We start from the raw sequence: 58,257 nt of genomic DNA on the forward strand, positions 1-58,257 counted from the left end.
CAGTTGATCCGTGTATCTCTAGTTGGGACGCAGATGTACATTTATTTTGATCAACAAAAACTACAAATTTTAACCACCACATTTTAAAGGGTATAATTTAAATATTTAATTTAATTATATTAATATTTAAATGTAATATAACATTTCAATCTTATTAAGGTTATTTGTTGCTCCTTTAATATTTAATAGGCTACATATTAATAATACTGTCATGGTCACCAGCTGGAGTGCCCTTGAGAGCCACCTTCTTTGTGAAAGTGTGCTCATATTTACATGTATTTGTGGTGAAATATGTTATTGCATTTTATTTTTCTGGCAGCTTTTAATCCATTTTCCCATTACGAAATCCATATTTGAATGGCCGCCATGACCCCCAGGGGTCAAATTTCAAGCGCCTACGGTCCTAAATCTGATCAGACCCCCTTTGTGAGCCTTCCTACCAAATTTGATGCTTTTATCGCAAAGTGATCGATTTTTGCGCTTAACCGCCCTACTACATAATCCGCTGTAGTTTCATCATCACTGATTGTCTACAACTGTTACTCATTAGCTCTGTCTCACAAGGACCTAGAAAATGAATAATTTATGATACACACAATTGTTCAAAGCACAGTGTGTTTTCTATATTGAACATCTTGAATGGACAGCTTATAATGTATAAAACATCAATGGACATATGCCTTATTACAAAATACTGGCACAAGCAGAATTCAAAGGACTGCTGGGGAAACTAACAAAGCAGTTGTGAGTCATGTTGATGCATTTCTTATTGAATATAGCGAAAGGCTTTTACAAAAAAAGAGAAGATACATTCACTTTCTCATTGTCAATAGAATCCCAAGAGAGTCATCCTTTGAAGGTAGTTCAGTTATCCTACAGTGCTCTCAAAGAACTTCAGTATGTATTTGTGACTCAAACCTTTGCCTAAGAACCCCAGTGGTCCCCAAGTATCTTTCCATGTCTACATTGTACATAGTAGCTGCATTTTTTTTTTTTTTTTGCATAATTTTGTAACACTGTGACAAACTGTCAAACAATCAGCAGCCTCGAATGGAGCAACACACACATTCATTATTTATTAGAGAAAACAATGAACATGCTTGCAATTTTGTAGTTCAACTTTTCACAAAACACGAAGTCTATCACAGTTACAAGAAGGCTTTTAAATCTCTATTCGTGGCTTCATTTCACACTCTGTTAAATTGTGTTATTCTAACCTCTTTTGAGATGCATGACCATACACAGCACTGCATCAGAAAAGATTAGCTGACTCTTTGCAGAACCTAAACTATGCTTATCTCTCCTATTTCAAAACAAAATGGTCCAGTTTTTTATGGCATGTAGATTTACTACAGCACACCTGCCTGTTATTTAAGCCTTCATTAGGCCACAGAAGAAAATGGCAATACAAATGGGCCCCTTCGCCCCTAATTTAGGTGCTACTGCACAAGCCTTTAAATGATTCACCATCCCACTGACACTGTCCCATTGGTACAGAGCACATAAAATCAAACAGAATCTTCATTAAACAATATACCCGAAGCCCTGAATAAAACGCTGATTTTTATCACATTATCATATTAGTGCAGTGAGGCAAACATTGGTATATCCATTGGGATTGACTTTGAATATCCCCCCCTTGAACTTTCATTTGCAACCAGATAAATCGTAAATCTTAGAAATCATAAATCTTAGAAACATTATAGAGAATGAGATTTATGCTGTATACAGTATATACTCACACACTTGCTCACTTTTAGATTATTTGGTATGAATCAACATTGTTGCAAAAATACCATAGTTACGTGGACATGGTAACATAGCTAAACCATTTATTTATTTGTTTAGACAAATTAACAAATAAATTCTATGACACATTAGGCTAAAATGAGAAGAGAAGAGTACCAGTTTTCTCATTAGTTTGTTTTAGCAATAATGTTCAGACATAATTATCATAACTGATGTGTCTGTCTCTCTCTCTTCTTTGGAAGCCCATTTTCAGCTAATTTCACTGCACTGACAGACACTTAAGACTTCCTTACACTTAAGAGTTCCTTACAGACTGTGAATGATGTAGAACACTTTTGCTCAATATTTATATCTTTAGCACATTCTATCCCTCTATTCAGTAATAACTATATGTTTCCACTTTATTTAGATAATTCACTTTAGACATTCTAACTATAAGTAACTTTGCAACTACATGTCAACTAACTCTCATTAGAGTATTAGTAGACTGTAGAGTAGACTGTCAGTAGACTTTTAGGTTATGGTTAGGTGTTAGGATTCGGGTTAGTAGAATAAGTTGACTTGTAGTTGCCAAGCTACTTATAGTCAGAATGTCTGTTGGGGGAACATCACAATAAAGTGTTAGCAGATATTAAGCAGACAGTCTACTAATATTCTAATGAGAGTTAGTTGACATGTAGTTGCAAAGTTACTTATAGGTTAGTAGAATGTCTAAAGTGGACTACTATCGAAATAAAGTCTTACCATAACTATTATTGCAAATATTATTTTGCAATTGTTTATTCATTTTCCCTTAAAGTCACAATGAAATAAAAATTAACAATTCTTTTTTTTCATTTTTATGGAATGTATCAGTATTTATTGTAAATAATATAGGCTATTCCTGCATGTCATTATTTTTTTTTAATTCATGTGCCCTCATAATATTTAATCTAAACAACTGCCTCCCTCTTGCAACAACATCATCTCTTCTCTTCTGATTGCATGGGTAATTCTATAATTGCAGTTACATTTGGTGTCCAGTAATGTTTTTCCTGCCATTTTCAAATGGTTATATTTGTAATTATTTTAATAATTTGTTACTAATTGTCATGGATCACAAGATTTACAGGCCATAACAATATAATATTTTCTGTAAAAAGCATCTTATATAGCTGAAAATCATGATTTCTTGACATTTCTTGGCAGTGTATTTTTTCCTTCATGTATCATTGTGTAATCAAAATATCTTATTTTACTTTTGGTAATATATCATTAATTTTATTTATAAAAACCCTAAATAGTCATTTTCCTAATTCTACAACATTAAAATGTTTAAAAATAACTTTTATCTTATAAAAATGTGTGCATAAATCTTGCGTCAATTCTATTACTGTACCATACTTTGAATTTAAATTGGTATCTCCCACAACTAAGATACAGGAAATTATGTCATTACCTCAACTGATAAGATCTGAAGCACTGAAAGGTATTTCTCTCTGAGAAAATATTTTAATCTAAAAAGTTCTTGCATCAAGAGTTATGTTGTAAAACGTCAAAACTGTTACCACAATATCAAAAGGAAAACAGAATGTATCACTGATCACAACATGGGTTGTTTAAAAGTCTTTTAATCATGATTTCATTAGTGCCACACTGCCATATGCTCTCAGCATTTATAGCAAGTGGAGTTTTTGGCTAAAAGTTTAACATGGTCAATTCTGTTACCTTGGTTACTCTGTTGCTATTGCTTAATTTGTCTGTAACAGAGTTGCCAAACAATACTAGAAAGAAATCTGTTTTTTCGTTAAAAGTGAAAAACGAAATAACGTTTTTGGCAAGCAATGAATAATTAAAATTGAATATGTTTTCAATAAGATACTGGAAAACATTTCTGATAGTGAAAAGTATCTAAAAATACTTTTTTGAAATGCAAAATGTATCTCCAATTAGAATCACTCACATGTTTTTCAGTGTGAGGGAGGGACAACCTGTCATTTGTCACATGAGATCACAGCAAAGCAAACCAAACCACAATGGTCCAACAATCCAGTTAAACAAATAATAATATCCTTTTCACTTGGATATATAGCGAAGAAAAGACCATCGCAACTTCTTTCATGCAGACTTTAAAACAATTAGTTCACCCCAAAAGTGAAAACTCACCTCACCTAAAACACAAAATCAGATGTTAGACAGAAAGACAGTTACCATTCACTTTCATTATCTGGAAACAGATCCAGTGAAAGTGAATGGAGACTGAATCTGTCTGTCCCCAACTTTCTACTAAGCATCTTATTTTGTGACCCACGGAATAAAGAAATTCATGCAGGTTTGGGACAACATAAGGGTGAGTAAATAATAACAGAATTTACATTTTTGAGGAATTATACTTGTATGTAGGAAGGAACCAGTGGGAATGGGTGCCCTGTTCACAAACACTAGTGAATGGTGCCCCCTATTGCTGATACACATAGCTATGTCAATATAAATACGATCCCAGAACGGTGATAACATGATTATATAGAACCATAAAAAGCACTAAATACAATTGTGAAATTAAATTGAAATCAATTGCGCCAAATACCGCGGCTTGATTAAATAAAGCAAGAATCTCAGCTTCAATGCAAAAAGGTCACAGTGCAAAATAAATAATAAAAACACTTTGTGCTTAACTGTTTACCTTTTTGATGTTTTGTGTGTCCTGTAGTCCGAAGCTGAAACTATCACACTGGACGCAAGTAGAGCCCAGAGCACAATTCAATGCTGTGTCCATCACCGTGCGCGCTGTGACGCTTAAAAGCGCATCATCACTCCACCAGTCTCTCTCTCCCCTTCTCCATCGTGCTCGCGCATTGTTCACTGACAGAAGATTGTGGAACTGACACCGGCAGCTTTGCTTCGCTTGGAAAACTTGCTGAAACTACGAATTATGGCACGCAATATGTCGGAGTTCTCTTTAAGAGGAAATGAAATTCATTCGTAAACAATAATTCAGGTGTTACTCGTTATAAAAATCTTTCAAAAGACTCCTATGTCTCTCCTTGGAGGACCAGGCGAACGAGGTGTTCGTTTTTACCTGGAAACAGGTAGTACTTTGGGGAAACTGGGTATATAAAAAGGTAAGAAAGACTGATATTGCCTGGTTGGCTACAAGAAGCACTCTGTCTGTGTAGGTTTTTATTATTATTTGTTAATATATTTAAAAGTGTTAATGACACAATGTGTAATGTTGTTGTGGTAAAAATGAGATAATATCAGTAGGGATATATGTATATAATTAATAGACTAGCTCTAGTTGCTAATCTGCATTTTAGTATTTACAAGTAGCTGAAGCCCATACTGTATTAAGTACTTTCATTGTAATTCTCTGGTAGATAAAACGGCCTATTATTAGCACTTTAAAGGTATGTTTATCTGTATTCTGTTCGATTTAATTTATCCTCTGTGAGATGTATGATGATTATTTAATTGAGAAAATAAAATAAATAGAAACTTTACTTCAGTTGCATGCCATATAAAAACAATGTGAGTGTCAGGCAGAATTGACCCATGATTATTTGATCCAGACTGTATTTCACAACTAGATGATCTCTGACTCTGTTAATTGTGTGCTTCACAAATGAACTCCCAATACAAATGAAGTAGCCAATAAAATATTTCAGATTACATATAACCAGGCTCAAAGTCATCTGAAGTGTTGATGTGTCTACATTCTTATCATTTTTGAGTGATTACAGAGGCAAATGTGATTGCAGAGTGTAGATAACTGCAAGCCACTTTATGAAAAGTAGGTTAATGGTAGGACGATTTGTCAATAATCAATAGCTTACAATATGCATAATTAATTATACAACTGGAGGTCGGAGAGATAAATAGATAAACAGATTTGTTCAGTAGCAACTGCATGCGAGAGAGGTTGAAAGCAAAAAAGGGAGACAATACCAGAAAGACAAAGGCTTGATATTGTTTGAGGAGAACTGTGGGAATAAAGCCCATCTCTCAACTCTATTTTATTATCCTCAGATCTAAAATGAATGAAACACTGGACCTGAACTTTACCCTTGTGGATGATGGTAACTGGACTTTTCTCAATGGCTCCGGTGAATTCTTCTTACCTCAGAACAACATTACATATGTTGGATATTACCTGCATCAGTCATCAGTAGCAGCAGTCTTTATAGTGTCCTACCTTCTCATTTTCCTGGTTTGCATGGTCGGAAATGGAGTGGTGTGCTTCATTGTGTTGCGGAGCAAAAACATGCGCACTGTCACCAACCTTTTCATCCTCAACCTCGCCATCAGTGACCTTCTTGTTGGGATTTTCTGCATGCCCACAACTCTTCTTGACAACATTATTACAGGTCAGTGCAATGCCAGGAACCATATATGTAATTATTTGCATCTTCATTAAAGTCCCTTGTTCTAGCTAAGGTTATAAATGCTTGAATATTCAACTGACATTTATGAATCTCCCTAGGGCTGTCATGACCAGAAAAGTGACCATCTATTCTAGTAGTATTCTAGGCTTCAGTTAACACTGAGTTAATGTTGTGTGTGGCAGTAGAGGATGCTGTTCACCATTAGAATGACAGATTTAAGATAGGACCATGAAAAGCTATTCATGACAAGCCGGACCACAATTTTCATAAAAATGTACATTTAGAAGTGCTGCTAGACTATAAAAAAGGTTTCTGGTGCCACCCATTAGTGATAGGGAGTCACCGTCAGTTTCTGAAATGTAGTCATATGTTCTTGCATTTGTATCACATAACCATAGCCACAAGACAAAACTGCTACAAATTATGCATGCTGAGATAAACAAGAGACATACAGATAAAGTCGGTTAATAGTCTGTTTATTTCAAACAGACTGTGCCATTGCTTGAACTGCATTGACATGTCTTACAGATGTGTTTATGAGCTATTCTGAAACCGCTTAAAAAAGATCCAGCTCTGAATCTAAAATAAAATGCCATTGCATCTTTATTATGAGATTGTTGCTAGTTATGCAATATTATTATTTTTTTGTTCTGGCAAATTGCTAATTTCTCTGGTGTGTATAAAGTAACCATAACAAGTTAGTTAATTAGAAGCGAATGGATAATACCAAATCATAAATGATAAACTATACTTCTGTCATCTACTGCCACTATATTTATGTGAACATTACTTTTATGTAAAGAAATTTGAGTGTATATAAATTAAGTTGAGGTGGTCATTTACCTCCAGCCCAAATGAAAGGACGCCAAGTGTCATACACATACATGTAACAACACAGCTGCTATATTCACTCACTGTCAAGAATGTTGCCTACAAGAACTATCACACATTTTTATTTAATATGCCATTGTGGTTCCGGCAATTTTATGATTAGCTATTTATACTTTTTATTTTATTTTAATTATTCTAAAGATTTGTTTTATTCTTTTTTTTTTTTAACTGCAAGACCATTGCCATATTAATAACTGATATACTCATGGCAATTTATAACTATGTTACATTTGGGTGAATTGGTGGCGAATTGTATGAAATACTTTCTCTCTCGTATGTGTTAATACAATCTGCTGACGGCCCACTGACGGTTAGTTTTAGGGGTGGGGTTTGGAGTGGACCTACTAATCAAATCCCATATATTAATACAAATTTGCTACCAATTTGCCAAAATGTAAAATAGTTTAAAAAAAAAAAGGCTGACAAATTCATGCAAATACTTTTAGTACTATTTTAATGCTGTCGGTAGAACCACACATTGAAAGAGAAACAAATTGGATTCTAAGAAAGCACAGTCTTTCTTTGGAACTTTCTGCTGAGTGGTAGGAATTGTGTGTTTCCATATAGAAATATTCCATATATTCCATAAGTCATTGGCAAGTTGGGAGTAGTGTACATTGGTGAAGTAACAAATTACACAAATACAGAAATTGAAATTGTGTGGTTGTTACATGCTTGTTTTAAATTTTTTATGCATCTGGGAAAGCATTTGTATCAAGCAATGCCTAAATCAAAAATGTTCATTAACTGGGGGGGGGGGGGGGGGATCGCCACCTCCATTTTTAAGTGTGTTCAATTTCATTAAGTGGACGAGGGAAGTTAATTTGGACAGACCTTCGACCCCTTGATTTTGACAGAGGGAGCGAGTCTTCTCAACATGTACACTTCAGGCAGATCCGATGCAACATGATTGTGACTGATGTCACAGCAGATCGCGCTTAATTTACTCCCACCCGACACAATTAGTGTATGATATTGCCGTTATTTTGACATTTAACCGCATTTAATGATTGTACCATTTAAGTTGACTGGTTTTTTTTAACACATATATAGTTTATTGTATTATAATTTTTGTGTATTTTTATTTAATTTAATATAAATATATTAATATTTAATATTTGTTTAGATTTAAATTTTTAACAGCCCAAGCATACATACAGGCCTATAGAATGGTGCATAAAACAAATTCCTATGGAAAAAAAAGAAGAGCAGATAACAAGTGATCAAGGGCTTAGGTGTTCCATTTTAACACATTTCAACGCTTTCTGTCAGTAGTGGGCGCTCATGCAATAGAAGCAATGACGTACATCCGAGTGAACGAGACGGAGGGAAGTTAAGTAAGGGAAGAGCGCGATATTTTTTTTCCCAGGATGGTAGGGGCAGACTCATGAATATTCATTAGGGAAGTCATCCCTGATTGGTCTTAACCCCAATGACGGGTAGGTTTAGGGGCGGGGTTAGGGGTAGGTCATCAGACCCCCAGTGGCAGGTAGGTTTAGGGGTGGGGTTAGGGGTAGGTCATCAGACCAATCAGGGATGACTTCCCTAATGAATATTCATGAGTCTTCCCCTACCATACATACAGTCGGCATCTAGCCATAGTTGGGGGCGTGACGAGGGTGGAGTCGGCGTGGGGGAAAACACCACGAACATCGTGTGTATTTGAATGACAAAAATGTCGTATTGCGAGTCATTGACGCCTGCCGACCGGCAATGGTACATTGCAAAATTAACTGCAGTAGGTTATGATTGCCCTTATTTAATTAAAAACTGGGTCAATGACCCAACCAAATGGCCGGAGGTGTCGTTTCCAGACATATTTTGTTATCTGGTTGAATCTCCAGGTAAGACATCGCGGTAGCTGTAGCGGTAACATTAGCCTATAACTCAATCAACTTTCGTATATGTTTCGTATAACTCCATAAAACCTTGTCACTTACCAATTGTATGTATGCGCCTTCACTCCAAACTATTAATCCTTTTTTAAAACGGTGATCAGTAGTACGAAGTTGCCAAGGGACTGTGCTGACAGTTATCCCTAACTCACAGACTGCAGTCTGTATTGAGTGTAGACCTCAAACTACTCCATAGGTTCGCGATTGGCCTATCAAGCGAGCCTTCAGCTGATAACGCTAATGTGAATGAGACATCCCTTATGAAAAACAACTATAGGAATCTTGTAGTATTTTGGGACAAAATATTATAGTAATCCTATAGGAATACTATAGTATTTTGGGATACTATAGAAGTACTATAGAGGTAAAGTTATTACAGAACATCACAGAAGTATTATACACTACTATAGAAATCTTATAGGATTACTATAGTTCTTTTTCGTAAGGGATGTAGACAAATCTGGCCCACTGCCTAATACGAGTTTAACACCCACTGCTATATCACACAGGGATCTACTCACACAGTAATCTCAAAAAAGAAAGCTCAAAAGCCATTTTGTCCTCCTTTCCGGTTCTGTGTGTTTATTAGGAAGGATGTAGAACTTCAATTCATAATTTGTTTGTTATTGGCAGTACAGAACACGACACAGCAACTCTTCGGCATGATTGTCCCGTGTATTTCAATTAGCGCCAAGGCAATGTTTTCCCCCACGGGCTAAATTCACATCACGTGACGGGGCGTTCTCGGGGGCGTTCCCAGACCAACCGTCTGTATGTATCCTGGGAAAAAAAATATTGCGGGAAGGGCATAAACAAATTGGACTCAAACACAGCCTGAGTGGTATTATTTCAAAGTGATTTCCGTCATTCTGATAGACAATAAATTGTGTACCAACGGTGCGCTGCAATTGAAGTAAACGCATGCAAACAGACATAGATTAAACATAGATAAACATTCTTCTTATACCGTCACATTAAAAATAACAAGCGTAGGCTAATGTTCCCCTGATGTTAGAAAATAGAGCATGAAGAAAATTGCACAGCTCATCCAGTCAAACTAACGGATAAGGATTATTTGTAGCGCAACCTTAATTTGAAATGATTGGTTTCAGTCTTTTTTGAGTGGAACTTCCCCAAACCGAAAGTTCATGTGCCTCCCATAATCTAAAACTCTGTAGGCTCGGTAGGGAAAATGTGGAGAGAAGTGCAATCTGCCACTTCTCTCACTCACACACGTCCTGCAGCAGTCTAGTCTGTTTACTCTTGATGAGGTTATTATGAATGTGAAATGTGTTCTTTGAAAAAGTGTGTTTGGGACATTCTAAAATGGGGGGCGGGGAATTGGCGGTCCAAATTCAGTATGCACCGTGACCCATGTGATTACGTGCATCTCTGCCTGTGCGTGATGTAGATGTGATAAAACCACAGCTCGTTAATAATCAAAAGATTTTGTGTGATCCATTTCATACAGTCCACCTTAATTTAGTGAGTGCACGTCTTACACAAAAACATTACATTTTTTCCCCCCAATCAGTTATTCGCTGAGACTGCCGCATCTCTGTTGATATAGTAGGCCTATTCCTCTTTTTTTCTTATACTGGCAAACAGCAAAGGAGAATGTGAATTATACAGTGTTTTCTAAATTTTGTGTTTCTTATAAAGGGGTAGAACCTGCAGCTCAGTACTCACTACTAATCCCAGCAAATACAGAACGTTGGCACAACGTACCCAACCTTCTTACAATGTTTTATCAACATGTCAGGTGATATAACAGATGTATTTTATTTATTCTCATTGGTACAATTATTAAAGTGGCAGAATTTGTTAAAAGGGATAAAATGGTACGTTGAAAATGTTGTTGTTGTTACACGGGCACCGCCATGTTGGATTTCAACATTCGGCTACGTCACTGGCATGGTAAGCTACTCCGTTGCTAACCAACACTAGCAGAGCAGCCATAGCACTCAGCCCCTGGATTTCGAGTCTGTAGTGAGCATTTTTTAGCGACAGACTATTTAGAGAGTTGTACTTTCAATACAACAGGTTCACTGGTGAGGGTTAGGCTAAACCTGAGGCCATTCCGTCAATGTTAAACTTTTCAGGCTATACTGGGCAGACCGATAGACCAATGGCAAGTACTAACACCACCGATGCTATCTATGTTACCGCAGAGACAGGGCGCTGAAACACTCACGTCAGGCAGAGGACAGAGAAGTATGTTAACTGTTATCATGATAGCAAGTTATAGCAAGCTAAGCAAAGGGCTGGATGTAACGTTGTCACATACACAAAACATGTACATATTCACTTACACGCACATATAACTTGTAACATTAGGCTTTATAGCGTTCAACAAAACTGAGACACTCATTAATTGAAATTGAGTCACAAAACCAAGCTAGATACCAAACGATCTAACCTAGGGAAAGAGCTAGCAGCTAAACACGTTGGAAGCACTTTTGTCAAACTCCACAAGCTAGCCACCACTCCGACCAGTTTATACTGTATAAATCATGACTCGTCTCCGACGATATCACAGATCGATAATAATGCGTTTATTAGCTGCTAATAAACCACAGCAGGTCTGTAAACAGATTCCAATGTCCCTCTCTACTCACCCTGAAGCTAGCTGATGTTCATCGTCTCAGGGCACATTGTTGATGCGATCCATTCCATTCTGAATAAACAAACAAGGCAGTTTACATGCCTCATCCTTGTTGCATTATTCATTAAGATAATAATTAATAAATGCACGCACAATTATCCGTTAACTTGATAAATGTGAAAATCACCCTGACTGCTCATTCAGATAAGACAATATATTGATTTAACATTTTTACGACATGTTTTGTGTGAGAAAGCTTTATGCGGGAGCTCATTAATATGTAAGCTTTTCACACCTGAGAAAGACAAAGACCCTCCCCTAACGGCCCTATTAGGAGCTATCAGGCCCTGTCATTCTGAGCAACCTTGCACAGAGAATGAGGAGATTTAAAAAAGAATGGCTTTTTGATTGTTTGGATTTATTTACAACACAACATAATCCAAAGATACACAACAAATGACAAAAAAACACATTATTAAAAACAATGATCCAAAGACAGAGACCTTTGTGCCATTCCTAAAAACATTGTACATACCTTTCATTTCCAAGGTGTTTGATTTTCACTTTACCATGTTCATGTACAGAGACTCATGTGAATGTTGAAGTCAGCAGGACTCAGTGGCATCTGGGCCCTGAAAAAAAAAGAAAAGAAGTGAACATACTGATTAGTGGTCGACCGATATATCGCATTTTTTAGATATCGGCATCGGCCGATAAATCTTTCCGTTTGGCCGATATATTTCAAAACAGTTTGTGACTGTGCATTAGCGCATTTTTTCCACTGACGCGAACAGAGCGAGCATGAATGAACTGAATACACTCGCTCTGCTCCTTTTTAAAGTAAATATTGTAAATAAACTATGTGAGATTTATATTTAACTATGTATTGTACATAAAATGTATGTAATTGCACATACTATTTTGTCATTCATTTATGAATATTGTTTAGATTGGTTCATTAATGATAAATGTTATTTGTAACCTGCAGTAAGCAGCAGTAATTATTTATGTGACTGAGAAAATGACTAAATATTTAAGCAGACAAGAAGCTGCACTAAAACTTTATTTATTGAAGTGTTACCTTACCTTTTTGTTTACATTTTAATTTCTTAGTAAATATTTTTTATTGCAAAAAGAATATTGCATAAATATTATGTACAATAAATGTTCATTTAGTTTCACCAATATTCTTTGTCTCTCATTTACTGTATTCACATGTATTGTATCGGCCTCATATCGGCCAATCGGCCAGATTGCTTTCTCAATATCGGCATCGGCATCGGCCATTAAAAATCCCATATCGGTCGACCACTAATACTGATATCAAGAGAAAGGCCTGCACGATTTTGGGAATAAATTTTAGATTTTTCTGGTTAAAATTGCTTTTTAAAATTCACAGAATATTCACAGAATACACACACACACACAAATGTTTCCAACAATATATAATATAATGAACACCAGGTTTGTTGTGCCTTATAAGCATAGGCTATGTGCAGTGCTGGATAAAATAATAATAACAATAACCTATAGCAGCCTATACATCTTCCAAAAGATTTCAGTAACAACTAAGCTAGAGAAAAATATATTGATTATCATATTACTTCAAATGTTTCCATTCATTATGATGATATGAAATGAGATAATAGTTAAAACATGAAGCCGTTTGGTGCGTTTTGCTTTTCAAACGCGATCGCGATCCAAAATATGATACATTCAAACGCGATCGCGCTCAAATATAAAACATTATGGTTACCATATTATACATATCTACGTTTGAGCAGATATCCACAAACACAGTAACAGTAAACACGGGTCTAAATATTATAATATTCACCATATATCTAGCAACAGTTCAACTGCAATGTGAAATTTATGCAACAATATCAAACTAATATGTAAGAATTTCTTACCTTACATCTTTCTTGTCTTCAAATCGCGTTCTTCTTCTTCTGAGGTAAATCCAATGTAAGCTCACGGCACGTCTTTCAAACTCGACGAAAAGCAGAGACTTGTGAAGTTTTTTCGTGCTTTGTTTTTGAGGTAATGAGCGCGTTCGCGTTCCATGTGGAGATTTGCATGTGAATCTCTTTTGCGCTCGTGGGCATGGTCAAATTAAAAATAATTAGGAAGCGTTTGAGAAGCTGGACATCTTGTTGTTTTGTTGTTTTGATTTGATTGTAAGTGGACACATACAAAAGTAGAAATATCACAGATTCTTTTTTCATATTTCTTTTTTCTGTATGACCATAAATGACGGAGTAATTTAAGTTTATAGTGCTACAATGTGAAGAAAATCCAGCAAAACGCGCCGGCGCGTTTGCCGACCTCAGATGACATATGACGATAGATGACAGATGACGCGATGACATATGCGGCTGCTGCAAGAACTCAACCCACCAGGGACAGAACAAGGACACGTCGTAGATTCGTTAGGTGTACCTATCACTCCATGGGACCGAACTATCTTTGGAACGTTGATGGGTACGATTTGTTTTCTACCGGTACTTCCAGTATCGCTTGATTCCGGTTCTGGCTTGATTGACAGGTGTCTCGTCCATTCAGCGATAAGTACGTCATTCTCAAAATATACCTACCTTTTCCGTTTTTTTCTGAATTGTCGTTGTGTTTTCTGAATTGTCGTTGTTTTTTCTGAATTGTTATTTTGTTTTCTGAATGTTTATTTTGTTTTCTGAATTGTTATTTTGATTTTAGACTTGCCATTGTGTTTATAATTTGTTGTTTTGTTTTTGGATTTGTTATTTTGTTTTTGTAATTGTGATTTGTTTTGCACCTCTCGGCCAACGTAGATAGCCCCTTATAGCCCCAATAAGGATAAACAATATTTTAAAAAACATATAATTATCTAACATATTACTAATTACAAAATTAACCTCAAAACATAAAATGCTAAATGTGGGATATCTATGGAAGTAAAATAATGACAAATGTTTTTGAAACAAAAAAGCTTGTTGAATTGCACTACTTGAAAAAAAATATGCATTGCATTAATAACGTACTCGGTTACTAACGTAACCTCGGTTCTCTCTAGAGAGAGGAACGAGTACTGCGTAGAATACGCTAGGGGAAAATCCTTTTCCACGAGAATACTGAAGCCAAAAAATTATCCTTTAATTTTGTATTAATGTAAAACGCGTTGCGGCAGCATACAGACATAGGCGAGACAGCTGGCGCGCCTATTGGCTGGTCTGCTGGCAACTGCTTGAGCCTATCGAGCGAGACCTAGAGTGACGTCAGACCCAATGAGGGCGCTTCGAAACGGGCGTGGCTTAGGTCTATAAATACCGCTCGCAGGCTTCATATCTCTGGTTTTTCATAGTCGAAGCAACCAGAGCGCGTGCATGCACTGCAGGATATGCAGTACTCGTTCCTCTCTCTAGAGAGAACCGAGGTTACGTTAGTAACCGAGTACGTTCTCTTACGAGAGATACTCTCGTACTGCGTAGAATACGCTAGGGGAACCTACTGTAAAACGCCGTGCGTGCTGGGATCTGATACTATAGACTCAAGGGCGACAGCCCGGAGTTCATACAGTACACAATCACCCAGGGGACTCACAGGGAATCCTGGAAGAGGAGGGGTTTAGCCACTATCTTCCTATATGGCAGCATAGAGCAGCACTGCAATTCTCAATAGCTGCATAACTGACAGTGTCAGTTTATGAGATTTGGCCGTACTAGACCGACAGTAGCCTGGCTTGTAGTGCGGGAACCTCTAGGTTGTAAAACCTTATAAATGTAGACGGAGAGGCCCAGCCTGCCGCCATACAAATATCTTGCAAGGCAATCCCACTTGACCAGGCCCACGATGAAGCCATGCTTCTCGTGGAGTGCGCCTTGACACCCAGTGGGCACTGCATGCCCTTGGTTGTGTAAGCTAGCGCTATTGCGTCCACTATCCATCTGGATAGGGTCTGTTTCGAAGCGGCTAGTCTCTTAGAACGCCCGCTGAATGAAACAAAGAGCTGCTCCGTCTGTCTGAAAACAGACGAGCGAGACACATAAGCTCTTAATGTCCTGACTGGGCAAAGGGAGCTTTCGTCCATATTTCCTTCAGTGACCGGCAGGGCAGACAGGGAGACGACCTGTGCTCTGAACGGTGTATTGAGGGATTTAGGAACATAACCGTGCTTAGGTTTGAGAATAACTCTAGAGTCATTAGGCCCAAATTCCATGCACGTCGCGCTTACTGAGAGCGCGTGTAAGTCCCCTATGCGCTTCACTGAAGCGAGAGCCAGAAGAAACGCTGTCTTGAAAGACAGGTGTTTAAGATCAATCTTCTGCAAGGGCTCGAATGGATGACCTTTCATGGCTTCCAGTACCGTAGAAAGGTCCCATATAGGGACTGTGGGAGGTCTGGGAGGATTCAGTCTCTTAGCTCCTCTAAGGAAGCGAATGACTAAATTGTTCCTTCCAATAGACTGGCCAAGCGTGGTCGAAGAGAACACTGCTATGGCCGCCACATAGACTTTGAGCGTGGAAGGGGACCTGCCCTTATCCAACAGCTCCTGTAGGAAGGAGAGAACCTCCGTCACACCGCAATGTAGGGGTGACACACCACGAGCTGTGCACCAGCCAGAAAACACCGACCATTTGGAGGCGTAGAGACGTCGCGTAGACGGAGCTCTGGCCTGCGTGATAGTGTTTAACACTCCCTGTGGGAGGTCAGCGGGTACCCGTTGATGGCCCACACATGAAGGGACCACAGCTCTGGGTGAGGATGCCAGATCGAGCCGTTGGCTTGAGAGAGGAGATCCCTCCTCAGAGGCACTGGCCACGGGGCGGTGCTTGCTAACTGCATCACAATTGGGAACCAAGGTTGGCTTGTCCAAAGTGGGGCTACAAGCAGCACTGAGCATCTTTCTTCCCTGACCCGTTCTACCACCTGTGTCAGGAGGGAGACGGGGGGAAAAGCGTAGAGAGGACGGCGAGGCCACTCGTGGGTCAGCGCGTCCTTGCTCTTCGAGAAAAATTCTGGACAGTGAGCGTTTTCTTGAGACGCGAACAGGTCTACTTCCGCTCTGCCGAATTTCCTCCACAGCAGCTGGACTGTCTGTGGGTGCAAAGACCATTCTCCTGTCGGAACTTGGTTCCTGGACAGTCTGTCTGGCCCTATATTTAGGAGCCCTGGCACGTGCGCTGCTCTCAGCGAGAGCAGGTTGCTGCGAGCCCATATCAGGAGGCGCCTGGTTAGCCTGTACAGAGTCAGGGACCTGAGGCCGCCCTGGCGATTTATGTAGGACACCACTGAGACGTTGTCTGAACGTACTAGCACGTGGTGTCCCCTTATCAGGGTCACTGCCAACATTTCGAGGCAGTTGATATGTAGGAGCTTCTCCTGCTTTGACCATTGGCCAAAAAGCGGTCTGCCCTCGAGCAGCGCTCCCCATCCCGAGGTGGATGCGTCCGTGGACACCACCATCACTCTCGAGGAAGTCCCCAGGCCTACACCTGATTGGTACCAGTCTTTTGCCTCCCAAGGTTTCAAAGCTGCAATGCACGCTTGATTGACCTTGAAGCGAAGCCGACCGGAGGCCCACGCTGTGCGTGGCACTCTCTCTCTGAGCCAGAACTGCAGTGGGCGCATGCGCAGAAGGCCCAACTGGATAACTGATGATGCTGAGGCCATCAGACCTAGCATCCTTTGAAATATCTTGAGAGGGACTATCGCGCCGCAGCGGAACGAGCCGGCTGCTTGCCGAATGTCCAGTGTGCGCTGAGATGACAGGCGTGCTGTCATTGACAGCGAGTTCAGTTCTATTCCCAGAAAAGATATAGTCTGTCTGGGGAATAGCGAGCTCTTTTCCCAATTTACTGCGAGACCGAGATTCTCGAGGTGATCGAGTAAAATGGTCCTGTGCTCCACGAGCTCCGAGTGAGATTGGGCTAGAATCAGCCAGTCGTCCAAATAGTTCAGCACTCGTATGCCCCGCAGTCTGAGGGGTGCGAGCGCTGCGTCCATGCACTTCGTAAATGTACGGGGTGCCAGGGACAAGCCGAAAGGCAGGACTGTGTACTGATATGCCTGGCCCTCGAAGGCGAATCTCAAAAATCGCCTGTGACGTGACGCTATCTGTATTTGAAAATACGCGTCCTTTAGATCTATTGACACAAACCAGTCCCCTCGGCGGACATGCGCAAGGATTTTTCTGGTCGTGAGCATCCTGAACTGACGCTTCACAAGCGCTCTGTTCAGTTGCCGCAGATCTAGTATGGGTCTGAGACCCCCGTCTTTCTTGGGCACCAGGAAGTATCTGCTGTAAAGCCCCCCTTCGCTTTGAGCTTGAGATAGGGGTTCTATAGCCCCTTTGCTCAACAGTTTCAGAAACTGCAGCGAATAGCCTTCTTTTATGATGTTCAGCACCCATCTCGAAACCCCGGGAAGCTTTTCCCACGCATGTGCGCGAGTAGCTAGGGGCTGGATGCGAAGCGCGCTCTGATCGGCTCGCGATACAGCGGCTTTTATGTGCTGTGACATAAGCGTCGCGCTCATGACATCTGAGGCAGGGGGCAGGCTGATAACAGCGGGCAGAATGCCCGCGCTCGACTCCTCTGCAGTGTTTAACCGAGAGGGGGAGGACTGGGCTAGTTCCATGGTAACTGAAATGTCTGTGTGTGGACGTGGGCGCAGGGTAGCGGGCACATATACCACTTTTACAGCATTGCTCGCGTGAGCAGAGCGTATGCATACTGGTCTCGTTTTTACAGAGACCGTGAGACATGTGGGAAGTAGCGTTTGTGGGCACTGGGTAGTGGGCACGTTTGCTACGTTTAATGTGCAACCGATCTGAGTCGATTTTATGTGCACGAGCCCTGTGTGAAGGGCTGTGCTTGTGTGTAGGAATGGGCACTGAGTAGTGGGCATTTTTTCTACACATGAAACACCATCAGCCGTGGCCGGGACACCAGAAAATACACTCTTTAAGGGATTTATCTGGGTAGCCATAAAAACGGCTTTTTTGTGCAGGCAAGCGGGCAATGGAACCGGCTTGTTGGCTGCTAAATACGCTGGACCAGTCACATTTCTTGGAACTGGACGAGCGGCAAGCTTTGGTGGAAGTCCGGCCGCAGCGGGACTTGGACACCGTCGCTTTCCTAGGCATGCTAGGACGATTTCGGGGCCTCTGACTTCAACGCAACCTTTGGCCGCGGGCCACGCGGGGCGGGGCGGCGGCTGGATGAGCGAGAGCGCGGTCTCGAGCTCTGGGTCTGGCGGCGTTGTGAAGAGGAGGCAGTGGGCGGAGGCTTAGGCTGTGAGCTCTGAGCAGACGGTTTCGCACGGCCTGCTGCAGAACCGGAGCGCTTCGGGAGGAAGTGCCTCATGGCCTGGGTCGCTTTCTGCACCTCAGCGAACCTATCGGCGAAGTCTTTGACCGAGGTTCCGAAGAGGCCGGCAGGGGAAAGCGGCGCGTCGAGGAACGCGGTGCGCTCTGACTCAGACATGTCCGAGAGCGTCAGCCACAGATGTCTCTCAGACACGGTGAGCGAGGCCATGCTCCGTCCAATGGCCTGTGCCGCCGACTTGGTAGCGTGGAGAGCGAGGTCTGTAGCGCTCCTCAGGTCCGGCACGCAGATTGCGTCAGGTCCTTTCTCATCCAGCCTGGTAAATCTGGAGCTTGGCCATGGTGTGCAACGCTGACGCGGCCTGCCCGGCGGCGGAGAAAGCGCGGCGGAGCAGGGCTGACGTCGTGCGGCAGGCTTTTGAGGGCAGCGCCATCTTAGCACGCCGTCCAGCGGAGGGCGGGCATAAGTGCGCTGCAATAGCCTCTTCGACCGGCGGCAGGGAGTGGTAGCCTCTGTTTTTAGCGTCGTCGACAGCGGAGAACGCCAGAGAAACAGAGGATCGTGTCCTGGCCGAAAAAGGGGAGTTCCAAGACTTAGCGACTTCTTCATGAAGCTCAGGAAGAAAAGGCGCTGGCTTGGATGCAGGTGAAGTGCGCTCCCCAGGCAGGAAGTAGCCGTCCAGCCGGTTGTGAGCAGGCTGCTCAGGCGTAATCCACTCGAGTCCGAGGCTCGCCGTGGCCTGAGTGAGTACGCGCATGAGCTCCGCCTCAATGCTCGCTCTCTTCCCCGTTGAAGCACAGGCAGGAGGGGCGAGATCCTCAGAGCTCTCCCAACCCTCACTGCCTGATGCCAAGAGAGAGCAGGAATCCCCCTCTCGCAGCAGCACGTCGACTTCATCAGCGTCGTCGACAGAAGCGGCGGCAGACCGCGGCCGTTGTCCGTCAGGAAGTGATGCTGATGAAACCGGAGAAGCAGGCGGGCGCACCGGCGAGCTTTGACGGCTGGGAGAAGGTTCCGGGATTCGCTGAGCGTGGCGCTTTTTACGGCGAGTGGAAGCCAGTGCAAGGAGGAGAGCAGTCTTAAAGGGGTCATATAATGCCATTTTTGTACAAGCTAATATGATTCTTTAGGGTCTAAATTAAAAGTTTGTAATATACTTTAATTAAAAATTCTCACTAGTAATTAGACCAACACTAATTTTACTTGGTCAAAAACAGCTCTGTTTTTTACAATATGATGTTTTATTTTACAAAAGTTCTGGATAGATAGATAGATAGATAGATAGATAGATAGATAGATAGATAGATAGATAGATAGATAGATAGATAGATTCCAGCACAAGAAGAGGCAAAAGATAATTTTATTTGTTACTCGCACGCTATTATCAGTCCTCAGATCTGATCTGTGGTACGATTTGTCTCAAGGTTAACATTTAGAATTAGAGCTACATGACTGACTGGTTTAGATGACGCAGATCCAAAATGGGACGCAACCCCCAGCCTGCTTGGGGCCTACCACTGTGGGCAGGACCCCGATAAATCTGGGGAGGCGAGACCCGAACTGAATTGTGTAACCCTATTCAACAGGACCCAATGAGACCCAATGAGCTTCCACGCTGCCAGAAAATCTACTAAGGAAACCAGTCTCTCGAGACTGGCCTCCAGAGGTGGGTAGAGTATCCAAAAACTGTACTCAAGTAAAAGTACAAGTACTTATAGAAATATTTACTAAAAGTAATAAACTTAATAGTTACTTGAGTAAGAGTAAAAAAGTATCCAATGAAAAAACTACTCAAGTAGCTAGTTACTTATCATATATATATATATATATATATATATATATATATATAAAACCATGTTATTATTTAGATTTTGTTTTAATTTAAATGACTATTATCATTTAGGCTATCTTTACCACAAAAAAAAAAACACTGAAGAGACAAGCATTATTTCTGGCATCTGTAGCTCGAAAATCTTTACCTGTCCTTTGGTTTGTATAATAGTAACTTATACAACTACATTTGGATTATTAATCAATGTCAAAATAAAGTAAATCTGCAGAGTTTTGCATTCAAAGGCATGTAAAGGGAAACATTGTCACAGAGAAGAAAGAATTAAAACTCTTGACGTGTGCTCAAGCTCATGACCGCTACTGAACACCTGAACACAAACAACGATCAAATGCAGATTGACGGATCTTCTTCGTCTTCTACAAAATGTAATCAAATCTATATTACTGCAAGCGCGTTTAAACTGGTTAACTGTGTCTAAGGCAGGCAAAGGCCTTAGTTTTCAAGATGAGTTCGCATGCCGCTGCACAATACTCACAAATTACCGTGGGATGGCGGGTGTTCATTTCATTAACTGTGAACAATGGTAGCTTATTTAATGTATACATTTAGGTATATGTCCAAAAAACTGGTAATGTCATACTTTATTGTAGTGGTATCGTGGCGTAGGCTAATAATGTTTGGTTGTAAAATGTATTACCTGAATGAAATGAAATCAAATGTATCGTCCTGTGGAATCATTCATTCACAGCATACGAAAATGTTCAACTAATACAGATCTGCATCGCTTGCTAACAAAATTATGCATTTGCAGATTTGCTTTCACTTGACTGTAGGTCCACGGCCACTTCATCTAACGATCATGATGTTCTTAAATATTCCTGTTACGACTCTGAGGGCCCTATCTTACACCCGGCGCAATGCAGCACCAAGCGCAAGTGTTTTTTGCTAGTTTCAGCCCGACGCAGTTATCATTTTCACATCCTGCACCACGTTGTTTAAATAGCAAATTTGCACCCATTTGTGGCGTGGCCATGGGCGTGCTGGTCTGAAAACGAGGTGTATTCTGGCGCATTGTTGGTGCGTTGCTATTTTGAGGCAACATAAATAGACTGCGCCATTGACCAACAGAAACCTGGTCTAAAGTCAATGGCACAATATTTTTTTTTGTTATTTAAAGAGCGCGTTAGTAATGTGCGCCTATAGGCGGGCCCACAATGCGCGTACACTCTGCTTATTAAGGCTGCCTCACTTGATGGCCCATTAGCACTTGGGGGAGCGTCTATGTCACACCCCTGGTCTGAATCTCATTAATATTGATGACCCATTACCACTCCCACGCATAAACCTCTTCTGACAAAAAAACTGTTTTACAATGTTTAAATCAATGTTGTGTTTTATGTGAAAGATTAGGCAGGATGATTTTCAGATCATTTTGAAGCTAGAACTCAAAGGGACAACATCAATTAATCAAAAGTCTTGTGGACAGATATTTAATATGTGTTTTGTGGTCTTAATTCAGCAACTTTCATTTAAATTTTTTCCAAAAACCACGCATAAACATTATTCTCTTAAAAATACAAACATCTACATACACGTTGCTCGCATATTATGGTAGCCCTGTTTGTGCTATATAGAGTGAATTTACACCTTTGCCATTAACATGTTTATAAATAACTGAAAAAAGCACAAATGTCAGAGCATGTCAGAACATCTCAACGACCCCAAAAACAGCTTGGTCCCCAGAGGGTTAAACACACAGGGACGCACAGCAGCACACAAACATGCCAAATATTAAAATTAAAAGGATTACAATGTATAAGATTATATGGTGGAGTCCGGCTTGTCCCGTAGATGGTCTGCTTGCACACTTTTACCTTGCACACGAGCAGTTCCGTTTGCGCTCTGGAGACGGTGTAGCACACAAGGTGGTGGGGTTGGCTGAACAACCCCCTTAAGGCACAGAGGGGAAATGGGTACAATATAATGAGGTGTTGACCACTTCAGAGCCCTCAGAGGACTGCCCTCTTTCCCATAGCCTTATTGGCAATAATGATGGTCCTTAGATCTGTCTTGCCCTGCGAAGGTTGCAGTTGAGAGCGCCTCCCCGATCCCCATTCTTTCTGAGGGGGAGTTTGGATGGCAACGCTTTGTTTTTGGGTGGCACTAGGTGAGGAGCTGGCTTGCTATGATGTTTGGGGCTGTTCCTGAGAGCAGCAGGGGAGACGTTTTTGGAATGCCGCTGCCTGTTTGTTGGCCTCCTGAAACCTCTCGACGTCTGTGTTGACAGTGTTGCCGAAGAGGCCAGGAGGTGACAGCAGGGCATCCATGAGAAAACTCTTATCTTTCTCTTTGATGGCACTGAGATTAAGCCATAAATGTTTTTCTGTGGCCACCAGGGCTGCCATAGCACAGCTGATGGATTTGGCCATCTCCTTGGTGGCCCGGAGAGAAAGGTCTGTGGCCCGACGCAGTTTGCTAACTGCATCCGGGCCAATACCCCCACCCTCATCTAGGTCTCCTAACAGGTCAGCCTGGTAGGCTTTCAGCAGTGATATTGTGTGAAGACATACTGCAGCCTGACCAGCTGCTGAATAAGCCTTACCCACCAAAGGTTTGGTTGGTTACGTCGGGCCTTTAGGGACAATGCAGTCTGAGAGGAGAGATAGCTGGCCGTCTCTTCCACCTTAGGCATCTCCCCATAACCGTGCTCTTTGTTGTCTAATATTGATGAATAGTGATGTTTGTGCACTATACACACAATAAGAGCCTGGCTTCTTCCATGACCCTAAACACCTCGGTGTGGAAATTGGGAAAATCGGGAACTTCATTTAATATAATTTTTAAATATAATACATATTCATTTAATTTAAGTGTTCAGTTTGCACTTAAGTATATTATTTTAAAGGGGTCATATAATGGTACATGCACTTTTACAAGTTGATTGTACTGAAATGTGTGTTGGCAGTGCCTGTATACAACCATCATAAAATGATAAAAATCCATCCAGTGTTTTTTTATTTAATCTTCTTATATGTTTTCCCCCATCTCAAATCAAGCCGTTCGATTTTGTGACATCACAAAAATGACGCCCCTCCCACGATTGTTGATAGTCAATCATAGTCCGCGCGGACTGGCGTGGTCATTGTTGATACGCTGGAGCACTGTCTATGAGCAGAATGGCGTCTAAGCGATTGTGGTGTTCTGTTCTTGGGTGTAATAACGAACACAGCAGTCATTTTGATGTTCCTAAATCCGAACCGCTGAAGACGCAGTGGCTGAGTTTGTTTTCGAAGGGAATATTCCCCACGATCAATGTCAATGCTTTCTTGTTTGCGCGAATCATTTCACACACCAGACTGCTTTACAAACGAGGGTCAGTATAAGAAGCTGCTCCTGAAAAAAAGATCGGTACCAACTATTCGTGTTCCTTCTGCACCTCCAGAATAACTGAAGTGAGTGTAACGTTTTATTAACCTTTATATTAATATTAATATTAATATTAATCTTTGCAAATCGCTTGCTGCACGCTTCACGATGAATGCGGCTGTTTACACTCAGGGTACATTACGGCATGTTTTCTATGTACGACGTTCTCAATATAATTCATAATCCCACGATTATAATGAACAACGCGTTATGGTTATTGTGTTATTAAAACTGTGTACGCAGTACGCACAGAACAGAGGGGCGGGGTGAGCAAAGCTCATTATCATTTAAAGACGCATGCACTTAAACGGCGTGCTGAAAACAGAGCTGTTTTTGACCATGGTAAAATTAGTGTTTTCTTACAATACTAATGAGAATTTTTAATTAAAGTATATTACAAACTTTTAATTTAGACCCTAAAGAATCATATTAGCTTGTACAAAAATGGCATTATATGACCCCTTTAAAGTATATTATTTCTGTAATAAGTACTCTTTTTAAAAGTGTGATAAACTGTACTTTTTCACAAGGGGTATGACCTCATATAGATGACCTCAAAGATAGATGGATGACACAGAGACTAAAAGCTACAAACATTTTTTATAAACATTTAGAATCCCCCTGTAGTAAATAATTTCATCACTTAAAACTCATGTTTGATCACCAAAATTGTATTTAAATGTTTTTTCCTGTGAAATTAATTTATTCATGCCTTAAAACAGCTTGAATGTAACTCTGCACCCTTGCTTCATTTAGTATACGCAGTCCATGAATATGCACATTAGTCCCTGCCTCCACTCAATCGCAGCAGCTCGGACTACCTGATCCACTCGGTCAACTTTACTGTTGTAAACACTGCAATACTGGTTTAATTTAGCCATATATCTTTGAACCAGAAACCGATTCAGAAGAAGAAGAGGAAGAGTTAGGCTCGTCTACAAGTCGATGTTTCAGAATGGTAACACGTTTTATGTATCGCTCTCAATGTCGCACACATGACTAATTGATATGATTAGTCTTTGACTACATTATCAAACAGCAAGTAATGTGTTGCTAATGGTACACAAACACTTTGAACAATTTAGAACATCAGTGAAGAAAAGCATAGGTCATCATAACATCGGTATATACATAATATACATATTTTACCAGCTATATTGCTAAATCCAAATTTTTCAGATCAACAGAAAAATATACTAGGAAAAAATATATGTTTTCTGTCATTTTAGGTCGTTTCTTATCATGCTGCTGTAAGTTTAAGTGTTCTTTTTTTTTTTTTGATAAGTTTGGTCTTAGTTAGTTATTTGATGCTATAAAAAACGGGAATAAAAACTTCTCTAAACGAAGTAGTCACTGAGGCACCAATGGACTTTTTGGGGGATTTTCGGGAGGAGATTGGAGCTTCAGCTTTAATTTCTACATGCCCATGACTGTTTATTTTACACTCACTTAATGAATTGTTCTGCAGTAAACTGTACTAACGGTTTCTGCAAGAGTGAGGGCAGGACATTGATATCGCGGCTCCACTTCACGCTCACTGCTGTGCAGACTCAGGTCACACGTTCACTACTGCGCAAAATCAGGTCCCAAATCTGCGCAAGATGTCAGCGCCATATTATTAGGGCTTTCCATCTTTTTTTACTGTCTATGATTTGCACAATTTGTTTTAAAACATTAAAAACACCACATAGTCATATAAACAATGTTAAAAACATGACCACAGGGGGTCTTTAAAAAGCAGTTCTGTCATAACTCTCAGAGTGTTTGGTCTCGGAATACATCTGTGCTGCTGCTGCTGCTGCTGCTGCAGAGCAAGTATGGGACTTGCGACTGCCAATTAATGCACTGCTGTGAGCAATTCATACATGCTGTTGCTGTACAATGTAGTGTACATGAGTTGCCCACAGCAGATCTATACTGGTGCAGCTGGGGAATATGGAGGGCTTCTGAAAGCATGCTGCACTGCTAAGGCAAATGCTAACCAAGTATTTCAAGGTTTAGCATGCAAGCTCATTGGCTACTGATACAGCGGGAACCAATCAGCTGTGCCCTATAGAGAATGATGTAATTGCAATCAGGTTGTGTTAAGGACCTATTAGCTTGCGCGATCTAGAGTTTCATGACAGAACTTTGTATTTCAGACTGACACAAGAACATATCCTGTGTGAACGGTCACTATAAAACACAAATTAATTCTGTCTCCTACACACACACACTCCCCACCCCCACAGTGAAATATAGTTAAGCCTTTCCCTAAGCCAATTCACCTCCTCCAATCATACATTAAATACATACAATTCTACCAGATGGTAAGTGGGATTGCAGCAACTGACCCACATGCTGTATACTGAGGCAAATCTGAAGGCATCTTGCTGTTCTGGCCCACATCATTGTGTTGTTTAAACCCCAGTCAAAACTGAGCCTAATTTTAAAGTCAAAACTTGCCAAATTAATTGAAATGATATTCAGTATCGTTAACCATGATTTTTTAAATATTTTTTTTATGTTTATAAGGTTTTTCAATCAGTCATAGTTTCCACACAAATGTTAATCATTACCTCAGTCAAAAATGGATTTCTAATATCTGTATTTCTGTTTGTTTTTTTCCTACATAAAGTGGCATTTTGTCAATCTGCAAAATACCATCCACTGTACATGAAATTTAGTACCCCAGCTGCTTGGGTGACTCAGTGTGTGCCAAATAGATGCATGTCAAATGACACTCAACATGATGAACTGCATCATTGTAAAGGCTATGAAAGTTCAGCAGTGCATACATTATTGGACACCATTTATAATAATTTTAACAGACATTAATGTTATCCAATTAATGTGTATATGCCTGTGTAATTTAGCCAGGATTATCTCTTAGTATGTGATCTCACTCTTCTCCACAGGTTGGCCATTTGGGAGTATGGTCTGCAAAATGAGCGGTATGGTCCAGGGCATTTCAGTCTCAGCATCAGTTTTCACCTTGGTTGCCATAGCGGTTGACAGGTAATGTCATGGTAATATCACCTTGTCCCTCAGCGTTAGGCTGGCATTAATGATGTACTTTCAAATGATCAAATATTTAAAAAGCATTTGAGCTTGAATATTTAAAATATTTAAGTGGTTTCTTAACCTTTGTGACTCGAAGGCCCCTCATTATCCAACACAATATATATAAAGGCTGGGATATTTCTGCCGTTTCTGCTGTAATCATGACAAAGCTGCTTGTTTTCAAACTTTTTTTATTAACAAATCGTGAGTATTGATGTATTAAATGAAATAACTATGAATCATTTTGTGTTTTGTGATGTTATCTTGTTTTCTTGTTTTCTTTTTTATCCTATATAAGAAAAGCCGAACTTGTTCTTCGTCTGAATCCTTATCAGATATGGTCAATAATGTAATAATGACTTGTGCTAAGAATAGCAGTTTCCACATTGCCGATGTTAAATTAACTTGCAGCCTAGTTATCTAATATCTAATAGTTATCTAAATTCAGCAATGACAGTTTAAATGCGAGCAGCGATGCTATGGACGAAATGCTGAAGGAATGGAAATTTATATGTGCCGCTGTGATAGATGTCGACACTGGATTGGTACACTTCAGGAACAGCTGGCTATCAGCTGATGCGAGCTTGGCTGACGTCCGCTGCACTCCATCTCTCCACCCCTATGGCTCTATCTGGCTCTGCCTGTCCTCGTTTTTATTTAATCTGTTGAACTCAGTTCACTGAGATCATTTAAGAAAGATTTTGTTTTACATGAGTGATACACAGAAATGCAGCTTCTTTCATGAATGAGGCCCGTGAATAATTAAATGTAATATTTAATTATTAAATATTAATAATTAATAGTATAATTTTTTATATTTTTATATTTATATTATAGTATATTATATTTTATATTATATTTATAATATTTTATTAATAATAAAAATATATTTTTATTTTTAATCCAAAAGTTGTTACTAAAACAATGGTCAGAATTGCTATTCTCTTTGTACACAGTAGCCTGTTATACAGTCTTTCATAGACTTCATGTTTAAACACACTAAATTTAAACAACTTATTATTCAATGCATTACTTCTATATAGATTTATATATTAATTTGCTAAAATTACTTTTCTTATGTTAAAGTCTCAAACGCTAAATTAACGCTTACAATTGACAAAAACAGCCAACTCTCATGCTTTTTCTTTAGCATTTAAATCTTCATATAAAAAGTCCCTGTATAATACAGAACTTTGTTTCTCCACTTCCTATCATCCATTGTGCAGCCTTCTTGTACCGTGTAATTCTCGGACCACCAGCCTGTCACGTGATTTTCAATTTCTGCAGAGATGCAGGGCCCTAGCCCACGCATCATATAACAAACTGTGCAGTGTGTTTCACAAAAAAAAAAAAAAAAAAAAGATTTCACTGCATCAGTTATTTTTGCTACTCATGGTAGCTGTTTTGCTTTTTTTGCTTTACCCTGGGCTTAAAGTAAAAAAAGATGTCTGTGAACCACAGGACCGCATCCGCGTGCAGTGGGAAAGCTCTAACCTAGCCAACATGGGTACGGCAAAAATACGCACCGCATACGCACTCCAAACGGAGTAAGTGTGAAACATGCGTTAGTCCAATGGTAGGTCCAGACTGTGTCCAGACTGTTGTTCTTGGATTGGTTCTGTTCCTTTAGATTGGACAGCTGGGTTTCCATACCCACCTGATGTCTTTGTTATATCATCACGACATGGGGCCTTTGGGGGAAGCAGTGAAATGAAAACAGTCACTGCTGGATTGGGTGTCTCTGTGTGTATGTGTGTGTGTGTGTGTGGGTCATCGCTGTAGTGCATCTGTTCCTGCTTAATACTGCCAGACGGTGAATCAGAGTGTTAAATTAACCCTCATCTCCTCTTACATTTTTACACATGGAATCACATTTAATTATGTGTTAAGTAGTCATCTGAGGTCATGTTTTACACTTTTGTTGTATGTTTCCTGTCTGTATGATTCCTTCACTGCAGCATAGTGGGTATGTAATTGATTTGTAATTTGTAATTGATTGTTCTGGCTATCAATATAGTGTGGGTATCTATTTATAGACAATAATGCAGTATAACAAATACTTCATAGTACACAACAAAGCTGAACTATTTTAGATTCATCCATTACTAAGTAGTGCATAAAATCAATTATACACTAATTTAGGCAAACATTTTAGTCTGACCTCAGTTTTCAAGTTTGTTTTTTATTCTGACCATTCATATGAAATCATGAAGTCATGGACCCCTCAAAATAAATTGATTTCATGGCCAATGTGCCTGTAATAGGGGAGCGCGGGGCACAACCTTACGCGGGGTTAAATGTAACAGACCTTTTACATAGTTAGTCAGGGTCAAGCAGGTTGTGTTTCCGCTCTTTTTCTCTCGCTGTCAGAAGACAGTCTCCCACGGATTTGTGGAAAGTTTTGATAAGATTTCGTGAAGATTCTGGACAAAGAGTGTTTTGACACCATGCAAGTAAATTTTTTCATCATACGTTTTTTTCGGTTTCTGAGTTGGGTGTGTACGTCACCAAATCTAACTTTAAATTACCTTAATCTCTGTCTTGTTGGCTAAGGGCGTTTTCACACCTGAAAGTCCGCACGAAGGTCTGAACCAAAGGTCATGTCAGAGAATGTCTAATAAGGGGAGAACTTCCACTCTCAGTAAACTTCCGGCTTCTGAACTGGTTGCAGTTCCACTCTGGTTCCATATGAGGGCGCTCACAGGACGAGTGCAGAATGAATGGAGGTCTATGAAGCTATACCCCTCAAAATCGCCTCGGTTACGACTGTAACCTCGGTTCCCTGAAGAGGGAACGAGCGTTGCGTCGAGAAATGACGCTATGGGAACGCTTTGCGTGATGACGTCTTGAAGCACATGTAAAATCAGTCCAATGGTGTGGCGGAACGTCAGAGGCGGGTGACGTCACGTACCAGGAAACTATAAAAGCCGGCCCAAAACAGAAAACGAAAGCTTCGTAAAAGTCTGAAGTTGAGCTGACAGGCATGAAGGAGATATGGCAGGGCGACGCAACGCTCGTTCCCTCTTCAGGGAACCGAGGTTACAGTCGTAACCGAGGCGTTCCCTTTCAAGGGAACTCCCGTTGCGTCGAGAAATGACGCTATGGGAACGTCTATACCAACGCCTCCATAGCTACAAATGTCTGTCCTGTGTGAAATCCGTAGAGCAGCACTAGGAAGACAAAACATGAGACCCTGGAGCAGAGTCTAGATCCAGAGAGTAAAACCTGACGAAAGTGTGCGGTGAGGACCAGCCTGCCGCATCACAGACGTCCTGTAAAGAAACTCCTGAAATAAGGGCCTTAGAGGCCGCCATACTCCTCGTCGAGTGCGACCGGACAGCCAAAGGAGAAGGCTGCCCAGCCGCCTCATAAGCAAGTGAGATAGCCTCGACCACCCACTTGCTCATCCTTTGCTTAGACACCGGGCCCCCTTTGTTAGGGGACCCAAAGCACACAAATAATTGATCACTTTTACGCCACAGGGCAGCTCTGTGGACATAAGCGTCTAACGCCCGCACAGGGCAAAGCAAATTATTAGCCTCCTGGTCAGCATTTTGAAAGGGAGGAGGACAGAAGGCCTGCAGAACAACAGGTCTGACCACATTAGTGGGGACCTTGGGGATATAACCCGGTCTCGGATGAAGGAACGCTTTAACCATACCCGGAGCAAACTCTAAGCATGACGGAGCCACCGACAATGCTTGAAGATCCCCTATTCTCTTAAGAGAAGAAATAGCCAGAAGGAAAAGAGCTTTCAGAGTAAGAAATTTCTCAGGAACCTCCTCAATGGGCTCAAAGGGGGCCTGGGATAAGCCTTGTAGCACAAAGGACAAATCCCAAGGTGGCACCCTAGAGCGAACTGCAGGCCTCAGCCTCCAAGTGCCACGAAGGAAACGAGATACCAAGGGGTCTTTCCCCACAGACATTCCACCCAAAGGAATGTGGTAAGCACCTATGGCCGCCACATAAACCTTTAAAGTGGACGGGGTCAGACCTGCAGTGAACCGGTCCTGCAGGAACTCCAGCACTGTACCAATTGGGCAGTGGACTGGGTCCAACCGACGGTCACTACACCAGGAAGTGAATACTCTCCACTTCAGGGCATAAAGTTTCCTCGTGGAGGGAGCTCTGGACTGTAGAATGGTCTCAACAACCTCGGTTGAGAGACCTGACTCTATGAGCTGGGCCCCCTCAGAGGCCAAGCCCACAGGTTCCACAGTTCTGGCCGAGGGTGAAATATCGAGCCCTCTGCCTGGGACAGAAGGTCCCTCCTGACGGGTAACTCCAGAGGATGCCCGTCGAGGAGGGACACAAGATCGGGAAACCATACTCTGCCCGGCCAGCGCGGGGCTATAAGAAGTAGATGGACCCGGTCCCTGCGAACTCTTTCCAGAACTCCCGGGAGCAGAGCAACTGGGGGAAAGGCGTACAGACGTAGCCTCGGCCACGTCTGTACCATAGCATCCAGTCCCAGAGGAGCTGGATGCGTGAGGGAGAACCAAAGTGGACAGTGAGACGTCTCTCGAGACGCAAACAGATCCACTTGTGCTTGGCCAAACTCCCTCCATATCAGCTCCACCACCTCGGGGTGGAGCCTCCATTCCCCGGGCCTCGGCCCCTGCCTCGACAGAGTGTCTGCTCCTATATTCTGTACCCCGGGGATGTAAGCTGCCCTGAGTGACAGTAACTTCCCCTGGGACCACAAGAGGATATGGCGTGCCAAGTTGGATAACGGGCGCGAGCGCAAACCCCCTTGGTGGTTGATATAGGCGACTACCGATGTGTTGTCCGTATGTACTAGCACATGGTGCCCCCTGAGATCTGTGATAAAGCTCCTCAGAGCCCGGAAGACAGCTAACATCTCTAGGCGATTGATATGCCAGGAACGATGATGGTCTTCCCACAGACCTTGAGCCGAGCGACCCTCCAGGATCGCTCCCCAGCCCGTGAGGGAAGCATCCGTCGTTAGCAATTTGCGACGACAAGGAGCTCCCAACACTGGGCCCTGGGACAGGAACCAAGGCTTCTTCCACATAACCAAGGCACGTAGGCATCGCCGCGTGACCTTGATTGTGCGAAATGGGTTGCCCCTCGGGGAAAACCCCCTGGTCCTGAGCCACCACTGCAGGGGCCTCATGTGTAGCAGTCCAAAAGGTATCACATTGGAAGCTGCTGCCATGAGACCCAACAGTCTCTGGAACTGTTTGACAGTGAGTAGCTGGCCTAGCTTTACACTTTTCACAGCTGCAAGGATGGAATCTATCCGTGGCGGTGACAGGCGCGCCTGCATCGACACAGAATCCCAAACCACGCCTAGAAAAGTGGTCCTCTGTAATGGAGAAAGCACACTCTTCTTGGCGTTCAGCCGTAACCCCAACTCTTTCATGTGGGCGAGAACAACATCTCGATGTTGAACCGCCATCTGATGCGAATGAGCTAAAATCAACCAATCGTCGATGTAGTTCATAATGCGAATACCCTGGAGGCGCAGTGGCGCCAGAGCTGCATCCATGCATTTGGTGAAAGTGCGGGGTGATAAAGCTAGGCCGAATGGAAGAACTCGATATTGGTATGCTTTGCCCCCGAAAGCAAACCTCAGGAACTTCCAATGACACGGACGGATGGATATATGGAAATATGCGTCCTTGAGGTCTATCGTGACAAACCAGTCCTCGGACCTGATCTGTGGCACGATCTGCCTCAATGTTAACATTTTGAACTTGAGCTGCATGACTGACTCGTTCAGAACTCGAAGATCTAAAATGGGACGCAATCCCCCGTCCTTTTTTGGAACTATGAAGTACCGGCTGTAAAACCCGGTTTCCCTGCTGGAGGGAGGTACATATTCTATGGCCCCTTTCTCTAACAGAGTGTTCACTTCCTGTTCCATAACCAGAACCTGCTCGGGGCCCACCACTGTGGGCAGGACCCCCATAAACCGAGGTGGGCGTTTCTTGAACTGTATCTGATACCCTTTTTCCACGGTCTGCAGGACCCAACGAGAAACATTTGACAGTAGCTTCCACGCTGTCAAAGATTCTACTAGAGGTACCAGCCTCTCGAGACTGGTTTCTGGATTTTGTTGCTGTTGAGTAGTCGGTTCGACGCCCTGTAACGGCGAACCGGCAGGGAACGACCGAACAGACTACTCTAGCACCCTCCTCGGAGGGGGCGGGCATCCCGAGGCCACTACGTTTCCGGGTGGACCTTGAGATATGTGCTCGCCGGAGACCGCTGCGCCCTGTAACACCAGAGGTGGCAGGGTTGGCAGAACGGTCCCCTGAGGGCACCGAAGAGAGACGGGCACCGTAAAATGAGGTGTTAACCGCTCTACTTCGGGGGGGACTACCCTCATTTGTCCTGGGTCCTCGGACGTCAGGACTTTTTCCCAGCAGCCTTCTTGGCGGTAATAACGGTCCGCAGATCCGTTCTACCCCTCGAAGACTGCTGGGTTTGAGCGCGCCCTCCGTGTCCCCGAGGTTTTTGTGGGGGAGCATGGGAGGAAACGCTCTGTTTCTGAGTGGCACGGTGCTCAGCGCTCTTTTTAGAGGAGTGAGGCTGCTCCCGCTCAGCAGCCTCATAGAAAGAACGGCGGGGGAGGAGTTTTTGCAATGCAGCTGCCTGTTTAGCAGCTTCCTGAGATTTAGCTACCGCACTGTTTACTGCATCGCCAAATAAACCCACAGTGGAAACCGGAGCATCTAAGAGAACATGCTTTTCTTTCTCTTTTATATCACTCAGGTTGAGCCACAGATGCCTCTCAGTGGCCACCAGGGCTGCCATAGACCGCCCGATTGATTTAGCGGTCTCCTTGGTGGCCCTGAGAGACAAATCTGTGGCTCTGCGTAGTTCAGCCACTGTAACGGGACCAATTCCCCCACCCTCCTCTAAATCCCCCAATAATTCTGCTTGATATGCTTGCATAATGGACATCGTATGCAGACACGCTGCTGCTTGACCAGCGGCTGCATAAGATTTATGAACCAGGGATGAAGTATATTTTACTGGCTTAGAGGGAAGTGAAGGAGCTTTCAGGGAAGATGCCGTTGCTGGAGAGAGATAGCTCGCAAGCGTCTCCTCCACCTTCGGCATCTCCCCATAACCATAATCTTTATATTTCTGAATAGATGAATAGTGAGATGTTTGTGGTGCATACACTCTGTATGAAACCGGTTTTCCCCACGATCTCGACACCTCGGTGCGGAGATCGGGGAAAAACGGAAGGCTTCTTCGCTGAGGCTGAGCACGAGATGGCAGGAAGCGTTCGTCGAGCTTACTTTTCGAGCGAACGTCCTGCCTATCCTCTGGCCACTCAATAGATAGTCTGTCAACTGCTCTAGTAATAACATCGAGCAGTTCCTCAAACGCATGAGACTGAGGTGGCGAATCCTCAGACTCAGCTTCAACACTCACAACATCCAACTCCTCAGAGCTGGACAATTGCAGTATTGGTGCCTCTATCAGGGGGGAAGAAACCGCAGCGCGTGCTTCCGCACCCTGATGAGAGGCACTGGATCTGTCAGATTGATGCTGAGATAAGGCAGAGCCCGTCTCAACATCCACTGACAGATCCATTTGCGAACCCCAGGTCTGAGATCGCCGCCGAGCCTCAGCCGCGGCGGGACCCGAGCCCTGGGGAACGTGGTCGGGATTGAACCGAGCCAAACGGGATCGGAGCGTACGCAATGGAAGCGCACAGCAATGCTCACAGTCACCACCCTCGAGTGCTGACTGGGCATGATCCTCTCCCAAACAAACAACACAAAGAGTGTGTGTGTCACCTCCCGTTAAATAACGCGGGCAGGGATGGACACACACTCGATACTGCTGCTTGCTCGCCATAACTGAATCAATATATATGTATATAAAGACAGACAACACCAAATAACAAGGACAGATTTCAACACAGAGCGCAACTGAAGACTCAGAAAGCTTTCGTTTTCTGTTTTGGGCCGGCTTTTATAGTTTCCTGGTACGTGACGTCACCCGCCTCTGACGTTCCGCCACACCATTGGACTGATTTTACATGTGCTTCAAGACGTCATCACGCAAAGCGTTCCCATAGCGTAATTTCTCGACGCAACGGGAGTTCCCTTGAAAGGGAACCACTTTTCTCAGGATATAATTTTTTGTCTAGTAATTTGAATGTTGTATTTGAAAGGAGATGGAAAGAAATTACACATGGCTGGGTGTTAGATTTTTTAGAGTCACTTATTTGCTTTAAAAAGTCTTTTAAAATGTCAATGACGTCATACACATCGTACGACCAGAGATACTGCTTTACGGCAGTCCTTCAGTCACTTTGGTGCTTTCGCGCTCTGCACTTTCTTTTCTCTCGAGGCATCGACAACACAGCTGACACAGGTAAATACACGTGCTAGAAGAGTTTTTGTTTTGTTGTTTTAAAAGACCATGCCGAAAATACACACACGTACGTGATTTTCAATTTCTGCAGAGATGCAGGGCCCTTGCCCATCAATTTTTTTTTTTTATCAAAAATGATTTTTTATCACATCAAGCCGTATCTCTGGTAGTAATCAGTCCTTCACTGACCAATCAGCGTTCATTAGCAGAATGCTAGCATGTTATGGGCAACAACAACTCAACCTGTAAGAAATCGAAAGGACATAAGTACTCGTTCATTCAACTTTCGACCTATAACCCATGTTGAACTTGCAAAACCTACAATCAAATCTGAGATTTCTCAACGGCAATCGGGTGAAAGAGACGAATTTAGCTGTCTAGCCCCATAGACTCCCACTCATTTTGCACTCATGGGCGATCGCCCCCAGTGGAACTCTGGTGGAACTATAACCAAAATTCGGTACAATAGGACTTAATAGGGAGTGGCCAGGCTCTCCGTAGACGGGCTCTGGTCATGTTTTGATACATTGTATACATTTGGTTAGTTTTGGTTTGGTTTCACATTGCAATTATGCGAGCGCACTAAAGAACTTTACATTACGTACTTGCGTCCTGTCGTCATCATCTATATGGGCTGCATCTTGACATTGATTGGTTTGTAAACGGACGTGCGTCTGACGTCAGCGTGTTGTCAAGTCGGCGGGTAACTTTGACAAGAATGAATGAACAGACGCATATCGTTGCACTATACTTTTATTATTATGGCATTACTCCCTGCAGCACCAACTATACTCGAGGCTAGTTCAAATTCGCTAAATGAACGTCCTCGTTGTGCGAACATTTTATCGTCGCCGGCAGGATGCAGGACAAATGTGTGTGTGTGCTGGAAGAAACGCGGTGGGCAGGACTGACAGATCTGCACATAAATATTCTTCAGTTGTTTAGGCTATGCGGGAACCACTGGAACTTTCTGTAAATGGTCTGAAAGTCTGAACCATACAGAAAATGCTTTCACACTAGAAACGAACCAAACCTTTGCTCAGTTTGATCCGGACCGAGACTACCTCTTTTCGTCGGACCAAATTTCGTCTGTTTGGTCTGGACCGTAGTCCGGGGGTGGTTTCACACCTGTAATTTTGATTCAGAGTCAGACCAAACTGAAAAGTCAGAAAATCCGGACCAAACAAGGTAGGTGTGAAAGGGCCCTAAAACATAGCACCATTTTGAAACATGTCAGCAACTCCTAGCAACTGTTAGCTAGGCTTAAAATATTTTTTACACAGCAGAGTTAGTTGTAGCACAGTGTTACAACTAAGCCGCCAAAGTGTACAACGATAATGAAATGAAAACAGGGAGCCACACAACTTTTCAGGTTTGAGTATTTATTTAAATATTTATTTTGCCACATTTAACTTTGTTGGACTTTCACAAACAATGTTGGAATTTAAATGTCAAAGTATGAGGGTTTTTTTTACATTTGTTTACTATGCATTGATCATTTGTTTATTTATTAAAAATATAGCCTGTTTTTCATGCAATAAACCCTTTAAAATGTGATTTTTTTTTTATTATTTTAATAATAATAATTTTACATCCAGCTGCCACACACAAATATAATTCAATTGCAATTACAATATTTGATTATTTTATTTATTTATTTATTGCAAAATTGTGCAGCCCTTTCCTATATCTCTATCCATGATATTGATCCATAAATGAAGGATGATTGGATAAGGGATGGATGTATGGATATCTATCTATACAGATGTACAAACAATATCAAACTATACAGATAAAATAGTACTGAATTATGTGTGTTACACACAAGTGTTACAACTAATCCCTCTGTCTGTAACAATTACAATTAACCCCGCATATGGGGTAAGTTGTAACATTTGCACTATTGTCACTTTCAGTGCAACTACGAAAATGGTAAGTCCTAGAAAAAAACGTTGTGTTCATTTGTAGCAGAGATGTGTATGTTGCTTGTGTAAACATTTTAATAAATCTAACTTAATTATTATTTTAATAATTGAGCCAAAACCAAAATGTGTTAGGTTGTGCCCCGCTCTCCCCTATGCTGTAATAATAATACTGTTAATATGAAACTGGTTTCACATTTAATTCAAAACCAATCTGCATAATTTTGGTTTGTAATATATCTTTAATTTGTATTTTTTTTTCATCAACCAGTACAAAATAAAGATTTCAGTCCTTTTGCAATATGGGTAACACTATTGAAGTGAATACATGTGTGCTATTAATCAGAGTGCATTATGTTATAAATAAATAACATATAATGAGTATGCATTATATAGGGAATGAAATTGTCAACTAAAGCCGGGTGCACACTATGCGATTTTGGCCACGATTTGGCTGTCTGAGATAAATTTTGAAAATCCTAAAAGAATCCTCTGATCCTTGCCTATAATCTGAAGTCTTTGATCGTTAGTTTGAAATGTTCACCGACAGCCGATTAATGACCATTGCGATCAAATTTGACCTCAGATGAAATTCTGACAATGTCAGAAGATTTTGACTCTCCTATGACGATCATCAAATTGTCTTTGTTTTTCAAGACAAGCCGTGACCAAAATTAACGTTAGATTTCTTTGTAGCCACAATTTCAATCCCGCGTGTAATGCAGCTCACTGTCACTGAACGTGTCATTGATTGATTGATGATGTAAAACTCCGGACAAGTTTTCTTGTGTGCGTCCGTTTTTAACGCATCTTAACTGTCCTACAGTCTGACATTAATGACAACTGAGATCTTACAGTGTGACATTGCTTACAGCGATGATCATGTTCGTACAGTCTGAAAAGCAACAATCGTAAAGGATTATTATTAATTGCACAGTGTGCACCAAGTAACAGAGTGGTTTTGGACACAGCTTGCAGAAATACATTGTGTATGGCATAGAAAATATAGGCTACATAAATGTCCCAGATGTGCAGAGGAGGATGTATTATATGCTGTAGTACATAAATTCATGGTAAGTACTCCCACGTATCACTAGAGGAGCTGAAGAGCTGGAAGGCAGGCATTCAGGCACTTAATACTGTGTAGCATACTTACTTTTTGTAGTAGCCTACTTTTGTAGTGTAGTTTGATTTAGGCCTATTTATTTGGACAGTTTTGGAAAACACAAGGGTACGCTTTTTATATTTGAAGACCTCCGATGCAAAAGCCTCTGCCACCTATTTCAAAAATGAGATAATAATATTGAGTGAATGCTCTCCGCACATAGTATACGTTTATCAAATACTTTTAATGTCGGCACTTAGGTAGAAACCTATACATAGGCCTATTAAAATTAAATAAAAACATTAGACGGACTTAGAGGCTTTTGCATCTGAAGTCTTCATTTGTTGTCTATTCTGCAGACAATAACACTTTACAATGACAGTCACTATAGTCGTTCCCTTTCGTGGTCACTACGAGTTACGTCAGTGACGACAAATGGGGTTTCGCTTAGAAAGCCTATCACCTTCTATATTAGAAAACAAGCCAATGGCAATGAAATGCCATGGGTCTGCGGAATTTGCATAGCGTAACTCCGCCCCACCTCGTGGGTATATAACGAAGTACGCCAGCAACATGCAGATATGTTTTCGCTTCGGAGCCGAGAGCTTTTCTTCACTCCACAAATAGTCCATGAGCCAGGGGGGTCCATCGGTATCAACGGGGGGGCAAATGCTATCATTGTTTTTTGGCAAGGTATACACCCCTAGTATTAGAAAAATCACGATAGCAGTGCAGCGGTGGTAGCGAAATCACTTTTTTGAGCTCATGAAGTTATTAACCCCCTAAAATAAATTCCGTTTTTTAAATCTGGTGTATATCTGGTTTAGGCTCATGCTAGGGATATTATCAATATTCTATAATATGGTGCTTGGTATCGTCGGAAAAGGGACCTTTTAGGCTTTCATTTAAGCCCAGTACTGAATCTGTCTGACAAACACAGAGGTAACATGACTTCTTTAAACCAAAAATAACACACATTTTTTCACAATTTCCGCCTAAACTATATGCTTTCTTTTATCCCTGTGGCATGAAAGAACACCACGGACACAAAACTCAACAACTTCAATACTCAAGGCACTCTGATGACTCAGAAAATGTATAATATACCCATACTATTTATTTGTGAGAGCCTTAAATTAGACTTGTGTAGCCAGTGCAAGTCTTCAAAATAGAATAGAGCCAATAGAATGGACAAATAGAATACCCTATTAGTCCAGGGCCAAATGGCCTATTTATTCATGTACAGTTGTAATAAAAAGTAATTGTTTCAATAGTGTAGTCAATGGTGTTGTCAACATAACACTTGTAAGTGGTTTAACAAAATGTTTCTATCATGTATTTTGATATTCACCCACTTTTAGTCAGAATATCAGAAAGTAGCTCATGCACGAATGTTGATGGATTTTGACAGTTTGACAAGGTTTTGTCAGTTTTGTGAAAAGATTGTTAGTTCAGTTGACTGGTTATAACAACACTACCAACTATGCCATCTTCAATCAACTTTCATTGAGTTCCAGGGGTATTAAATGTAAGTACAAAATAGTTTTTCTCTTGTGCTTGTGAATTGGTGGGGAATAGTAGCAGTAGCTAATGTAAGCTTGGTGTTTTTAGCAGGCTAGCTATCTAGCAGGCTAGCTAGCTTGCAGGTTAAACAGTGTAACAGTAACTGCTACAGTGCAGCTCGGGCCAGCAGCATGTGTCCAAATATCAATCTTAACTGTTCTATTGCATCAGTAACGATCTGAAAACAGGGCTTTAAGTGTAAAATACCGAACTTGTCCTTTAATTTAGCTTAAAAACTTTTACATTAGAAGTCTTATCTTAAGAGCGATTCGGGGCCAATCTGAGAGCAACACTGAACAAGGAAAGGACAAAAACTTTCATCTTAGTGAGGAGGCGTGGCTGACCCCGTTGCTATGTATGACACAATCTTTTGAAGACTGTGATTGGCTGGTTGTCCAAGAAGGAAAAAAAGAGTGATTTTAAGTATAGGGTCTATTCTAAGCCTTCACTTTGAAATTACATGTGACTGTGTACATTTATTACACACTGCTGCATTGTTGCATTTTCCCAGTTGCCAAATATCGTAATGTAGTGATTACTTTCATTTCTGGCGCTATGGCATTTCTGCACTGTGTCGGAGATGTTAGCGCGTCTCTAATAAGATCAGTCACAAACATGATCCCTGCACGATCTCATCTATAGCGCCTTATTAACTCACTGGCATCTATTGTCTGCAACACATTTCTTCTCCCTCTTCGTCTTTCTGCCATGTTCTCCTCTGCTAAAGAAACTCTTCAGCCTCTGAAAAGTCATCGTCCGTACTCCTTACAATTTTGACCTTAAGACCTCTTTTAAGGGTTAAGATGCTTTCTGAATGACTTTTTTCTTTACTGGGATTTTTTCTTTAATTTTAAGAGTAAATGCCCACATTTCTAAGAATTTTCTTAGAATTTTGTCACTAGGAGCTACTCTTTGCATTAAGATTCTTTATGAATACGGGCCCAGGTATATTTGGCCTGTACTTGAACTCAATCTTTTGATCCAGATATACTTAAAAGAATAATTAAGAATTCAAAGTATACTTGTCTTGTAGTTGTGTTAACTCTTTTGATTGAGTAGTCAATTAAATATACTTTTTTTTACATAGTTTTTCATATACAGTCTTATGAAACTTACATTGTTTGAAAATATTGATTAGAATATTGATATAAAACAGGGGCCGTATTCACAAAGCATTTTATCTTACCACTAGGAGTACTCCTAAATCGCACTAAAAGATTTTAGCTAGGAGTTTTCTCTTAAAAGTTATTCACAACGCCTTTCAGACCTACTCTTAATAAAGAAAAATGACAACTCCTAAACTAAAGGCCTGTTCACACCGGGACGAATTTCGCGCGCGATATTCGCCGACGTTTAACGCCTCGTGACTAAACAAAGGGCGCCAATGTGAGTGTGCACACCGACGCGAAAAACGCCACGCGTAAAAGCGTCATTTTTTAAAAAACGCCTCGGGTTCGTTTTTTTGGTTTGACGCGCCGCGTCAAAAACTATCCGACCAATGAGATTGGCGCTTTTGCTCACATGTCTGGAGCTTCTGAAGTTACAGTAAAACACAACTTGGGGGCGCTCAAACACAAAACGGTCTTGCCGAGCACACATACAGGCGAAGAAGATAGCGTCTACACTGCTGGGAAGAAATAAGACGAGGAAGATGCAAGGCAAGATGAATGTAGAGCTGCTGGCCTCGTTGGTGTCGGAACATAAAGAACTATATGACAAACGCGACTACAAAAATCTTGATAAAAGAGAACTGTTATGGAGTGGTGTTGCAGAGCAAATGGGCCTTGATGGTGAGTTTCATTTTACTTAATTGTCTTTCATGTACATATTGTAACTTTTTCCCACGAACGTTTGACAATCGCGCCATCTAATGTCAGGGAATGAATTTGCATGTTCACTCGGCTCATCGTCAGCGAAAATCGCTTGGGTGTGAACACAAAAAACGCGTTGAAAAACGCTGGCGAATAACGCGCGCCGATATTCGTCCCGGTGTGTAAGGCCCTTAAGAGTGAGTCTTCGTTGCTATGGATGACGTCATTACTCATGCACGAGCTTGACTGAAGTGACCACCTTGATTGGCTGATGATTGTAACGCGGGAATGATTCCAAACACCTCCCCTACGATGATGAGTGACAGGTCTGAGAATGCGTGCGCTACACAAGTAGGCCTAGTGCGAAGGACGGAAGATAATGAATGACTGAATAAATAGCCTAAATGAATAAAGAGTAAGGCAAAACAAACAGCCTAGTAGCCTAATGAAACATATGGATTGATGCAATATCTTTGCAACATTATTGAATTAATCTGTCACTATATGCCACTGCCTACGTTTGCAAAGAGAAGAACGTTTTAATTTGATTCACAATGAAACGTTACAATTAGTTTACATGCAATGAGTAGCCTAGTTTTGGTTGTTGTTGGTGGCGTTATTGCATCCCTAGTTATGCCTACAATGCAAAATTGTTCCCTCGCGATTGGAAGCTCCTGTAGCCGCCGCGTACGCATTTCAAAACATCGCATCGTGAAATGCCACAAAAAGCGGTTTGTGAATAGGTCTTAGTGAGTTAGGAGTCCTCTCAACTTCTTTTAAGCTGTCCCAGGCTTAGGTGCTACTTTTAGGGCTAAAATGCTTTGTGAATTACTCTTAGTCAAAAAAAATTAGGAGTCCTAAAGTTACGAGAGACTTAAGGAGACCCATTATTTTTAGGAGTTGCTCCTAAATTCGCCAGTTAGGAGCTACTTTTAGCCTTAAAATTCTTTGTGAATACGGCCCCAGATATGTTTCTAATTCTGCATGTTAGCGCGTCTCTAATAAGATCAGTCACAAACATGATCCCTGCACGATCTCATCTATAGCGCCTTATTAACTCACTGGCATCTATTGTCTGCAACACATTTCTTCTCCCTCTTCGTCTTTCTGCCATGTTCTCCTCTGCTAAAGAAACTCTTCAGCCTCTGAAAAGTCATCGTCCGTACTCCTTACATATCTGAATTTTTGTGTAAGCTAGTCCACTGGTAGTGTATAGCAATTTACTCTAATTCTACTTTTTTTGTTTAAAATGTTGCCTTTCTTTATGAAACTTACTGACATTCAAGTGTTGATTAAAAAAGGATGCATGAAGCTAATAAAATGTTTTTAAAATTAAAGTACAGTTAAAGGTATTTTTCAAGAGCAAAAATAATATATAAATAGTAAACTATAAGTATAATGTTATGTTCACTTAAAGGAAACTTGCAAGTATACTTGCAGTATAAACTACGAAACTAGTAGTTTACTGAGAGTACACTTCAGTGTGTACTTTCATAAACTAAAAAATGTACTACTTGTATTAAAATAGTAAACTACTGGTATACTTATAAGTTCACTTGTAGTACAGATGCATTGCAAATGAGAAACCTAGTTGTGTACTTAGTTTACTACTCTTACAAATACTAAAAATACTAAAAGTGGGCCAGTTTAGTCCCAAGCATTATTGAAATAGTACACAAGTTTACTACAAGTACACATTGATATTAGTATACTTACTACATAAAGTATACTTAAAAAATATACTTGAAAATTACTTAAGTATACTTCATTAAATGAACATGAAGACATGCACTTTTATGATGGATAGATGCACTTTTATGATGGATAGATGGACTTTTATAATGGATAGATGCACTTTTATAATGGATAGATGCTCTTTTATAATGATAGATGCACTTTTATAATGGATAGATGGACTTTTATAATGGATAGATGCACTTTTATGATGGAGAGATGCTCTTTTATGATGGACAGATGCACTTTTATGATGGATATATGCACTTTTATAATGGACAGATGCACTTTTATAATGGATAGATGCACTTTTATGATGGATAGATGCCCTTTATTTGATGGATAGATGTACTTTTATAATGGATAGATGCACTTTTATGATGGATAGATGCCCTTTATTTGATGGATAGATGTACTTTTATAATGGATAGATGCACTTTTATAATGGATAGATGCACTTTTATAATGGATAGTGGATAGATGCACTTTTATAATGGATAGACAATAATAGATTTTTACAGCGATTGATTCCTGCCGGTTCCATAATGAGACTGGCGCGGCCAGAGACATTTTGGGCGCTGCGGCATATTAAATATATTATAAATAGTTTTTCCGCGTGAGAAATACAATGTGTGGCGAGAGGGCGTGACAAAAGACCGAAATGAGTGACTGTCACGTGACACTTGAGAGCCCTGACTGCACTGTAGCAGTTACTGTTACACTGTTTAACCTGCTAGATAGCTAGCCTGCTAAAAACACCAAGCTTACATTAGCTACTGCTACTATTCCCCACCAATTCACAAGCACAAGAGAAAAACTATTTTGTACTTACATTTAATACCCCTGGAACTCAATGGAAGTTGATTGAAGATGGCATAGTTGGTAGTGTTGTTATAACCAGTCAACTGAACTAACAATCTTTTCACAAAACTGACAAAACCTTGTCAAACTGTCAAAATCCATCAACATTCGTGCATGAGCTACTTTCTGATATTCTGACTAAAAGTGGGTGAATATCAAAATACATGATAGAAACATTTTGTTAAACCACTTACAAGTGTTATGTTGACAACACCATTGACTACACTATTGAAACAATTACTTTTTATTACAACTGTACATGAATAAATAGGCCATTTGGCCCTGGACTAATAGGGTATTCTATTTGTCCATTCTATTGGCTCTATTCTATTTTGAAGACTTGCACTGGCTACACAAGTCTAATTTAAGGCTCTCACAAATAAATAGTATGGGTATATTATACATTTTCTGAGTCATCAGAGTGCCTTGAGTGTTGAAGTTGTTGAGTTTTGTGTCCGTGGTGTTCTTTCATGCCACAGGGATAAAAGAAAGCATATAGTTTAGGCGGAAATTGTGAAAAAATGTGTGTTATTTTTGGTTTAAAGAAGTCATGTTACCTCTGTGTTTGTCAGACAGATTCAGTACTGGGCTTAAATGAAAGCCTAAAAGGTCCCTTTTCCGACGATACCAAGCACCATATTATAGAATATTGATAATATCCCTAGCATGAGCCTAAACCAGATATACACCAGATTTAAAAAACGGAATTTATTTTAGGGGGTTAGTAACTTCATGAGCTCAAAAAAGTGATTTCGCTACCACCGCTGCACTGCTATCGTGATTTTTCTAATACTAGGGGTGTATACCTTGCCAAAAAACAATGATAGCATTTGCCCCCCCGTTGATACCGATGGACCAAATTTGGGGCCCTGGCTCATGGACTAAAAGCCAAAGCCTGAGTTTACTCTTTCTCTCTATATCCCTTCGAGACGAGCGACTCTCCGGTGTTGGTGTGACGGCGATTTCCAGCGAGTGCACATTGCCTGCTGATCTGTGCAGTGATCTGCCAGTAAGTGTAAGTTTCTCCCTGGTCGCTTCAACATCCGCGGACTTTTCCTCTCACAAAAAGAGCTTGCACGCGGCATGTCTTTTTAAAGATGCCTCGCCCGTGCACTTCTGGTTGCGGTCGGACTGTATCTAATTCTGATGGGCACAATCGCTGCTTTGTGTGTTTGGACAAAGCAGCGCTTGTGGATGATTCATGTTCTCACTGCGGGAACATGACCATCTCAACGCTACGGTCGAGACTCAATGAACTCATTCGAGCGAGAGTCCCCTCATCCACACCCCGATCTACGGTCTCCACGAGAGGCTCTACTTCGGCTGGTGGCCAGGGTGACCTGAGGGTGACGGTGTGGAACAAAACACAGTTGATTCGTCCGCGGCCCACACCCCCCTCTCCAGCGTTGTTACCCGAGAGCGTTCAGACTGAGACCGCTGGTCCCTCTACGGAGGCCCCGCGTGTCTCTTTCGGCGCTCCAGAAGATGATGCTATGTCCATCGCAGCAACACAAGGTGGGCAGGAGTCCTTGGGAAGTGACGATTCGGCTGTGCTGCCACCCTCGGGTGTTCCAGCATTGCCCGAGTCAGATCCCGAGATGACGGCCATGCTTTCCCGGGAAGCCACGCCCATTGGGCTCGAGTGGTCCCCGCCAACTGGACAATTGGTTTTTGGCCGCGGCCGCTGACCCCCGTCGGCGTCCAACCTCAATACCATTCTTCCCGGATGTGCATGAGGAGGTCTCGAGGTCCTGGAAGGCACCATTGTCTTCCCGTGATCGCTCGTCGACCTCCTCTGCCTTTCCTCCCCTCGATGAGGCCGCTGCCCACGGGTACACTGGGGTTCCCCCGGTGGTACGCTTTGTCGCGATGCAGCTGTGTCCGCAGAGTGCTTCCTCCCGCGGTGACCCAAAGCAACCATCCAAAGCCTGTAGATTTTCATCTACCTTGGTGGCGAAATCATATAGAGCTGCGGGACAGGCAGCCGCCTCTTTGCATGCCATGGCCATTCTGCAGGTCTACCAGGCCCAGATGCTCAGGGACATGCATGAGGACAGGACTGACCCAGGGCTCTTCGATGAGCTGCGTGCCGCCACCGACCTCGCTCTCCGAGCGACTAAAGTGACCGCACGCTCCCTGGGCCAGGTGATTCCCACAGCTGTGGTCCAGGAGAGACATCTCTGGCTGAACCTGGCTGATATGCGGGATGCCGAGTGGACTCGTCTCTTTGACACCCCCATATCCCAGGCCGGCCTCTTCGGCGGCGCAGTCGAGGACTTCGCCCAACAGTTCTCGACCGCCCAGAAGCAGACTGAGGCTAAAAAGCATATTCTGCCCCGACGGCCCGCTGCTGCCTCCACCCAGCCGTCGGCACAGAATCCTCAGCCTGCTCATCGCCGAGGGCGCCCTCCCGCGGCTCCCACCCCTCCCGCACGGCCCCAGCAACAGCCTTCATCCGGGCCGCGTCGTGGAGGAAGCCGCAGGAAGGAGCCCCAGCCCTCTCCGGCCACGCTAAATGCCAGGCTAAGCGGCACCCCTGAGACGGGCAGCTCAGGGTTGGCAACCAGTTTTTTCCAGGAGATGGTAGCAGGGCCACTCCGGGGGAGAATCTTTTGTTATCCACTCCCCGCTGCTCGTCCCTCGACGGGCAGCACCCTAATGTGGTTAAAGAAAGAACTGGTACCCCCAACCCTGAGCACTCAGAGTTCTCGGACGATAGTGCGCGCCGCCCACGGGTCCCGCCACTATCGCCCCCCTCTGTCACAGAGTTCTCAGATGACAGTGTGCGCTGCCCACGGGCCACGCCGCTCTCGTCCCCCTCTGTCGCCAGACCCCTGCCAGAGCACGCCCCCGTGGAACGCTGGTCCTTCCCTGGCCTCCTCTGGCAGGACGCGGCTAATGACCGTGCCCCCGCACTGGGCCGCTATGCCACCCACGCCTGGGCCGGTCATTCCGCCTCGCTGCACCACAAATAGTCGATTGCCGAGTTCACGCGCATAGGTTTAGTTACCTATGATCACGCACGTGAACTCGGTAATCGATTACTTTGGACTTCAACCGAAAACAGGATGCAAACACAGGTATTTGCACTGGCTTAAATAACATCATTTTTATATATATCTTTCACATCTACTGCAGTCAGATTCACTCGTGTTCACTCAGAAGGAATCACTCACATTTTCTGTGCACTTGTAATGACACATCAAGGATGTTAAGAGGCTAAAAGCAGGTTTAGTACTTGCCCCATTGAAGTCAACAGGGTGCAAATTTTATAAATAGAATAACTCGGTGTAGGCAACACCGATTTTTGTCGTTGTTCTCTGTATTGACAGCACTCCAAATGTACAAAAAAATGAGCTCAATGTTAAAATTGACCGGAGTTCTCCTTTAAAACTCATGCTGCCGTCATTCGTTCACGCTCGTCTCGTACCGCCTCTTTACTGCCAAAATGGCGGTGTAAACAGAATAGGTCACGTGACGTCCGGAGCTCTATAGGAGACCATAAGTCTGAGTGGACATCCATGACATGCGGAGTCCCTCAAGGCTCAATTCTTGCGCCACTCCTGTTCAACCTGTATATGCTCCCAATGAGCCAAATAATGAGAAAAAAACAGATCTCTTACCACAGCTATGCAGACAACACACAGATCTACTTAGCCCTTTCGCCTAACGATTACAGCCCCATTGACTCCCTGTGCCAATGCATTGACGAAGTCAACAGTTGAATGTGACAAAACTGAAGTCATTGCGTTTGGAAACAAAGATGAAGTTTCCCAGGTGAACGCACACCTCCACTCTAGGGGTCAAACAACTAAAAATCAAGTCAGGAATCTTGGTGTGACACTAGAGTCAGACCTTAGTTTCAGTAGTCATGTCAAAACAATAACTAAATCAGCATACTATCATCTGAAAAATATTGCAAGAATTAGATGCTTTGTTTCCAGACAAGACTTAGAGAAACTTGTTCATGCTTTCATCACCAGCAGGGTGGATTATTGTAATGGACTCCTCACTGGCCTTCCCAAAAAGACCATAAGACAGTTGCAGCTCATACAGAACACTGCCGCCAGGATTCTGAGCAGAACCAGAAAATATGAACATATCACACCAGTCCTCAGGTCTTTACACTGGCTCCCAGTTAGATTAGGATTGATTTTAAAGTATTATTACTGGTATACAAATCATTCAATGGCCTAGGACCTCAATACATTGCAGATATGCTCACTGAATATAAACCCAACAGATCACTCAGATCATTAGGATCATATCAGCTCGAAATACCAAGGGTTCACTCTAAGCATGGCGAATCTGCTTTTAGCTATTATGCCAGCTGCAACTGGAACCAGCTTCCAGAAGAGATCAGACGTGCTCCTACTGTAGTCACATTCAAATCCAGACTCAAAACACCTCTGTTTAGCTATGCATTTACTGAATGAGCACTGTGCCGCTGTTCGTCCGACTGTTTGTACTGTACTGTATTTTATTTTATTTTATTTTATTTTAATTCTTATTTCTTTTTCTTATTTTAATTTCTTCTATGTAAAGCACTTTGAATTGCCATTGTGTATGAAATGTGCTATATAAATAAACTTGCCTTGCCTTGCCTTGCCTACGGGAACACAGGGTTCGCATCCTGAACTATCTCGACGACTGGCTGATCCTAGCTCACTCTCGAGATCAGGTTTGCGAACACAGGGACCTAGTGCTCCGGCACCTAGCTCGTCTGGGCCTTTGGGTCAACTGGGAGAAGAGCAAACTCTGCCCCGTGCAGAGGATCTCTTTTCTCGGTATGGAAATCGACTCGGTCGCCATGTGCGCGCAGCTTACGAGCGAGCGCGCACAGTCACTGCTGAGTTGCCTCAATTCGAGGGCACGAGTGTGGTTCCACTGAAACTGTTTCAGAGGCTCCTGGGGCATATGGCATCCGCAGCCGCAGTAACGCCGCTAGGATTGCTTCATATGAGACCGCTTCAGCTTCGGTTTCGCGATCGAGTCCCGAGGTGGGCATGGCATCACGGCACACTCCGAGTCCCAGTGACTCCGGCCTGCTGTCAGACCTTCACCCCGTGGACGAACCTCAGTTTTCTGCGGCCCGGAGTGCCCTTAGAACGAGTTTCCCGGCATGTTGTTGTATCAACAGATGCCTCCACCACGGGCTGGAGCGCCATGTGCAATGGACATGCTGCCGCGGGCTCCTGGACAGGACCCCAGCGCCTTTGGCATGTCAATTGCCTCGAGTTGCTGGCTGTACGTCTCGCCCTGCACCGCTTCCGTGCGTTGCTCAGGGGTCAGCACGTACTAGTCCGATCAGACAATACCACGACAGTAGCGTACATCAACTGTCAAGGTGGTCTACACTCCCGCCGTATGTCGCAACTCGCCCGCCACCACCCTATATGGAGTCAGAAGCATCTGAGGTTGCTTCGAGCCATTTATATCCCGGGAGACCTGAACCGTGCGGCCGACGAGCTGTCTCGCCTTCGGCCTCTCTCTGGAGAATGGAGACTCTATCCCCAGATGGTTCAGCTGATTTGGGATCAGTTCGGGGACGCACAGGTCGACGCACTTTGCCTCCCACGACTCGTCCCATTGTGACCTGTTTTATTCCCTGACCGAGGGCACGCTCGGCACGGATGCACTGGCGCACAGCTGGCCGCGGGGCCTACGCAAGTATGTCCTCCTCTTGTACCCTCTTGGGACCTCTCAGTGGTTCTAACTGCCCTGCAGAGTGCTCCCTTTGAGCCTCTGCAATCAGTGGAGCTTAAGTTCCTGTCTATGAAGACAGTGCTCCTGGTTGCATTGGCCTCTATCAAGAGGGTAGGGGACCTGCAGGCATTTTTGGTTGACGAAGCGTACCTGGAATTCGGGCCGGCTAACTCTCACGTGATCCTGAGACCCCGGCCTGGATATGTGCCCAAGATTCCCACCACTCCCTTTCGAGATCAGGTGGTGAACCTGCAAGCGCTGCCCTTGGAGGAGGTAGACCCAGCCTTGGCACTGCTCTGTCCAGTACGCGCTCTCCGTGCTTACGTAGACAGAACGCAGTGTTTCAGGACCTCAGACCAGCTCTTTGTCTGTTATGGTGGGAAGCTGAAGGGAAAGGCTCTCTCCAAGCAAAGGTTGTCTCACTGGATAGTGGACGCCATTGCTTTGGCATACCAGCAGCAAGGTCGACCGTGCCCCCTTGGTGTGACGGCCCACTCCACCCGGAGTGTGGCTTCCTCTTGGGCTCTAGCGCATGGCGCATCGCTAACAGACATCTGCAGAGCACATCTGCACATCTGTGTTCGGGCCAATTACCAAGATCAGAGCCCTCTCCCCGTACAGCACGCCAAATACGTTTACCAATTTAATCTATCCGACTTAATTTTAAGTGTGAACTCGTGAAAGGACTATTAAGAGTGCTATGGGAGAGCAATAACAGACTTTGTAAAGATTGATTTATGTTAGATGGAAATCCTATTTGCAGTAACATTGGATGATAATATGATTTAAATTGCAAATAAGCTTTATAAAATGTTAATTATGACCAGCTCTGTGTGATTGCACTCAATTTGCAGAGATACGGGGAAAATATTCCGAAACTAAAATTTCAGAGAAAAAAGACAGAATTGCAAGATAATTCATTGCAATTAACATTTATATTTTTTATTCCATAGTGGAAATAGGCTTCCATGATTTAGTGGGACAGATACAACTATAAATGGGATAGTATAAATCATACTATCATACTGACCATCTATAGTGAAACAATCTGGTCTATAGAAACCTTTTTCAGATTTCAAAATTATTCAGCGTTTTATGTGTTTTATGTTCAGTTCAGGTGTGATCTAAGTGCATGTATGTTCTTTTCATGTGTAATGTGTTCTGTTTGTGTGGGGCTTTAAGGGGTGGGGTGTTCTCCTGAAGAATGAGCCTGTGCAGTTATGTGTGGGCGGGAATTGGGGGAAATTTTGGAGTTGGCCACACAAGTGCTCAAGTTAATAAAACCGTTAAGTGAGTCCATAATTTTCTCAGTTCGCTACAGTACTATTAACCAAGAAATATTGAGTTGAGAGAACATGAAATGAGAGCGAAACATCTTTTGAAAAACTGTCATCCTGTTCATCTCCAAAAATACTGGAAAGAAGAAACTCTGAAATAGCCTCAGTCATTAGTGTGACTGCATGATAAAAACACAACTATTTCTTCATAGAGCTGTTAAATGTTTAACCTGTTGCCTGTTGCTGTCTTTTGCAGATTCAGATGTATTGTATATCCCTTCAAACAGAAACTGACAATATCAACAGCCACCCTCACTATTGTGATAATCTGGGTCCTGGCAGTGTCCATAATGTGCCCCTCTGGCGTCATGCTTCAAGTGACTAAAGAACAAACCATCCGCGTGTTCCTGGGAGATGGCAACCGAACAAGCCCTTTCTACTGGTGCAGGGAAAACTGGCCCAACCAGGAGATGAGGAAGATCTACACAACTGTCCTGTTTGCCAACATTTACCTAGTTCCTCTGTCCCTCATAGTGATCATGTACGCAAGGATTGGGATCACTCTGTTTAAAACGGCTATGCCAGCGGGGGCTAAACCTGGCCACGATAACCGTCACTCTGTGTCGAAGAAAAAACAAAGAGTGATCAAAATGCTCCTCATCGTGGCCTTGCTCTTCATCTTATCCTGGTTGCCTCTGTGGACGCTGATGATGCTAACAGACTATGTTAAACTTACAGAACATCAGTACAGGCTTATTAACATCTACATCTACCCCTTTGCCCACTGGCTAGCCTTTTTCAACAGCAGTGTCAACCCAATAATTTACGGGTTCTTCAACGAGAACTTCCGCCGTGGATTTCAGGCCATCTTTAAGTTCGGCCTGTGTCCTGTCGGTGGTCAACATCGGACCTATTCTCACAGGGTGCAGGGTAATTCTGTGCAGCCGGTAAACCTGCAACCCTCCACAGAGCCCATCTCTCTAAATAGCCTGGAGAACAACAGTTCGAGGAGGATGAACCACGTCAACGAGCAAGACTTAGTGATGGAAGATTTAGAGAAAGTGTCTGAATGCAGCATGGAAGGAGCTTCTCTTTAAGGGCTTCATAGAGCTGAATAATAATGGGCCGACGGTTTTTAGATGACAACGATGTAGGATACATAACAGGCTCATTTCATCTAATGACTATTATTTCATAAAAGAAAATGTAAAATGACATATTGTTAAGATTATATAATTGTGTATAAAATGAATTTTACTCACATTTGTTTTGAACAGTAATTTGCTGTTAACATGAATGTACTTTCTGGCACATCTGGGAGTTTATCAACTGTAGTCTTGTAAACTGCAATTTGTAAAGATAAATTCAGTTAAAAAAACGATTATTGTAAAATTATGTATAAACAGATTCATTTTGTGTATTCACTACTGTATACTAATGGGATCTGGGATTTTACAGTACATCATTTTATTTATGTATTTAATTTTATATGCAATCTGAAAGTATCAGAACTGCCATAATCCAGAATCATTAATTGTTTCTGGGATTTTAGGCACAGCACAGGCACATCATAATACAAAAATTAAACATACCTCATTTGTGACAAATCCCTCTAAATGCTGAAATAAATTTCGGTGGGAGTTCTTTTTTTAAATACCATATTTTTTAAACTCGTGCCAAAACCGGGTAAAATGAGCCTTTTAAAATTAGATTTATCTGATTGTTCACAGTACAGAACTTGTAGTAAGTAACTCACACTGGTTGCCCTGTTCATCATTGTTGACTTTTGTTAAATTGTTTGACATAGATAGACAGAAGTAGGTTTTGTAAGGGCAAAAATAATATTTGACGCTCATGAGTCTGGATGTATGTAGCACTGTGATTCACTGGCCTAAAGCTAATTTATTCTTCAAGCATGCTTTTTCCTGTCTGTGCCAAAACCGGTCATCATTTAATTATTCATTACCATTTTCTACCCTCTCTGTTTGCATGTGGAATAAACCACTTGCTTTCCTTTCAGGTTTTTAACTACCCCTTCCTTCGGCCTGCATTATCTTGTAACAGCTTCACAAATTAATCTATAGTGAAACTGTTAAAGTCAGACTGGAATCTCTTTAAAGGTAAACCTCAGCTCTCTGTTAAGGATATGCAGAGCAAAAGCCAGGACAAGCACAAATTTTAGGAATAATTGTTTCTGTCTGTCCTACTTTGTACTTTTTATTCACAGTGATTTAGAAGAACAGAACAAGCTGTTTTTGCAGGTCAGTTTCAATAAATATTTTTATTAAGTACGCATATATTCAAACTGGTAAGGATGTTCTGAAAGTTGCAGTAAGACTTTTTACTTATTTTGTATCTTTTTACTTATTTACACCCCCACTCCAGTTTGCTTTGGGTGATGTTCCAGAAAAAATGCCATGCAGTGTTTATTTATCCCAGTTTATTTTTTTTATTTCAACTTGAATGAATGAATGTCCTACATTGGACACTGCCTGAATGTCAGCAGAAAAGTATTTTCTCTCCTTCAAACTGAGCAAAACATTTCCATTTCCTATATTATTTTTCATTCAAATACTGTGACAGGAGTTTGTTGGATTACTTATTTGAACCATTAAAGGTTGTTCATATAGAGGATTTGTCTTCAAGTAATTCTAGAGTCTGTTGTCGACAGTAGATTAAATCTGTCGGCAGTCAGAGCTGTGTATTTGTGATTATCATAGCAGATGGGAGATGAGTATGTTAATTCTGCCCTCTTCTTGACAGCAGACACAACATAAACCAATGTGATCTCAACATGATTAAGGCAGCATCACCGCTGTATAGTGAGATTGAAAATTAGCTGAAGGAATGTGTGATAGAAACAGACAGAATATAAAGAAAAAAAACCCATCTGTGATTACAAGGTGACTCTAACTTTATGGACTCTCTAGGGTCTTGAAGAAAAATGTCTAGAAGAAACAGTCATTTTTATCTCACTGTTTACTAAACATGAATGCTGTTTATGAACAACGGAGTACTTACTGTGAAATTGTTAATTTGTGTATTTCTAATGATGTATTTGCAAAAGCAATGCTGTAAGTAAACTGTCAGTATTTAAGGCTTCATGAATCTTGTTATATTAGTGTTGGCTACATGATAATAGTGAGTACAGTTGTTTCAAAAGTAATTGTGACAGATTAATTTTGATTTTATAAATGCACTTTTCAACAAGGAGTAAAGCAATCTGTGTTCAGGGTTAACTTTTGGATATGGACTAAAATGGTCTGTCCTTCAGAGTGCTTTTTATATTGTGGAGATGCCATCATTTGATGTAGATTAATAAAGCAGTGTAACTCAATTGCTCTTTTGATTTATTTGTTTTCTTTTTACACTGCAAAAAAATGTTCTTGTTTTAAGCATAAACTCACTTAATTTAGATACTTGTTTTCATAATGAATATCTTATGTCATTTTGCTTCTCAAGTAAATGGATCTTGATTTAAGAATGCTTAGATATTTGTACTGGAATATAACACAGAAATACCAAGAAAGAAAATGATTTTTGTACATCAGTTGTTGTCTTGACTCATCACTGATTCTGTCACCGTTTCCTTTTCCTGAATGGCTGAATGGGTGCAAATCATTCTTTATATGTGCAAGACACTTGCCATAAGCCTGCAGACTTTAGTGTTGAAGTATACAGCATTTCAATGTAAAGCAAGAAGTGTCTGATCAAACTGCCATGTGATTCATCACTGATCTATTCAAACTGAACTTTCTGCTGTAACCAATGAGGGAGCTGAGATCGGCTCTTGGTAATGTAATCAGGCGTTGCACGGCCCAGGGCCAGAACCTCTGACGTAGCTGGAAACAGAACAATTCTGGCCATGATTCAACCTGCTGTGCTTTCAGTTCGCAATGAATGCATAGCACTGGACATGTGTGAGTACGATGTTCCAAGTAGCAAGACAAAAACTGTCACAAAGAGTCAAATCAGAGAGTTTAGAGGAGACTGGAGTGAATGACGAATTCATTCAGGTCACTGCTGGAGAACTTGAGAAATGACTCATCATACTTACGATTTTAATGTAATGTGTTAGTGATGTAGACGTGATGTGGTCACAACTCCGAGTGCCAATGAGGCAAGTCATTTGTCATGATCCGGTCACTGACCTTAACTGCATGTGTAAACATTCATCATGTGCAAAACTATAGTAAAACATGTTGGCCGAATTGATGGCACTGTTGAAAAGGACATCAATCATACAGACCTGTTATTGTGGCATCATTTTAAAATTGAGGGAAGTGAATAAAAGAAAATTACTGTACTTATATTATATGTTTGTTTCCAGTGATCGTTGTAATTTGTCAGAATGGAGTCCAAGGCTTGTGAGTTTCAGAATTATGTAATACAAATGTGCTCAGGGTAATAAATCAATGTGAAAGGGCTTGAATACAAGTCTCTTCTTCATTTGCCTCTGTGTGCTGAGCGTCACTGATGTGATGCTCATTTTTGTCTGGAGCCGATTTCCTATGTTAATACATTAAAAATGCCATTCATACATACTGTGCAATGACTTGAATACACATCTTCTATTATAAGAATGTTGTTCATTTTCTGAATTAAAGTTCTGAATTTTGGGGGCATAAAGTAGAACATGTCAAGGTGATACAACTGTTCTAAAATCATAATTTTGAGAAAAAAAAAAAGGACGAAATTCTTGACAAGAAAAAAGTAAGTTGTTTGGCACAATCTTTCATTTCAAGTTCAAAGTACAAGTTTCTTTAAAAAAAAGGTTTTGAAAAACGTTTCTGTCAAAGTCATGTGGTGCGACCAACATGCATTAAACAGCATTAAAAAGGCAATGGTAGCAAGGATCAAATCAGTTAAATAATTTGACCTTTTTATGACGAGATAAGGTTAGTTGTCATGTCATGTGATCCATTCATCCATCCATCCATTGTCTAAACCATTTGTCCTATGTAAAGTCATAGGGATGTTGGATACTATCCCAGCATCTCAGGCCATGGCCATGTCTTAACATCAACTAACAATGAATAATACATTTGTTACAGCATTTATTAATCTTTGTTAATGTTAGTTAATAAAGATACAGCTGTTTATTGTTTGTTCATGTTAGTTCACAGTGCATTAACTGTTAACAAATACAACAATTATTTTAATAACATATTAGTAAATGCTGAAATTAACATAAACTAAGATAGATAAATGCTGTCGAAATATTGTTGATTCTTACGTTCATGTTGTAAAAAAAAAATTAACAGCACAATAATACTGTAACTTCTAAAACGTATATATTTTTCATTTTCTTTACCTTGAATACTTATATTTTTCACCGACTCTTGTAAAAAGATAAACTTTAGTATTAAATGAGATAACTGAAATATGAATCAACATAAAAGGCCAGTTCTAGGTTTTTGAGTTTGCAGGAAGATGTCAAAAGGATTTGCACCTACATGACACTGAAAACATTCTCAGACATGACTAAGATGGAGTTGTTCTCTTAAAGCCATTTTAACCAGGAAGATCATATTTTTGCTGTCACTGTACAAAGACTACAGAGTCAGAATAAAGAGATCACAAAAGAATCAAAGACACACTTATTCATTGTAAAATATTCTCAGTGATGTTATGTGACCCCATATTTATGTCAGAGTCCTTTATATATATATATATATATTATTATTATTTTTATTTATTTTTGCTCAGTCGCCTTTGAAATCCACTGTTCAAGTATTTGCTGAAAGTTGCATTCAAATTACTACAATAGTACACTTCCAAGAATGAAGAAACACTCAGGAATTATGTAAATCGAACAAACCCAAACAACTCATAATGACATGATGTTTTCATTAAGTATGTTTTATTCATTCAGAACTGATTGTACTTTTGAATCTGAATGTTTTGGGCACAAGAAGCCTAAAGCGTGCACAATCTTTTACCTCTGAAATTCCCTTTCCATAGTCTAAAGCCAGCACGAAAAGGCTTATCCTCTGCTTTTGTCCCACTTGGTTGCAGAGTGTCAAAGCCCATTAGTGTTCTGGACGTGATCATTTAGACAACAAAGAAACCAGCGCTCTAAAATCTTGGCCTTGGACTTGGATTGTTTGTTCTGCCGAATAGCTGCAGGAGTAAGTGACCATGACATCCATCAAACGTTTCCTCTGCAGGCTGCTCCACTGATCTCTTATGGGATCATTCAAACCTTGACAGAGTAATTCGTTGTGGAATTAGAAGAAAGAAGAATTTAGTGCATAACGGTTCAAATTCTCACTTGTGTGCACAAAATAGTAAAAACAAGAGTAAAGAGACTTTGTGGCTTTCACTGAATGTTTTTAATTGGAGCATGAGGAATATTACATTGAGGTGCAGACAGATGACCATAAGCACAGTTATTGTTCATTTCTGAAAAAATACATTACCATCTGATTCTCATTCTATTCTACTATCTCATCTCTGAAGCCTCAAAAGTTTTACTCAGGCTACGACAACAATGGAGTTCAGTTGTTAAGCTTGACATTCAGGCATCTAAGGCATAGTTCTGTCATTATTTGCTCTCCTGCAAAAAAAAAAAAAAGAAAAAATCCAAACATGATTTAGAGGTGAAAAAAAATGGGAGTATTTATGGGGAAATTTCATAGACATAATGATTTTTATACGGTGCAGCTTTTCTGTATTTTTTTATTTTTTATACAATTGTTATATCTCTAGCTGGCACATATTTAAACAGATTTATACAATCAAATGAACGCACACACAAGCATGCACAAACATTGATTTGAACAGATGCAATCCAATCATACAGTATTAATGATGACTATATGCAGACATGCCCATGTTTTGTATGGA

At 41.6% G+C, this 58,257-nt stretch overlaps 1 protein-coding gene across 1 annotated transcript; it reads left to right on the top strand.

Annotated features, from left to right (window-relative positions):
* The first annotated feature begins 4,553 nt into the window (after positions 1–4,553).
* npffr2a (neuropeptide FF receptor 2a) lies at positions 4,554–52,602 on the top strand. Its single transcript, XM_084415245.1, has 4 exons — positions 4,554–4,850; positions 5,755–6,092; positions 26,921–27,020; positions 51,665–52,602. The coding sequence occupies exons 2-4, from the start codon at positions 5,762–5,764 to the stop codon at positions 52,503–52,505; spliced, it is 1,272 nt and encodes a 423-aa protein (XP_084271371.1). The 5' UTR covers positions 4,554–4,850; positions 5,755–5,761; the 3' UTR covers positions 52,506–52,602.
* The last annotated feature ends 5,655 nt before the right edge of the window (positions 52,603–58,257 follow it).

Source organism: Rutilus rutilus (assembly GCF_951802725.1).
Source record: "Rutilus rutilus genome assembly, chromosome: 7".
Taxonomy (NCBI): domain Eukaryota; kingdom Metazoa; phylum Chordata; class Actinopteri; order Cypriniformes; family Leuciscidae; genus Rutilus; species Rutilus rutilus.

What these genes read in the sequence shown, in the direction of transcription:
- npffr2a (XM_084415245.1), top strand. Translation starts at nt 5,762, where the DNA reads ATGAATGAAACACTGGACCTGAACTTTACCCTTGTGGATGATGGTAAC. An exon ending in TCTTGACAACATTATTACAG is followed by an intron (nt 6,093 to 26,920) that starts GTCAGTGCAATG and finishes TCTTCTCCACAG; the next exon opens with GTTGGCCATTTGGGAGTATG. An exon ending in GTTGCCATAGCGGTTGACAG is followed by an intron (nt 27,021 to 51,664) that starts GTAATGTCATGG and finishes TGTCTTTTGCAG; the next exon opens with ATTCAGATGTATTGTATATC.